Here is a 72089-nt window from a genome sequence, read left to right as displayed (position 1 = left end):
ACCATCATGGCTAAGCCCATCACCACCCACCACCTCCTGATCCATAATGGCAGATTACAAGCATTTACGCCTGTGTGACATAACCAGCAGGTATGAGAAGGCAGTTACGATCACCAGCAATCGAAGATGTGCCTTCTCTGGAACTCATCCCTGCGGTACTCGTGGCACTTAAGACAGTTGTCTCTGCGTTTCCTGGTGTGTCGCCGAGGCTCAAGGCACTGGAGGCATTATCTTTACCTCAGCATGACGGCATTGTACTGAAACGTCATAGCGATGCAGTGGAATCCTCCTGCGCAGTGAAGTCCTGCGCAACAAGCTCCCTGATTTTAAATCGAATGTACAACTGTACAAGTTCCCTCCCGTTCCTCTACGTGAATCTGACATGAACGCTGCACACCGCCTTAATGGATACACAATCTATCCATCTCATCAATCCTGTCAGAGCATAACAGCGCCATACGTTCGTAATGACCTCGTTGATGCGCATGTAGAGTCAGTTCGTCACCGCTCTTATGAGTATGTCCCCTGCAAGGTCCTCCTTGGGCCCATACTGTCAACAATCGCCAGTATCTCTACCGGGTGTTTCATAGATGACCCCCGGCTGAATGATTTGTAAAGAGGTGGCCCCATCGAATAACTTTCTGTAACGATCATTGGGACAACGGCTATGAACTGTGTAGTGAGCGGCTCGTTTGTATACACACACTAATTAAATAAAACATAACTTACGTACAAACACAACAACATACAAAATATTGCATACAAAAGAAAACATAACGCCGGAACCGAAACTGCGGCGACCGGGAACGCTGGGAGTCCAGCCCTCATTTCACGCCAGAGGGCCACAGGCTATCGAGCGATGGAGAATATGAGGTGCCGCCCTGTTGGCGAGATAAAGCGCTTTCCAGCCCAGCTAAGACTCCGTCGGCGACGGGGATGCGACGGGAATGCGACGGGGTGCTCCTCAGGCGCACTTCTGCAGTTTCGGCTCATTTCCATATGAAAATTTTGGGATGTTTTTACGGACATGCGTGTTTCAAATTTTGTAAACGTGGAGTTTAAAAGTGGAGTGCCCTTTAACAAGGATAGCCTCTCAAGCTGCTTTCTCGCTTTTGCCCGATATTCCGTGATTAAAAAGTTACTTAATGAATTTCAGGAAACTATTCGTCCTGTAGTTACCTACTCTCTTCCGGAAGGAGGAAGTCCGCCTGCCGTATAATTCATTTGCAAAAACGACATCTATGCTGTTCTCAAAATTTTTTTAAACCCTGTAAAGCGGAAAAATAAGCACCTTGTATAACAGCGACCCCGTTTAAACGGGGTCGCTGTTATACAAGGTGCTTATTATTCGTGTTCGTCCGACGCATGCTCACGTGTTTGTTCAATTTCATCTTGCGCACACTGCGTGTCTACGTTGTGTGTAATACGTTTTACTTTTACTTTTTACTTTTTCTCTTCACGAGTAAAGTCGTTCCTTGTCGACTCTTGCTGTGGTCTCTGCCTACTCATACCTGCGCAGCGCTAACAGGTCCCATTTAAAAATACTGCATCTAGACACAAAATTCGATGCTTTCAATTTTGTTCTCTTTGCATTTCCACTTGGGCATTTTGAGTACTTGACAGGTAAGTACTACGGTACTGTACTAATGTACAGTAAAAAGTAAACAGTTGAAAATGCACTTCAAGCAAGGTACATACAATCGGTAACATGCTTGATGTAGTACCGGAGCACTTGGTGCTTCAATTACTGCCCTTCACTGCAGGAGCATTAGCGCCGTCTTCTAGCCACTTTAACAATAATAATAATTGGGAGAATACTTATATGTACACTCTAAATCGTTTCACACCTTTAAAGGTGTAACAACGTGCATGGCGCACGCCTTTTTAGGTGTAATTTTGGTAACATCATAATGGAGCACGGTTTCGCACAAATTTTCTTTACTCGACTGTTGTCTGTCCTCCAAAAATTCAGTCTTGCAACATCTCAACATTGTTCAGCAGTATTGTAGACACTTGCCCGTGCTCGATTATCGGTAGCGATGCATATATGCATTAGCTCGTACCTACGATATCCAAGACATCATAAAAGCAAGATTTGCACTGACACTTGATCTTTAGTAATGCTTTCCGAATTTTGTAAAATATCATCCTGGAGATGCAATGTTACGCAACCAGGTTGAATGTGCATAGCGCACACCTTTAAAGGTGTGAAAAAGTTTACAGTGTAAGGTGAGCCCCCTCACACGGACCACTTTCGTTACGCATTATCCGCTACCTGCATTCACCCGATGTCCAGGCGTGATTCGTGTGAGTAGAGAGTGAAAACAGCTAATTCATATTTTCTGTCGCTGCTCAGTGTGAAGCATCGCTTCTAGCCCATTCTCACGAATGTCCGTTATACGTTGTACCGTTCTTTTTCAGTTTCACCATGCTGCTGTACGTCCATTACATCTAGCTAGCATATTTGCATACGTTCTCAGCAGACAGGGCACAAGTCGCTCCACCGTTGATCAATCACGGAGTCTTGAGATTTTGCTTGGTGCAGCAACCTTTCAAATTCGATTGCTAAGAAATGCTGAATACGCAGCGGAGCTGTTGCATACCTGAAGCATCGATGTAGCAAGCTGTCAGAAGAACGAACAGTTCATACGGGTTCACCATTCACTTCACAGGCAATTAAAGGATCTGACTTGTCGTGACCTGTGTGAAATTTAAAAAAAAGACAGAAAACCAAGGAACGATCGCCTGACGTGTGTTGTTCGAGCGACGCTCCCGCTGACACCAGCAATTTGGAGTTGCAATTTTTGATGAGCTTCGACGTGCGACACATTGTTAGTGTGGTTTCTCAGTTTTAAATATCAAATGGAGGTGTCACATTCCCGGGGTAGGTAGCTCTCCTGCTTGATGACAATACACACATTCCCGGGGTCGCCACAGCCGATTGCACAGATTTTACGTCTCACCAGGGCTGTCGGGTTTCATCACCCGCTGTATGACGCGACCTGCTGGGGATCTCACGGATCATGTTGGTGTTCTGTTATCTTTATCTGGCCTGCTAAATTTTCGCTTTGGCTCCAGTTTTTGGCGCCTGAACGTGTCTTTGCTAAACTACGAAAAACGACGTATGAATTGGCTGGGATGTTTGTTCCGCGCCCGATTTTGGGCCTAGTCGCTGGGAGGCTCTAAAGCTGGTTGCAACACACCGTTTTCGGCATTGGAGCAGACAGCGCGCGCGTGAACACCGGCAGTGTAGAGATGCACTCAGGCAGGTGTTAGCCGTGCTTCGCCACTCTGACTCACGCTGTCCTGAATCTGTGTCCGATATCGAGGACGTGCGGTGGCGCATAGCCTCTCTGCGAATGCAGTCCTGGCGCAAATTTGTTGCGCAACGCAACGTGGTGCGCTGGTGCCGGGAGGCATATTACTCCCGAGCGTTACTCAAGCGCTATGTGGCAGAAAATCCGGATTTCAGAATTACTGAGCTCCGGTCAGCTGACGGCTCAATTCTGACTGATCTCGGTGACATTCAGGAAGCAATGCGTGAGCATTGCGCGGCCCTTTATCAGGAGTCACCTCACGACGAGCCTGTTGTTAGCCGAGAGTGCCCACTGCCGGCGAAACAAATGGAGCATGTTGACTCAGGGCCGCTCACGCAAAATGAAGTTTTTGCGTCTGTCTCCTCAATGACGAGCGGAAAGTGCCCTGGCATTGATGGCCTCCCAGTTGAGTTTTACAAGCCCTTCTGGAGTGTGATTGGTTCTTGCATGACTCGGGTTTTTAACACCTGCTTAACCCAGGGGTTGCTATGCCCCAGCCTGCAGAATGGTGTTGTTGTTCTTCTGTGCAAAGACAAGTCTCGAAAACTGGAGCCGGGTGCTTATCGTCCGATCACTTTACTGACGAGCGATTATAAGATCTTAACTAAAACTCTTTTATTGCGCGTTTCAACTCTGTTGGAGAAGGTGTTACACCCTTGCCAAGCATGTTCCGTCCCCGGCAGGTCCTCAGACCTTCATAGAATCGCTCTTCATGATGCCATACACTGGATTAACAGTGGTCATGCCCCCGCTGTTCTGGCGTCATTCGATCAGTCCAAGGCATTTGATCGTGTGCGACACGCATACCTGTTCTCTCGGCTGAGGGCATATGGGTTCGCCGTTGCTCGGGTCAAGTATGCGGAAACGTTGTGTAGGGGCGCTAGAAGCGTTGTCTCTCTCGCTGGCGGACTCTCGTCCCCCTTTGACGTAACTTGTGGGATCCGTCAAGGGTGTCCTCTTTTTCCCGCCTTGTACGCCATTGCCATCAACCCTCTACTCGAGAGACTGTGCTCGCTTCCAGTTATATTGCCACTGCCAAATGGATGCCCCCCACCTGTCTTTGCGTTCGCGGACGACATCTCTGTGAACCTTTCTCGCGAGTGTTCCCTAGGGCTTGTTTCGAAGGCATTTGAGGACTACGGAACCGTTTCAGGGGCAAGACTGAATAGATCAAAAAGTGCAGCACTGTTTCTGAACCTCCAGCCTTTCTGCGGGGCTCCTTTCTGTGTTCCAGTGAGAGCAGAAGTCAAAATTATTGGTGTTACTTTTGATTGCACTGGCATATCTACCGTAAATTGGCCACGAGTGTTTAATCGTTGCAGTGCTGTCCTGCGGCAGCTTAAGTTTGTTGATTTACCCATCACTTTTCGCGCTCATCTGCTAGTGGCCTGGTACTACAGTCGCTTGTGGTTTCTGGGAGTCGTTGCCACGCCGCCACCACTATTTCGTACTGCCATCACTAGGCACGCGTTCCGTTTCCTCTGGGGCGGTTCAGTGGAGTGGGTCGCGAGGTCCCGCTTGCACCGTACACGTGAACAGGGCGGCTTAGCCTTGCCGGTGGTGCTCGACAAGTGCCTTGCACTTCAGTTGCGCGTTTTTTCGAGGCATTGCACACCCCCGAACACCCAGCGTGCGCAGTAGTGCAGTACTCCCTGGGATGTGCTACCAGGTGGTTCGTTGAGAGCCCTAGGTTTCGGTCTAGGTCCGAAGTCCTGCCTCATCACTACAGTGCCTCCGTTGATGTTGTACGGCGTTTGCGTCTCCAGCTTCCGGATGCTGACATCCAGTTATGGGCTGTCAGCGATTTTTATACAGCTATCCGGGAGTTGGCGCCTGGTCCCCCACTTCCTTCGGTGCCGACGAAGCTGTCTTGGCGTCGAGTCACCGCGGGCTGGCTAGATGCCCGCCGCGCCAGTCTTCAATGGAAATTGGCCCACACTGTACTTCCTCTTCGAGAGCGACTACACCGTTTTCACATATCTCGCTCTGACGCTTGCCCGTCTTACGGGATGTGTGAAACAGCAGAGCACTGTTTCGGGCGTTGTCGTGTTCCTCTTTTGCTGCCCTTACAAATATGAGCTTCGAACTTCTATTGATGGCTTGTTGAAATCCTTCTGTGTCAACAAAGACTCAGTTGCTTTTCAAGGCCTACTGAGTTCCTTCAAAAGGACGTCATCAGAAATTTTGTTGAACAAGTTCAAGAGAGATTCCACTGCAGAGTTCTTGTTGTTTTTCTGATGAGATTTATTAGTTGCGAGCTTCCCAAGAGAACAAGTCAAGATCATGGGTGTTGAACATTTCTGGACAGAAAATATCTCTCCATTGATACAGATATACCAGGTAATGCTACCAGGCAATACCAGTGGCAGATCTGGGATCTTTCCGGGGGGATGTGTGCATTGGACAAGAGTTAGATGCATGCTAGGATAAGTCCACTGAGCGCCATGTTCGAGTTGACTGATAAAGATGGTCCAGACCCCTTTACCCCCTCCCAGATCCGCACCTGGGCAAAACCTACATGTAGCAGACATACTGAGAACAATGTTTACACTAAAGGTTGGTAACTTACAATGCAAGCACAGTTCAAGATGGGATCCATTTCACTCGTATCACACAGCCTCTGCAGCCATATTTTCATCAATGACGCATAGGTACGTAGAGTGTGCAAGGGTCACACAAATGCACTTTTTCAGGCACCCCGGACTCACAACACACGTTTCTGTAGTTGGTTCCACTTCCACAAACTACACAACGTCACCATGCGGAACACCACAAAACAGCTTTCGCATCACAGCGAAAAGTGACACGTGTACCTCAACTTCAGGACGATCACCGGCTGAACCCGAAGAGGAGAAGATCTCAACAATGCGTCCAAAGACCCCATTTGCATTAACATAAGAGTTTTTTCTCCTGGATTTATCCAAACGCGCTGTGCAAAATCGTCCAGCTCCAATCACCCTCTTCTGAAACTTTGTTCTTTGTCCCTGCCTTTTGCCTTTCCCTAGAAATATGATGGATCCTACTGGCACTGTGTTCTTCCGCAGAGCATAGCCTTTAACCAGAGATTTGAACTCGGATCCCAGAGTACCTTGTACTTTCTTTGCGGAGCGCATGGTCCACAATTGCGAGAGAGCTTGTAAGATAGAAAACTTGTGCACAATTTGGAACTGTGGGTAGCAGGTGCCTTGAACAAATTTTACAAGTGTGCCATTCATCGATTCAAAGGGAAAGAGTGAATACCCCCAATGTGGGCCCCAGTTCTGTACACACTCAACCAAATGCAGTAGAAGGTGTGAGTTGTAACTCATGTACTCAAGTCCATACAACTCCTCGTATTCAGCAAGGAACGTCTTCATGTCCTTCCGCATTTTGGCGAGCCTTTCAAAGGACACGGAAGGGCCTAGCAGATAGTGCATAACTGCCACAAATTTCATCCAGTTGTTGTACTGTTTTGGGGGGATGTAGTTCTTTAATACAACAGGGGAGTAGAAGAGCATCCAGTTCCTGTAATCAGACGCCTTCCAGTCAGCAACGTCAGATAATGACATTGGCAGTCTTGTGATTTCCCAGGTTGGCCCAGATCATGGCCAGGAGGCACCTGTTTACGTCACTGAGATGCTTCCGAAATTCAAAATGGCGACAGCGGTCTGACTTGAGCCACATGAACAAGGTTGCCCTGACAAAGCCCAGGCACACAGCGTGCATGTAATCCACAACAAATCCTGCACCAAATGTGAAAAATGTGAGCAATGTCAGCACGCTGTTGCCTTTCACTCCGCAGCTCGGTTTCTGTGTGGCCTTCGCATTCTCAGCATACTGAAGAAAGGAATCGGGTGTCCTGGGTTTGAGCACGGAAGACGACGCCTTGTACACACGGGAGAAGCCATTTCCTTTGCGCACAACTTCGCCCGGGTCCTCACACCATGCGCATCCATGGGCCCCGTTGAACTGGGTCATGTTCGTTACATCACCTCTTGCCACCGTGTCTACAGCACATGGACCAGGATATACTTTTGTTATGTGTGCGTTCCCATCTTTGTCCTACCAGGTGATGCCTTCAGATGACAACTGATACATTGTCTTCACGAACGGAAGCAAGAAGCAATTGAAGTCTGGCTTCCGAGAACCCAGCCACAATCCTGCCAAAAGCAGCCTCTTGATACGTTGTTTGTAAGGCAGCTCGTTAACGATCACAAGAAGAGGCCACATACCCACTTTGGAGCTTTCAAAAGTAGGGACGCCATCGGTGTTGAAGGTCACTGTAATGTCTTCTGCAGTCACAGGTAGCTTGTGGTAATGTGACCTCTGTGTGATGTCGGCTACGTCATATGACAGATCAGGTCTTTCTTTCTGAAGTTTTGCGGTCTTGAGGAGCTCGCAAAGTTGTTCTTTTAGGTCCAGAACAAGGAAAAAGCTTGATGACTTTGTGAGGCCCTGAACGGTGTGCACGGAGCCGCAGCTGTGACATGACAGTTGAGCTGCCTCTGTCGCCTCCCTGATATGCGTGTTGCAATTACTGCAGTAAAAATGCTTGACATACTGCTGCTCAGCTGCACAGAACTGCCGAAAGAACGCATATTTCGACGACGGGTACGACACACCTTCAGGCAAGTGGGCACCGATAAGCTTCACCAGGCTTTCTGTTGCTTCTTTGGAACACCCATGACGGAGGCTATGTGCCATAACCATGAGGAAGCTCTCCGCCCGTGTTAGTTTGGCACCAGGAAAAAGGACCTCACTCTGAAAGGAGAATACAAGCGAAACACTCATAAGCTGCAGAGACACAACATTCAGAAACTGAAATAACACATTAATGAATGCAGATTAAGCACAAGCAACTGTGAGAGAAAATAAAAGAATCATCATAAAATAATAAAACCATGCTCACCAATTCATCAGGGTCGCTCTCGTTTTGATCTTCATCTCGCTGACTGTGAACAGAGCTGGCGACTGAGCTGGTGTCTGAATCACTGTCGTCATCAGAGGACACATCGGGGGCCGTAATACAATCTGGTGATTCATCCTGTGAACTACTCCCAGCAACAAGCACGTCGACGTCGTAACCGCCTTCATTCTCCACCACTGCGCCTGGGCTCGTTGAGTGTAGTGCAGCCGTATCTCCCTCCCCACTGCGGCTTTCAGAGCTGTCATCACGTGAAGCAGAACTAACCACAGAAGCAGACGGCGCGGTTATTGGTGCATTGTGCTTGAAGCGATATTTGGAGCGAACCGGAACATCAGCTGTAGCATGCCTCAGATATTTCCCGAACTTTCTTTTCGGAGCCATCTGAGCACACACGTGATCACCCGTACTGCACTTTGACTCAGCGCGACGAATAAATAACTTAAGCTCTTCACGAGAAGAATCGTCGACGAAATCACGAGATCATAACGAACGTCAGCGTTATAGATCGGTCGCATTCAGGCTCACGTAGTTGAGGTTCTTGCCACACACCTTGTCACATTCGCCACATCAGTCAACGCGTCCTCCACACACAGGCAGGCACATACTGTGTACGCCAAAGTACGTGTCTCGCCTACGGACAGGCTGGAGCGAGGAGGCTGACAGTTGGCAAGAGCCGAACATTCTACCATTCGTGCAAGCCTTGCATCTTTGATCAGCAGCTTAAATCTGAAATGTACATGAGCCATCAAATTGGATCACGGGAAAACGGGAAACACCGATTCCCAACGTGCGCCAACGTAAAGGCTTCGGGCTTGACTTGGCTTCTTCTGGCTTGAGTGCCACGGCCTATGCCTAATCCAATATGAAATCCGCAGCCTCGCATTTGTCGTTGTGTTGTGTAAATGGAAGGTTGATGATCGGCGGCGTCTTCAATCTGCGGAAATCTGGTAATCTACGTCCTGTCGAACGGTTCGCTAACCGGCATCATGTCGCATGTGTTGATCAAATGGCTTTCCGAGAACAAGTTGGACGTCTACCCCGTACGGTCCATTACTGATCCCGCAATTGGGATACGTCTCCTAACCGAACCGAATGCAATTCGTGAGCTACGCGGGACCATTGTGGAGGTGTGCTGGAAAGCCGGGCAAAAACCTGAACAAGCAGAGCTTCTTCATTTTGGTGAGTGTCGATATTGGTGATATTGTATATAGCTGTCGTTCCTATACGTAATACGAAAACACCCGGCGTCCGAAGTGACGGGTCTCGACGCGCTAAGTTTCAGATTATACCTACCATCAGTAATCGCATTAGTGTGCGAAATAACGTAAACAGGACGGTTGTACCTGAACGCTGGGCTCACCGAGTCCTACTTGAACTGGCGTACTAATATTTGGCATCTTTGACGCCTCTGTTCTGAGCTGTGAGTTTTTGATGTCAGCTTTTGTTGCTCTTGTAAACGAGGATGGCGTGCTTTTAATTAGTTGTGGGGAAAAATTTATTCATGGGTGACCTAGGCTCACTTCCAAATGTTCATATACAGGCGAGAGGAGGTGACAGGTGACAGATATCTACAATGCTATGTGGTATGAACAGTGGTATGTACAATGATGCTCACAATAACGTTCACGGCCGGAAGTCGCGGAAGAAAACAAGGCCTCCCCAAGTGTCAAGGTAGGACAGACCTCCCCATCGTGCACCGAAGCGCTCTTCAGCACTCGAAGTCAACTCCTCCTGGAGCACTGCCACAAGAAGACATCTGGCACGCTGCACAAGCGGCAGAATGGGGACATTGCGAAGATTTCGCGTGACAGCGCGGCACCTTGCCGTCCACAGCACCGTGGCTCCGCAGGAGGTCAGAAGCATGCGGATACGGCCATCCGCCGAACGAAGGCCGGTCTGAGCGGCACGGTAGTCCACCGGGCACCGGACGCGAGTTGCCCTGCGGAGAACTTGCCAGAAGGCTCTGGCAACGCGGCAGTCGTAGAGTACATGGTCGTTAGACTCCGAAAGGCGGCAAAAGGGACACGTGGAAAATGCAGCAATACCCCAGCGGCCAAGGCGGTCGCGCGTCGGCAGGACACGCCAAGCAAAATTCCACTGCGTGTCTTGGAGTGCGCCGGGGAGCCAGGATGGCACGAATGTCGACCAGCTGATTGCCGCGGCGTGAGCTGCACGGCGGGAAGACTGGGAAGTCCTTGTTGCACGGGACATGTGTGTAGCAAGTGTCAACGGTGGCGACGATGCAGGGTCGATGGCAGGGACGTAGCTGCACACTTGCAGAAAGAAACGGACGACTGCGGCGTGGAACCGACTGGGAGCCTCTGCACTAGGGCCGCTGTTCAAGGGGCTGTCGGGGGCGAGATGACGTCGGAGAGGGCCAAGCCAATACTGTGAGAGCGCTTTTGCAGGGGTAAGCTCTGAACGCAGAATCCGCATCGTCGTACGCAAAGCGAAGGAGCGACAGGCAATGGCGATGTCAGGCAGCCCCCACCCACCCTCGCTGGGAGGCAACCGTAGCATTTCCTGGGAGAGCAAAGCCGTTTTCCGCTTCCAGAAGAAACCCAGAACCGCCGTATTAATCCTGGCCGCCACTGACTGAGGGGGCAGAAGAACGTGGGCGAGGAACCAGAGATGAGCCAGGAACACACATCGTATGAGATATGCACGCTCCCGATACGAGAAGCTGTACTGCTGCGCGCGGTGACATGCATCCTCAATTCGCTGGACAGCGTTCGACCAGTTCAGGGGGCTCGGGCCGGCTTGGTCGAAGAAAACTCCAAGCACTCGCAGGCCTGAGCACCGCCGTAACGGCAGATCTGCTGGGACGGGAAAGGCGCCAAGAGGGAGTATCTTAGATTTTTCCAAGTTGAGTCTGCCTCCGGACACCGCAGCATAATCATCATAAATACGCAGTGCAGACGACAGAGAGTGTGGGTCACCGATGAAGAGGGTAACATCGTCAGCGTAGGCGGAGACTTTCCAGGTGCCGGAGCCTGGGAGAGGAAGACCAACCACGTAGCGGGACGCCTCGACACTCTGCAGGAACGGGTCCAAAGCCAGGACGTAAAGAGCAGGGGACAATGGGCACCCTTGCCGCACGCCGCGGAGCACCGGGAAGCTGGGAGATGTCACGCCAGCAACGCTCATTATGCTGCGGTGGTTCTGGTATAACAAGCGAATCCCAGAAACAAAGGTCTCTGGGAAGCCATACGCAGACAGAAGTCCGAACAGGTATCCGTGGAGTACTCTGTCAAAAGCTTTCGCTTGATCCAGCGACACCAGGCATCCTGACGCTGCCCTCCGCTGGGTGTACTGTAGGAGGTCCCGAATCCCACTTAGATTATCGTACAAAGTACAACCAGGCACGCCACACGTCTGACTTGGGTGCAGGAGCAGTGGAAGCGCGCCGCTCACCTGGAGCGCGATAGCTGCTGTGACGAGTTTATAGTCGCTGTTAAGGAGTGTAATGGGGCGCCAAGATTCCGGGTTAGACAGACGGCCGGCCGTCTTCGGCACAAGTATGATGGTCCCCAAGCCGAAGGAAGAGGGTAGAATGCCAGCCGCGAAGCCACGGCGTACCACTTCCGCAAAGAAGACACGCAAAACCGGCCAGAATGTAGAGTAAAATTCTGCTGGCAACCCGTCCGGCCCAGGGCTTTTCCCATGCTTTGCCTTGCGGATGGCGGCATCAAGAACTCCGACGCTAATGAAGTCTTCGAACCCCCTGCTCTCATCGGAGGAGAGCGTCTTGAGCGGGAGGGTCCGAAGTGAAATCCCAGACGCCTCCTGGGGGGCAGAATACAGGTCCCTGAAGAAATTCACGTATCCGGCTGCCACCTCGGAGGGCCTGTCCGTAACGGTTCCATCTGGCCGCAGGAAACTCTGAACGGTGGCTTTATCACTTCGTGTGGACGACTCGTGCAAATAGTAGAGCACCTCAGGGCCGGCAACAGAAGCGGACATGTGGCGTTCGCGCCGCGCCGCGGGTAGCGGGCATCTGAGAAGGACGAGACGACGTTGCAGCAGCGACTCCAGATATTCAAGCATCAGCGGGGTAGTCGGGCGCCCACGACGGACAAAGCGTATTTTTGCGGAAATAATGTTGAGCTCATGCGTCCTGTCCCGGGCCCGTCTTCGTCCCCATCCCTGGAAGACACCTCGCACCCACCGCTTGAAGGATTCCCACTCCTGCACTGTGGGTTCTCGGCCGGAAAGATAGTCCCTTATGCGATCGGTAACGTCGGAGACTACGACGTGGTCAAAGAGCAGGGACGGACTCAGCCGCCACGTGGCAACACTACGTCTCTGCACGCGGGAAATGTCGAGAACCAGGGAGACAGCCTTGTGGTCGCTAACATATGTGGCGGCGGACACAAGAGAGACGGAGCAGGTCTTTACGTGAGGTTGCAAAGACGGAGGCACGTAAAAGCGGTCAAGCCGGCTTGCAGAAGAGCCCCGCGACCAGGTGGCCACGAAAGTGTCCCCGTGCAGCAGTGTCCAAGCGTCGACAAGTTGAAAAATGGACAGGAGTCGTCTGAGGCTTCGGGCATTCCAGGTCGGCCGACCCTGACCGGGGCCGCGGACGTCACGGGTGGAGTCCGTTACACAGTTGAAGTCGCCCGCCACCAGTACCGGACGGTTGACCCGTACGCTTACTTCTAGCTCGGCGAAAAAACGGTTTGTGAGAGACACCGCAGCAGGAGCGTAGACGTTGACTATTCGATGTTTAGCACTGCCAACGAAAAAGTCCAAACAGATAACTCGGCCGTCACTGTCATATGACACGTAGCTGTCTCGAAGGAGGCGGCGGTTATAGATGATGATGCCAACCCCGGCATCTCTGCCGACGCAAAAGCTGAAGAAGCATGGCAAACCAAAATTCCGCTTGAAAGCAGCAACCTCTAGCTTGTTCGTGAAGTGCACTTCCTGAAGCAGAAGCAAGTCACAACGTAGCTGATATCCCATGTTCACTACCTCCGCCTGTTTTTGGGGGTTCTTAAAACCCTGAACATTCAGTGTCACAAAACGAAGCTCCATAGTAGCAGATCAAAAAATGAGTGTGCTACTAAGATCAGAACTAGAGCCAGAGACGGACAGCTGCTGATCCAGTAGAGGCGAAACGACTCTAGGCCTCCTCTTCTTCTTCTTCCTCTTATTCGAGGCACAGCCGCTGGATCCAGATGTTTGCTGGAATTCGCGCTTGCCATTGCGTTCATTGCACGACATTTGCTCGTCGTCAGCCGCGGGCGGCGACGTATAGGATTCCGTGGATGAGCTGCCCAGCACCGGGTCCTCCGGAGGCCCGGTGTCGATTTCACGCGGCTGCCGCACGACACCAGTCTCGCTGCAGGCTACCTGGGCTTCTTCTGCGGAAGGTAGTTCGGTCGTCACTGCGGGGGCACCGAGAATGGGCGCAGGCACCGGGTGAGGCCCAGGATCCCTGGCCGCCCCCTCAGCCTCAGCATTCTTCTCTGTAAGTGCTGACCCGGAGGGCATCACTCTTTCCACTTGCACCCCGACGATGTCTCCTGCTGCGGTCACTGTCACGGCGGCCGCGCCCTCGGAGGCTGGGCTTGTGGCCACTGCAGGCCCCGGCGCGAGGGGAGGAAAGGCTTCCTCCGTGCGGATTGGGACAGACTGGTTGGCTCCAGAGCGTACTTTGCGCCCTCCAAGTATCGCTTCGGCATAACTGCGGCTCCTCACACAATCAACCGTGGCATGGTTGCCTTTGCAGCGTCGGCACGCAGATGAGCAGTCACTCTGCGGGTGTCCAAACATGGAACAGCGCTCACAGAAAGGGGTAGTACACTCCGCTCGAAAATGACCGGCCTTCTTGCACCTCCGACACACGTGGACAACGCCAGGGTAGTCACAGGTGATAAGGAACTCCCTTACCCTCACGAAATTGGGAACAGGGTTGTCAGTTGACATCTCCATTTTCACCACCCGGGTGCCAGTCTTGGCCTTCTTCCTACCAGGATAGATGACGTCTTGGATATCAATGATTTTGCCGTGCTTGGCCAACGCGTGCCCGAGAAGCTCGTTCTTGAAGAACAGTGGCATTCTCAGACAGGTAACGATGACAGTGCTCGGCCCAAGGGGCTGCACCGGGACAATGTGACCGTTGACACGAACGCCTCCCAACTGACGGATCATGTCGAGGGCTCCTCGCGTTTCTACAGAGGCTTGAAAGACGTTACCGCCTTGATGTTGGACACCGTAAAACTGGTCCTCACCAACTAATTCGACGACGCCGTCGATGAACTGGTCAACGTTGGCATCGTCGGGAAGCTGAATGCTGAACGTCAACTCCCTAGGAGGCGGCTCGCCGGGCAACCGCGTGCCCGGCGACATCGCAAGGCTCAGAACCCCGGTATGGACAAAAGAAATAGTCTTAACAGGAGCAGTTGCAGAACACGTCCGGGCTTGATCACTTCTTCTTCTTCCTTACAAAGGGATACATGTGAGCAAGGAAAAGAGAACGCACAGCGAACCGGGCGGGCGGAAATGTGTATTGCTGGGTGGCGGTCGGTTTCATCGGTGTTTGTGCATCAGACGCGATAGGATCCGATTAAAGACTTGCTACTTAACCAGTATATCACGTCATTATAAGATGTTCCCTGCCTGTTTAGTCAGCTTCTTTCACCTCTTTTGGCAGGGAAGCCCCATACTCTTGAGAAGAAGCGTAACAAACTGGTCGTCGCGTGTGAGAGTTCAGCGGGACATGGAGAGCGCAGCGTCGCAATTGACAGATGATGTGAGCTTCTTGATTTGGATTAGTGCAAGCTGGCTGGTGCTGAATCAGCCACTGTTTTAGTTATGTTTTCGGCTCTTCAGTTCGTCGAATGGAGACCAATCTCCTTAGCTTTCTATCTTTTTCACGTGATTATTTCCTTTTTTTTCTATCCTGATGTAGGTATTCTACTTTTCTGCTGATTCATTTCTAATTTCTAGGGTGGCCCCACCTCCAGCGCACAGAAAATTGCGGACCTAGAGGCAGAAAATGCAAGGTTGAAGAATGAAGTTGAAGTATTGAAGAGGTCTCTCGACGAAGCTGAGAGAGCATATGGTGAGCACCCCTTCTTTTGGTTCAGTTCTTTGTATGTTGCCCTACCTGCTATTTAGGTTTTGATAATCTAATCTAGTTGTGGTCAGGCCCTCACAACAGTTTTCAGCCACTATATTGCCTGTTGTCTGCAAGACAAGTCCGGGGCCCGAACCAACCAGTACTTTACTCTGTACTGATCAACAGTAAGGAACACCCCAGCACGGACTGTCTCGCTATCTTCCCCTACATACATCCTCTTAGTGGCACAAGTTATACAATACATGCGGGCTTTTTTTTAATGGAAACATAGCCCCTCACCAACCGAGTAATAAAAGAAAAACCAGCGCTACTTTTCTGCTCCTTGAGTAAGAAACAGGTGCTACATAATTAGTAGTACCTGTTTCTTATTCAAGTAGCGTAAAGGTAGTCTCCAGCTTTCTTTTATCACCAGCCTTGTGAAGTTGTGTGTTTCCATTAAAAGAAAAAAGACACACTGTATGTCATTGCTCCGTTTTGGTTTTGTTGTTTGTATATAGTTTACCCTGCAAGCGATTTAGGTTCTTGCATGACCACTATATTGCACATTCCTCAAATATTCCGTTACCAATTGGTGCACGTTCTTGAACTTGCAGCGCCAGCAAAGATGGTGAAGCGTCTGGAAAGAATGTTGGACAAGGTTCACAAGCCGGAGGGAGCTGACGTTGTCCCATGTACAAAGGTACGTATGGTTGGGCTTGAATAGTGACCTAGTTCATGCAATATGTACTTGTGATTCGTAACTTTATGCAGGTAGTGAGAGTGGCTTAGTAACTTTTCATAACAAGTCACATATAACCATAACGAATCTCACTTTTCGTTGCAGTTACTGTACAAATATAGTACAGCAGGTATCGCTTGCGCCAAAACTCCACGGAACACGGGAACTCTGCACTTACGTTCTCCCAGCTGCACTAGTTACCGTTGGAGAAGGCTTGAGGTGATAGATTGAGCTTGAACAGAACCCTTGAGCTGATATATTCCAAGGGATCTATTCAATAAGCGTTCCCCAAGGGCAGTTGATACAGCTAGGAGAGCGTAAATGCAGAATTCTCGTGTTCCGCTGACTTTTGGCTCAAGCTGTACTCCTGCACTGGTGTAATGTTTTGTGTCTCATGCTCTCGGCTGATATTCTTGCTCATTCACCTCCCTAAATGCTACTGCAAACTAAAGAAGCTGTTAGTGTACAGAGTGAACAGAACTAGGCCCCCGGCATTAAAAAAGTGGTGAGCAGTGGAATAAACTTTTTGCACACACATTTCGTGGCCAGATGCGCACGAAGTCAGATGATTGATGATTGTCGTAGCCAACCTGATACATAGTTATCTCAACTCGAATAGTTAACTTTCTCATTATTGAAATTGCTGGGCACGTTTAATAACTTGAGACAGTGGTATTCCAACATTATTCCATCTTGTGGAATTATCAAAGCGTGCCTGTATTCCAAAATAACCTTCAAATTTTCAATATGATCTGCCTAATTATGCATTTGGGGCAAGAACACTCTCAATGCAACGGAGATGCTTCGTGTGCCAAATTTTACAAAGTTGAATTTCACTCTGCGGTACAGGTATTGAAGAATGGCTTCGTGGGCTTACAGTGGTTGACCTGCTGCCACCCTGCTGACACAAGCATGGGCTGCATCACATAGAAGTGCGGCATTCCAGGCACTGGATGCGTAATTAGGCGGACTATACAGGCTGTTTTTTTTTTTAATTAAAGTAGCACCTGTTTATAACTCAAGCAGTGCACCGGGAGATTTCAGTTTTCTTTTATCGCTCCCTTTTGACGTGATCTGTCTCTGTTAAAAAGAACATTGCAGTATATGTAGGTTCTTACTTTCCAGGGTTAATGGCTGCCATAAATTCATGAGGGAAAAATTGGGTGCCATTGTTTTAGCTTAAAATTCATGGTGATATCGGGTGACTCATTGCTGGCATTACCCGGTCGCGCGTCCTAAGTGAACGACAGCTGTAAACAGTGGAGAGCGTACTTCGTACCTCCTCGTCATGAGTGTGTTCTTAGCTACCTTTTTGCAGTACAGATGTTACTCTGCCGAATAAATTATAGGTGCTGGTGACAACTGCAGAACATTCCACGGGAAAAACTTTTGCGTCCAGCTGTGTTGTCTGTCATCGTTGCATCTGGCTTCTCATGGTGACACTCAGTTCTTTCCATACTATGCAAGTATCAGATCTCTGCTGCAGTACTTGAAGCCTGCATAGCCCCAACCACGCTTATCTCCCACTAAGCATGTACACTGTCTGCCGGATGCTGCAATGGTGACATGCGTGTGTCACACAAGGGGCGGACAGGGATAGTTACTGGCCCTCTTCCTGTAGTAATTAGCACTAGCAGGTGCACTTGAACAGGCTTCCGAGCGGCCCATGTGTACCCAGCCCCACCGGGAAATTTCCCAGTAAGTTTTATGGCGAGTCCGCCCCTGCGTCAGGCCTCCACAGCTACCCACATTTGCGGCAGTAGAAAAATAAAAAAACGTCACAGTCACGTGGTATTACATCGTCAGGCATCATGACGGATGCCCATTGGCCAAAGGAGGATGCGCGCTCCGGGATTGGTTGATGAAGTTTCGAAATATCTGACAGCTCACTTTTCGCGGGCAGTCTCGGCAGTCGGCCAGGCGGGCAGCTCCAAGCAAGGTCGCTGCGTCTCCGCGGCTCGCCGATGTCGGTTGACCACAACGACCAAAGAGGAAGTGTACGTGCGGGTTTGTTCGTGAGCTGTAGTGACTCTGGCCATGTACTGATCTCCGATAAAGTGTCAACCTACGGACATTCTTGCCGGGTCGGAACTGGAATGCTGGGTGAGCTGACGCCTGAGGAACACTTTCGAGCGCTGTCGCATTTTCAAATACAGTGACTAAGAAGAGAGTGTTCGTAACGACAGAAGTATTTCCCGTGACTGTGTGACCTACGGTGCATCGCCAGAATGAGAAGAAGATGCTCATCTGTGAAACGCACGCACTCGTGGTCTTCGCTCGCCTCCAGAAGTAGACTGTATGTGTGCTTTGCAAGTTCGAACTTGGTTTGGTTGCTGTCTATTCAAGGAACGAAACGTCCGGTACGCACGGTGAATATATGAGTCAAACATTTGTGTTTATACGTTGCATCAATAAATATGTATTTCGCCTATCAAAAATGTCTTAGTTATTTTGGAATAACGGGCGCAAGGCGCCAGGTATGAAAACCAGTAGAAGTCAATGGCAGCCAGGGCCGGCCGAAAGCCGAGCCAAACTGAGAGGTTGCTGATTGGTTGGCTGCTAGGCATCACGACGCATTTTCATTGGTCGTATGTCCAGTGTTGCCTGAATTATCTCAAACTATGGACTCTATGGGGAGCTGTGGGCGCCTGCCTGCGTCACGCTAACTAACATGTATCCGGAGGCGTTATTGACCAGCAGCAGCGGAAGCGGGGATCGCATAACAATTGCTAACTGTGAATACCAAAATCTTTTATTAACTTTTTTTATCCACGTGTATAACTATGCAGGATGTTTTTTTATTGGAAACACATTTTTAATTTATTAACTATAATAGGAATATTAATTCTGTTTTTGCATTCGATATGTACGGGGTGGCAGAAATTAGCGGAGCGAGATTTCCCACCAAGTAGATGAGCGATTAACAAAAATTTACTACTTAACTTTTTAATTAGCGGTTTTTCGCAAAATTCGAGATAGCAGAATTGTTGGCCGGCCTCGAAAGCCTTGTGCATAAGCCATATTGTGTGCATAAGCCATAAAAGGGAGGGCCTTTAGTGATGCCAAAGTGTAGGGGGCCTGTGATCGCTGGCGTTATGTAACTATGCCATGGCTTGATGCTGTGATTGAGGATAATTTAGCTGCAGGGTCCCAACATTTTTACAAGTATTGCCATGCCTTTCCACGGCGCATTTGCGCCATACGTATCTCATAAGAACCTATGTTGCTGCAGATCACTCTACAATATATTTTTGCAGGTCGACATCGGCAGCGGTGTGCTGGTGGAGAGTACCGTACTTGCCAGGATAGGGGCAAGTTGCAAAAGCGGCGTAGGAAAATATGTTCGGGCACTGCTCCGCCACGTGCTCCAAGACGACGAACTGCGGGGCAAGTCCCTGTATGGGATGAAATGTAACACGAAGAAAAACACTCCACCGAAAGAGGCCATTGACCCTGTCCGCCTGAACGCCGTCATTGGTAAGCTATGCACTTTCCCTTTATGGTATTCCCTGAGTCTTCAAGAAGATAGACAGTTAGTGGAGAATAATGGCAATGTGGAACAGAAAAATATTTCATTCATTTGTCTTCCTTTCCTTACCTTTCAAAGACTGATTGAGTACAGCCACATGCAAGTTCAAGGATGGTCTTAATGCACACTCTGGAAGTGGGGGAGGCTACAAGGGTATTGTGTATCTTTATTCCCACGTGTCATTGGTAAACATACCTTTACGTGAGAGCATCCATAAGCACTGTAATAAAGTGGGGTCACTCCACGCAGGGTGTACCAAAGTCGTCGCTCGACCATCTCCAATTAAAAAAAAAATTGCCCGCTTAGAGCGCCTCGTCAAATAAACTGTACTCAATGTAGCAACTCAAAGTTCAGTTTCATCTATATTTTGGGACCTATCAAATTTTGAGTGAAGAGGTCTGCCGGTTTCAGTAATGAAAGTGTTTTTAGGTGACTATATTAAAAGTTGTGTGTATTTAATTTTAAGCATCCTGTATATAAGTTCTGGTTTCGACTCTGAATTGCTCACTTGGAATCATAGTTGACAGAACATCTTCCTTAAACTGCGGGAACCAGTGAGCTGGTGAGCCCCGTTGAGCAATTCAGGGTGGACAGTGTACCCGTCACCCGTTGCCCTGCCTGTGCTCGTGAGGTTCTTGTGAGTACTTGATTTGTTTAACATGCTGCCATTTATTTTTCCTTTCAGATTACACGCGCAAGATTTTCCCTGGAACGCAGACGTCTTACCTGAAGAATAGCTTGTCATCACTACTGGCACGAGAAATAAAATAAGTACTGTTGCGTTTTCATGATCTTCACTATGTCTGTCTCTGTATTTTTTCTTTCTGAACTCCACAACACGATAGTACAGCTCCCTGCGTTACATTATACCAGCAGGGGGTCACGTCCTGAGCACTGTCTTGCCAACCTGGCGGCCTCATGGGGAATGTTTATTGACCAGAACCTTTCAGCCTGTCAAGGATTCTGTTCAGTAAACAATGCCCAGTGACCGCTAGGTTGTCACTCATAGTGCCCGGTGTCTCTACCTGGTATTATTAATAGGTAACACAGCAAGCTGTACCTGCAGCAGTTCCTGTCTTCCAGTTCATATCCAGATGAATGTCAACAGAAATTCACTGATCTCGAGCTCAACAGAATTTCCAGAAGCACACGGTGGCCACTTTTCAATACCACACAGTAAGAACTCAACAGCTCCATCGTTAGGAACTCAGTTGCTTTTCATCTGAAACTATGTATGGTACATTGAGTGAAGTCGATAGAGTTTCAGTTGACACTCAACTGCAATTTTTATAAGCGAAACAGCTGTGCAGTACTGGCATGGCGACGTTTGAGTTACAAACATAAGCTATACGTGCAGCCAAAGAGCTCCCGCTATTTTTTTCCTTGTATATATATATATATATATATATATATATATATATAAAGAGAGGGGAAAAACCATTAAAAAAATAAGAAAAATGACGCTAGATGTGTTTGAAATTCAAACTTACAGATTAAGATGGCTTCTATGGCTGCACGTAGAAAAACAGATACTCATGGAACGATGCGACAGCACCAGAGGACACGTGTTTCGCCGTGTTTGCGGCTCGTCGGCCCTGGGTAGCTGCCTTATATATATATATATATATATATATAAAGAGGGGGGAAAAGCCATTAAAAGTATAAGTAAATTATGCTAGACGTGTTTGAAATTCAAACTTACAGATTAAAATGGCTTCTATGGCTGCACGTAGAGAAACAGATACTCATTGAACGATGCGACAGCACCAGAGGACACGTGTTTCGCCGTGTTTGCGGCTCGTCGGCCCTGGGTAGCTGCGCATCGTTCGGGATTGGCAAACCATCCCATTGGCAAACCATTGCCAATCCCGAACGATGCGCAGCTACCAGCTACAGCTATATATACCAGCTACAGCTATATATACAGGGTGTTCCACGAGAGAGTGTCACGGATTTTTTAAAAAATAGCTGTGCATCCTAAAAATCTGGAATCAATTGGGAGAAGCTTATAATCGTTTTTGCCACCTACTCCAGTGGTTTTCATTAATGTGCCTTCTTAATTAGGTTAATTTTGTTAATTGAACTCGAAAATTTGCCAGGGGAATGCCACTTTTGTTCTTCCTGATTTCGAAAGTACGGGGTTAAAATACACTACTCCAGTCAAAAGTATGCTTCATAACTCAACATTACAAGGGATATTTGACTGCCGAAAAATCGACGGGTGCGGAAGCGCGCTCGCTGTACTTGCGGCCGCGGCAGTGCCGGCCCCGCCTGGGGAGGGGGAGTGAGGAAAGGGCAACAAGTTTAACGGGAAGCGGTAAAAGCACGTTTTTATCTTTTCGTCCTGTTTTTTTCTGTTGCTCCAGCTGAAATTATCAGTGAGCTTCGGGCGAAAGGATTGCCAGTATCAATGTCCTTGCACTCTCGTGCGTCTTAGTGCCTCATTCTTAGGCTTCCTAGGAAGGTTTCGCTTTGTCTCCAAAACTTCCTTTGTGCAGGCACACTTCGGTGCCGCTTTAAAGAGTGTAATGTCGGGGATTCGCTACTCCATTGAGGAGAAGACAAACATGATATTGGCACTTGGTGCTACCAACATGAATTTCGACGCTGCTGCTGCATTTTACAGCGAACGATTTTCGAGCGAGAATGCGCCAAGCGCTAGAACAATCCGACGGGTCTACAAAACGCTCAGCGAAAGTGGTTCATTCACGCCACCCGTAAAGCGTCGCCGACCTAGCCAGCATGAAGGCACAATCCTTGCAGCTGTTTCGCAAGACCCGCATGAGAGTGTGCGACGTATTTCCAATGAAACTGGTGTGGCTGCAACAACAGTATGGAGAGTACTTAATCGCGCCAAATATCATCCGTACCACCTGAGTTTGCATCAGGCCCTGCACGACGATGATTTTGCGAAGCGCATCGAGTTCTGCAACTGGGTCCTGAATATGCAGGATGCACAGGGCACTTTCTCTGAAAATGTATTATGGACAGATGAAGCGCATTTTTCACGAGACGCGCAGGTAAACCTGCATAATGCCCACTATTGGAGTACCGAAAACCCTCACTGGATACGTGCAGGAAAATACCAAGTGAAGTGGTCCTTCAACGTTTGGGCAGGAAAATTCAATGGCCGCATGCTTGGACCTGTGTACTACACGGAGAACCTGACTGGACAACGATATGTACAGGAGATTCTCATGAAGACAGTTTCAGACTTTCTGGATGAGCTGCCTCTGAATGAACGCTCCAGAGTGTGGTTTCAGCATGACGGGGCTCCACCGCATTCGTCTTCCAAAGCAACAGACTTCCTGCGCAGTCACTTCGGCGAGAAATGGATCGGTCGCCATGGTCCCGTGCCCTGGCCCCCGCGGTCCCCTGACATCACTCCCCTGGACTTTTTTCTATGGGGCAGGATCAAAGACTCAGTGTATCAGTGCGAATCGAGGTCACCAGAAGAACTTCAAGAGAAGATCACCAGCTTCTGTCGATGCCTTTCGCGAAAGGAGCTTCAGAGTGCCGCGAAGAGTGTGCTATACCGCTGTCAGCTCTGCATCGACGAGGACGGGAAACATTTTGAACATCTGCTCTAATTGTCTCAGCGTGTAAATAAAATGTTATAGCATGTTTTACAAATACCTGTTGTCAGAGCATGCGTTTCATTTTGTGCTACGTTTTTTGTGCCTTTATTACGCGATCTGCTTCTATCTTCCGCTGAAGAAGGAGTCCGTAACGACTCTTTGCATTGTATCCCTTTCACTCATATTAAGAAACGAGCAGTTCTTATTAGCATAAATACCCTGTCGCTTCAAAATGAAAAAGGAAATGAAATGTCTCCTGACACAACCATCTTTTTTGCTGATACAACGGTCTACTGAAATCGAAGCCCTTATCGCAAGGCCCGACGTTATCTGTAGCTGTCAACACAGGCACTTGGTTGAGGAACGTGTTTCAATGCAGACTTCTTTTTTTTTTCATCTATCTCGCTTTCCCTCTCGTACAGAGGGTGGGCGACTGGGCGGGGCCAGCACTGCCGCGGCCGCAAGTACAGCGAGCGCGCTTCCGCACCCGTCGATTTTTCGGCAGTCAAATATCCCTTGTAATGTTGAGTTATGAAGCATACTTTTGACTGGAGTAGTGTATTTTAACCCCGTACTTTCGAAATCAGGAAGAAAAAAGTGGCATTCCCCTGGCAAATTTTCGAGTTCAATTAACAAAAGTAACCTAATTAAGAAGGCACATTAATGAAAACCACTGGAGTAGGTGGCAAAAACGATTATAAGCTTCTCCCAATTGATTCCAGATTTTTAGGATGCACAGCTATTTTTTTAAAAATCCGTGACACTCTCTCGTGGAACACCCTGTATATATATATATCAGCTTCATCCCAGCTATATATATACCAGCTTCATCTGGATCTAGATAATTTCGCCCGTCGTCTACGTCTAAAGGAATACTTTCATGATAAGCCTAAGTCGGATCCCCACCCTTTCAAACCGCCATCCAACTTTACGCCAGAGGCTAACCGTGAAAAGGCTCTGGACATGTACATACGTGCGGTTCAGAAGGATATCATTAACGCCTACAATGAATCATCCAACCGGAAATCGAAACCAAATCTAACGCCAGCTGAACAGCGCAGCCTTTGTGATCTTCAGAATCGTAGCGACTTAGTCATCAAAAAAGCTGATAAAGGCGGTGCAATCGTAGTAATGGACAAAAACAATTATGTTAACGAAGGTCTTCGACAACTATTGTGCGCATCATTTTACAAACTCCTCGACGCTGACCCTACGGAGCAAATTACAGCAGATGTTATCCGCAGTCTAAAAGCTCTAAAGGCAAGAAAAATGATAGATACCACCCTGTACGACTATCTACTCCCCAAAAACCCCATAGCGGGCAGGTTTTACATGCTCCCTAAAATCCATAAACCTGGAAATCCAGGGCGCCCCATAGTTTCATGCAACGGAACAGCATTTGAGAACATCTCAAGCTTTGTAGACCACCTTCTCAAAGATATACCGCCGCAACTACCATCCTACATTAAGGATACCAATCACTTTCTTCAAATATTAAGTAAATGTGAACCCCCTCCTTCCAGTCTGCTAGTCACGCTAGACGTTTCATCTCTGTATACCAACATCCCCCACGAAGATGGCATTGCTGCAGCTGAAAAGGCCTTTTCAAAATATTCTGATACCCCCTACGATCCTTGTATCCTATCCACATTTCTAAATCTTATTCTCAAAAATAACAACTTTGAATTCGACGGTAAGCACTACTTGCAAGTCAATGGCACGGCGATGGGTACAAAAATGGCACCTAACTATGCAAATATTTTTATGGGAGCTCTAGAGGAGGAATTTCTGTCCAAGCGCGTAAAGGAGCCCACGCTTTACAAGCGGTTCCTTGACGACATCTTCATGGTGTGCCCACACTCAGAAGATGACCTAATCTCATTTATCGGCGATTTTAACCAAGCACATCCGGCAATCAAGTTCACCCATTCGTATTCTGCTTTCAGTATCAACTTCTTAGATGTCCAGGTAAAGTTAACCAACGGAGTCTTGTCCACAAACCTGTTCCGTAAACCTACGGACTCTTAACAGTACCTAGCATTTAACAGTTGTCACCCGCGTCATACTAAACTTGCCATCCCTTACAGCCAGAAGTGTTGCGGATTTGAATCCACGGATTTGATTTAAATCCGGATTTAAATCCACCGGAGGGCTGGCGGATTTGATTTGCGATTTGATTTGCGCAAAAAAATATGGGCAGGATTTGGATTTGGATTGAATCGCATTTTCCACTGATGATTTGGATTTGGATTCAATCCCATATTCCAGGTATGATTTGGATTTGGATTCAATCGCATTTTCCACGAATGATTTGGATTTGGATTCAATCGCCTTTTTTCAGCGGATTTGCGCGTGGATTTCGCCAAGCTCCCTCACAAGACGCATGGATTTGAAATTGAGCTAAGCGCTGTTTCGCGTTCTACGCGAATTGATGTGACCTTGTCTGAAATCTGCACACGCACCAACGGCGTCCTCTCCCCAGAGCAACAGGAGTAGCCGTTTTGTTCCAATCACTTCCCCTCACCGCATCGAGGGAACACCAGGCGCAGTTCTTTGAACGCAGTTAACGTTATTCTGTCGATTGGACGGCACCTTTCCCGTGGTCCTCTAGCTGAGTTCTCAAGCACGACCCGTTTCAAGCTTGCCAAATCATGTTGCGAAATTCTTGGTCTTCGCAATCATATTGAACGCATATAGGTACACGCATTCACGTCAAAAACAAAGCAAAAAAGAACAATAAATATATCACATCCTATCATTTCGGGATTTCGGGAAGGCAAGCCTGTCCTACTCCCACGGATAATCATGGCAAGATGTGCCACTCTTCCTCGCATACCCTTTTTTTTTTCTTTATTACAACAGTCTGTACTGCGCTAGGAAAATTTTCACAAAGCCCCGAAACGTCAGCATTAAGATAGACCCATGGGCTACATGTTTAGTATAAGTATTCGTAACATATCCCACGATTTATTAACGATCCATTTAATTGTGACCCCCAGGGTATAGTAACCAACGACCTGTGGTCTTTTGAGTACTGATGGTAGAAATCGACGCAGTCGTGTGTTTTTGGGCGTAGCTGATCCTAGGCCCGCGATAGGAATTCCTTCACTCAGGTGTTCGCCCGGTGCTAAATGACGAGGAGGTTCCTGACCCAAAATCCGCTTTTCGGAAGGTGTATCATACCTACCAGCTCCACACTGTTCATGCCCCGTGAAGCCCAAGTCAACACCAACACGATACGTGATGATGGAGATGGGGGTTATGCACCGCCCCTCCCAGAATAAGCCAGTCATCTACGATTCAATACGCTTTTATCAGTATCACTTTTTCTATTTTGGTGTAACACAAAAAAATAAGGGCACTTAACGAATTATGTGTTGGCAATGCAACAGAAAGTGCGTCTCATTTTTGATAAAGTTTTACTATTTTCTTTCTGGATGCCTTCAACTCAACTCCCACCATTCATTCATTACATGTATTTTCGTTGGGCTTCCCTTTGCGCCCCCCTTCCACTGCCATTGCGCAATTCCGCGCGGCGGAGTGGCCAGCTGTCGGCTACGCGCCGGCGAGGAGAGCCGTCTGACCCGACGGGGAATTAAATGACGGAGGACGAGTTTTTTTCGTGAGGAGGAATCTAATGCTATCACACTGCAGGCCGACGCAGCTCTGGGCTCGGGCAATACTCGGGACTGCCTAGCTCTGGGGAAGTACTCATGCCCTCCAAAATGCGGCCAGTGTTAGCTTCCAGCTAATCGTACGGCAGCTGGTCGCGCATGAAATACAACATCTACATTCAATGATCCCAACGATTCGAGATTGGCATGCCCGTTGCCCGCACGGGGCGTGCGAACGCTAGAGGTGACACAGTGAGGTCGCCTTCTGTCCACTCTTGGGTAGTTCCATTTTAAATCGACAAGGGTGGGAAATTGACAATTTTTAACTTCCATGGAAAAAATATGTTAGATAGCATCTCGATTGATGACAAGTGCAACAATCTCGAGCTCCATCCGATGAACCGTTTCCGACATGGAGAGGCGGAAGGTTGCGGCGGCGAATGTTGGTTCAAATCTTTCCCCAACTTTGACCTCATAGCAACGCGCTTCTTGTTTTACCACATCCTTCTAATTTGGCTGATAAGAACCATGGGTTCAAGGCAGCACGTGGAAAAAGTCCGGTGACTCCTACTTTAAAGGGGCGCTACGAAAAAAGTTCCGAACACAGCACTTCTGGCAAAAAATGTACGATTTCGAACTTTTATTGTTCATGAGCGGGTACACGCATTCCCTTGAAGGAGATTCATTAGAACCGCTAACTCATTCTCTCTCGAATGGTATAGATATCATGATGATCATTTATATAGCTCCTGTGGTAGAGCGAGCAGACGGCCGTAAGTAGAAGCAACACGCCCAATTGCTCCCCCCCCAATCGCCCCCCAAAACGTAAGCTTATACATTGAATTTCCCTCTCCTCCTCCCCCACTACGCGCTCCGACAAAGAACCCCCCCCCCCCAAACCGAGCGTCTGGATCCACCCCTGACACAGGCTGATACGTGGTGACGTAACCGAAAATGTCTATCTAAACTAAACTAAAAAATGTAAAAACTAAAAAATGTATGCCCTAAAATATGAATAAAATTTCGGCCAGCGGATCACACGAAATTTATTGCTCTGTGTGCCATGTCACGCTGTTATTTAAGCGTTGTTTAGTGAATACGTGCAGTATTAGTAATTTGTATACACGGTTATAGGTCTAGTAATGCTACTGCGCGAATTTTGGCTCCCGGATTTGTCAAAAGATTCGATAAATCCGGATTTAAAAGCGGATTTGATTTAGGTCCGGAAAAACAAATCCGGATTTAAAAGGATTTGATTTAGCGTGTCAAAATTAAATCCGGACTTGATTTGGATTTGATTTACTACCTTCAGAAAAAATGCGGATTTGATTTAAATCCGATTTGAGCGGCCAAATCCGCAACACTGACAGCCAGGCACTTCGGTACAGGCGTATCTGTTCCAGTGATGACGACCTGAGCAGCAATCTAGCTGAACTTAAACAAACATTCATCGATCGCCAATTTCCACCTAATTTGGTCGACGACGCACTAAACAGAGCCCCCAAAGTCGATCGCAAAGCCCTGCTCCAAAACCATAAACGCATGATTGATAATAGTTCCATAAACCTCATTTTAACATTTAGCAGCAATATTCCAAGCGTTAACAGTATACTAAACCGTCACCACAGCATCCTTCTCCAATCAGAGCGCATGGGACAAATTTTCCCTCAGCCACCGCGGGTTACGTACAGGCGCGCACGCAACCTGCACGATAATCTAGTTAGCTCTAAGGTTAGCCAGCCAGCACATCCACGAACCGGTTGCCGCCCGTGCGATGGTCGTAGGTGTCAAATATGCAAACTAATGCAAAGCGCCCAAGTACTTAAAAGCACTAATTCTAATTTTTCCGTCAAAATTAATGGTGACTTTGACTGTAATTCATCTAACGTCATTTATGTCATTCAGTGCGACATGTGCCAAGCACAATACGTAGGTCAGACCAAAACATCATTTCGGATCAGGTTCAACAACCACCGGTCTGACGTTACAAAAAAGCCAAACCTCCCGGTCTCTCGTCATTTCAAACAACCAGGTCATTCCCTAAATAATGTGTCACTCTTCATTCTCCAGTCAAATTTTAGCTCAGATCGATGCAGAGAACAACGCGAATCCTATCTCATTCACAAATTCCAATCAACCATTAACAAAGATCTCGGAGCACTGCCAACGGTAAGAAATCTGGCCGCCTAGTTGAGCTTCTTTCTTTCCGTTCTTTTTTTTTTCCTATTTTTCCAGCAAAGTCGGAAACAGCACTCACCCTGCCTAGGAATCCCAAATACGGAGAGGGACCAAAGGAGAATGACCTCACCACCCGGACTTGACCTTCTGGAATATTCCCGTACCTGACTCACCGACAACCGCCTGTGGCGTGCCTTGTACCGATGATGACGTCACACACCAAACCTATTTAAGCAATCTGTAACCCCCTGCGCATCCTTTGTCCTGACGAAGACAGTGCCACTGTCGAAACGTCGACCCCGTTTCTCATTCAACTTTTAATTTCTGCCGATTAAATGAACTAGTGTTTCTAACTTCCCTAAAATCTGTTGTCCGCGTCTTTTTCCTTCCACAACTATATATATATATATATATATATATGATTTTTATATATATATACACATGATTTTTCATCTTCTGCAATTTATATATATATATATATATATATATATATATAAATTGCAGAAGATGAAAAATCAAACAGCCGCGACGTGGAATATGAGCGAAAGGAAAGGGGACACAGCGACGGATTTGAGGTGTTAATAGAATGCCCGATATAGAACCCGATAATATGACTTCTCCTTACATGGACAATTGATGAGGCAACAGGGCCACGAGAACAACAACGCCCCAAACGACGACTTCCCGAGGAGGCCACCTTAGGCTTTCAGACACGATGACCTAAACCCCGGACTCCCAGATAATGATTTCACCACGGACGACGCCTTTGGAAGAAAGACGATGACCCCCAGCTCTGACTTCAGAAGATCCCGGAACGTCAGGGCAGTGACACCACACCGGACAGTGACAAACGAACCTTCCAGAACGTGACTCATCGACGAACGCCAGGTGGCGCGAATACACAAGATTACGTCAGCAAGCTGAATCCATAAAGGCCTTGGACAGTCTTGTTGCCTCTTCTGTGCTGAAGAAGGGGGAGCTTCCCTTCGAAACGTCGACACTTCCCCATTTCCTAACTAATGTTTTAATAATGTAGAATAAACCTTTGTTTGTATTCTATTAACACCTCAAATCCGTGGCTGTGTCCCCTTTCCTTTCGCTTATATATATATATATATATATTCATAAATGATCTCAACCAATTTCATCCCACTATTAAGTTCACCCACACGTATTCAACTGCAACTGTTAACTTCCTAGATGTTCAGGTAAGACTACAAGACGGAGTTCTAAGCACCGACCTATTCCGGAAGCCCACTGACTCCCAACAGTATTTGTCCTTTCACAGCTGTCACCCACGGCATACAAAGCTTGCCATCCCTTACAGCCAAGCCCTTCGGTACAGGAAAATCTGCTCGAACGATGACGATCTTGACAGGAATCTAAACCAGTTGCAACAAACATTCGTTGACCGCCATTTTCCACCGAACCTTGTGAAAGACGCTCTCAACAGGGCCCGAAAAATAGAGCGCCAGTCACTATTCGGTACGCGAAAAAATAGCACAAAAGAGGACGCTATCAACCTGATCGTAACATTTGCTGGAAATATCCCAAACATTAAGGGTATACTGAATCGACACTATAGCATACTTCAGCAATCCGAGCGCACAAAGGAAATATTTCCGCAGGCACCTCGTGTCACCTACAGGCGCGCACGCAATCTGCTAGATAGCTTAGTTCATTCTAAAATCAACGAACCAAATGATTCACCAATGGGTTGTCACCCATGTGAAGGCCGCAGATGTCAAATATGCAAATCAATGCAAAACACCACCATAGCCGAAAGTACTAGTTCTCACTTCAGAGTGACAATTAGAGCAAACCTAGACTGTAATTCGTCCAACGTTATCTATCTCATTCAATGTAACGCATGCCAAGCACAGTACGTGGGCCAAACAAAAACCGCATTCAGAATCAGATTTAACAATCACCGATCGGACGTGACGAAAAAACCGAATCTTCCAGTTTCACGCCATTTTAGCCAGCCAGGGCATTCAATTAACGATGTTTCAATTTTCCTTCTTCAAACAAACTTCAGTTCCGACCGGTGCCGAGAACAGCGCGAATCTTACCTTATCTACAAATTCCAATCTATCATAAACGAGGACCCCGGTGTACTGTCAACAATAAGAAACTTATCTGCTTAGATAGTGTACTGCTGCTTGTTCCCCTTTTCTTTGCAGAACAACAGTCCACAGCCCTTGGATTCCATCCCACCTCCCGGACTATGACCCCTTCACCGGACATGACTCAACCACTTCCTTGTACTTGACCTGCTGACGGCCGCCAGGTGGCGGGACCCCCCGATTGTGACGTCATTGTAGCACTGTATAAAACTCCAAGTGTCATTTGTCATTCTTCAGTCCTGACGAAGGCGGAGCTTCCGCCGCAACGTTGACTTCCCCCTTAACTTTCCACTAGTAAATAAATAACTCCCCCTTTTTCTACTTCCTACATCTTCGTTGTCTGCCTCATATTTTGTTAGTACCTATTTAATTTCGCGGTCGCCCGAACCCCTTTCTTCCAGTATATATATATATATATACTCATTGAACGATGCGACAGCACCAGAGGACACGTGTTTCGCCGTGTTTGCGGCTCGTCGGCCCTGGGTAGCTGCGCATCGTTTGGGATAGGCAAACCAGGGGTCACTCAGCGAGCAATATACACCTGGGAGGGTGACTGAGCACTCCTCAATGCCACAGTGCAAGCCAGAGGAGGAAGCCAGGAGAAGCCAGGAGAAGTCGGAGTTTGTACTCTTGACCGGGTCAGAAGAGTACAAACTCCGACTTCTCCCTTAAAATCAATGGCGACTTTGACTGCAACACCAGTAACATTATTTACATCATTCAACGTACAACATGCTCCACGCAATACGTAGGTCAAAGTAAAAATTCTTTTAGGATTCGATTCAATAACCACCGATCAGATATTTAGAAAAAAGGTAGCCTCCCGGTTTCCCGCCATTTTAGTCAACCCGGTCATTCCATTAGTAACGTCGCACTTTTTATTTTAGAGTCAAATTTCACATCCGATCGCTGTAGAGAGCAACGCGAATCGTACATGATCTACAGATTCCAATCTCTAATAAATGAGGATAAAGGAGTGCTATCAACTGTAAGAAGCATATCCGGATAACTTTTTCCTGTGTGTTCTCGGAGTGGCCGCTGCCTCTTTTCTTTACAGTTGGACACAATGACGCTAAGGACACCCCGGACAACAGGCTTTCAACGAGCGCGACCCCAGAGCTTTCTGGAACTCCAAGGCTTTGACAAGTAACCTCCCCGACCGATGACCCAGGAACCTTCGAGAACCTGACTCACTGACGACCGCCTTGCAGTGGAATTGTACCGGCTGTGACGACATAAGTCATTGTGACTTGCATCCGGATCCTTAGATTCCTGAGGCTTGTCGTGACTCTAGTGCATACCTCATATGGAACAAGTGTAGATGTCACACGTAAAGCACCTGACATAACTCATATTAATGGCCAAAATACTTAGTGGCAGCCTGCCTTTGCGCTATCTATGTATCACAGCATTTTGTAGGTGTCGTTCATTATCTTCTACGTTACTATTAAGTTAAGGGGTTAATCAAGTTTATGCCTGGGGATTTGTACTATGGCTTGCCATGTAAGTGTTGTGTGCTCTGATAATCAGCTGATAATCAGTCTTTGGAAAAGTTATTTGAAAAAGTAACTGAGTTAGTCAGTACACAGATAAAGTAGTTATGTTGCAAGTACAGTTACTCCCCACAAATAGTAATTAATTAAGTTACAGTTACAATTTACAGGTAGCTGATAATTACTTAACATTGATTTCCAGTATGGTAAGCACAAGACTCCCATTCAAAAACCTTTATTCTAAATTCTTCACTAGTGCAATGTACTTGTGGAGGTTACACATTAACAACAGGTACCGCTCAAAGTTTGTCTCTGTAAGTGTGGCCAGCTTTATTCCAGAACAGCCCTACCAATTTCAAAAAGCTGCTAAAGTGGGGCACTACTTTTGGGCCAATGCTTCTTCCATATTGCACTCAGGAGCACTGAGCAGAGAACTATTTCACTAAGGGTCAGAAGAATAATCGTTACATTTTACAACGTTGCAATACCAAAACTAAGTTTAATTTGATCCCTTTGGCTAGAGCGACCGTGTTCGAAGTCTGCGCGAGGGTACTTGGAACATAGAGCAGCTGCACGGGTCAACTAACAGGTGGCAACGGGTAGAGAAAGAAAATGATAACTTTCAAAAATTATAGTGAAAAAGTTACGATTCTAGAAGTGACTAGCCACAGCAGCTATTACTGAAAAAAAGGCAACTAGTTAGATGAAAGTCACCTATTTAAGAAAAGTAATTAGCTACAGCTACTACTTACATTTCCAGTAACTAGTTACTTTCGAGGACTGCCGATAGTACGAGTATATGGTATTTCACTTCCGTGTGTGTTATGTCTATATCAGTGTCCATTTCTGCACACAAAGCATAATGTCACAGTAACGAACACAATCTTTATTTTCCAGGGCGAAGACAACACCTTCACCTATCCACAGATTTGCTACAGGGGGAGTGAATTATTTGATGCCAACGAATTTTTTGTCTGTGTTGACAGTATCAGTGTCCAAACTGTGGACATTATTGATGCCCTAGGCACAGTGCTGGGGCTCATATGGTCCTTGCAGTACAAATACGCACCCAGGTCACTGCGTACATTACAGCTCCTTGAGCGTCTCCTTGGCATTGAAGAAAGGAAGTGGGAGCCGACAACATCCCTGGTCAAGAGTATATGTAGATCACTTGCATAAAATAAAAGTCACATCGTTGATGTTCAGTTTGCATTCCAAGCTTCCATTGTTTTCATTATATTGGTTTGGCCATCTCCAGATTCCACGGGACTGTAGACACTCATTCAGTGCTTCAGCAAACAATAAGTTTAGACCGCTTCCACTGTAAGTAATCATTCGCAAATAGTCCCCAGCAACGCAAATGGTCCCTTTTAAATGGTCCCAGAACTGCAAATGGTGCCTTTGAAATAGTCCCCTGACTTGCAAATGGTCCCTTGCAATTAGTCCCCAAATTCATAACACTCCCCTTCATTTACTCCCATGCAATTAGTCCCTAAAGGGACTATTATTGTGGCAACGCAATTACTCCCCTAAGGGAGTAAAATTACTCATTTTTTTCTTAGAGTGCAGAAGAAAACTAAACTGCCAATGCCCAGCACCTGGATGTGGTAGGATGTTATACCATACAACCAGACTTGTGGAGCATGCAACGCAGACTCCTGGTACAGACATAAGGACACAGACACACACATTCAAGAGCGTGTGGAGCAGTTTCGACACTGGAAACAGGCCGTGCAAAGAAAGTGTGGATACAACTATGTGAGACAGCGCACAGCGTCCAGTGAGGACAGCTGGTATATGCTAAACTGCTGTCAGACTCAAGTTCCTCAACGCCTGAGAAAAACATCAAGGCGGAATTTCAAAGGAACAGTAGCTAAACGTGTCCCTTGTTCTTCTAGAATGAATACATGTATGTTTGGAGGTCTAGTGCAAGTTAACTACATCGTTACCCACAATCATGAGCTTAAGTACTCCAATCGCATGCATCAGCGACTACCAAGAGCAGTACGGAGGCTCTTGAACACAAACATTGCTGTTGGTATTCCTCCAAAGGATATCTTCCAAAAGGTAACCATGCCAGTCTCTTAATTGGAAGCAATTGCGGGAAGAGGTATCAGAAGAATACTTGGTACAGTATATCACACAAAAACAGGTGAACCAAGAGGTGTAACGAGCACGCCTTGCAGAGCAACTGCACCCACTACGCTCAGTCACTAGCTGTGTCAGTGGAGTTTCTTAAAGCAAAGGAGCACAAAAACCTTTCATTCTGTACAAAGCCAAAGGTAGTGACAGCAGCAGCGTCGGCAGTGATGAGTGCCTCAAAAGTCATCCACGGTACAAAGAGCTATTCCTTTTAGGAATCATGAGAAAAGAACACAGAGATGTGCTGTACCGGCGTGGACCGACCATTGTGTATATGGACTATACTCACGGTACAAATATTTATGGATACCCCCTCCTAAATGTGATTGTACTCGACGAGCGAAGAATGGACCACGCTGTAGCACACTTCATTGCTAACGAAATAACAACACGCACCATGGAGGCATTCTTTGGTGCAGTCAAGGAAAAGTGCCAAGGGCCTGTCTTGAACACAATAATGACAGATGATGACAGTAAGTACATAGCAGCTCTTGAAAAATTCTTCGCCGGACAAGAAATGAAGCACATCCTTTGTCATTACCACATCAAGAGTGCTTGGAGTAGAAGGCTAAATGCCACTTCAAAAAGCCACAGGGATAAGAGCATCAGACAATACATTGCAAAACAACTGGACGCTCTGCTACGAGAAGAAAATGAAGGAAGGTTCAACGAACTATGTAAGGCTTTCTTCAATGAAGTACAGACGTTAGACAAGGAGTTTGCCGATTACTTCAAGTCCAATTACATGACCAGGGCTAAGGAATGGGCCATGTGTCACCGCATGTTCCCTCATTTATGGACAGATACAAACAACCACACAGAAAGCTTTCACAGCTTACTGAAAGGGAAGTATCTGAAGAGAAAGAGTAAGATAAGGCTTGAGCGGCTCATAGAAGCACTGCTAGACGTTAAGAGAGATGTATTTCATGACCTCAGAAGGCATCGCTTATGCGAATTGCCACCACAAATGAGAGAAAAGGGAAAGAGAGTGTCGCGCCACTTTCGTCGAATGCGCATCCCTGATGAGGATGTCACGCAAGTAAACAGTTCAAAATGGGGTGGTGGAATCCCAGACGAGGAACGACTGTTATGATGTTGTGGCTCAAGAACCTCAAGGCCAGTGCACGCACGATCTTTGTTTCCAACGCTGTCCACACCGAGTTTGGCAAGGTCTCTGTGAACATAAGTTTCACTTCACCTGCGGTGATAGATATGTTTTCTGCAAGCACATTCACAAAGTTCAAAGCACAACAGAACCCTTCAAGGTACAGGATAACGAAGGTGAAACACGAAAAGAAACTCTGCTGCTTCATAATCCTAACGTATTTTATGAAACAGTTGTTGTTGAGACACGCGAATGGGGAACAGGACTAAAATCGCAACTACACAAACTCCGACTACATTGATATCCCTGTGCTATTCAATACATTGGGAAATAACATGTCCTCGACTATCGAAAAGCTTATCGCTGAATGCGAGGTACTGTTCAATGCTGGGAGACGAGATGACACTGAAGAAATGCAGTGGTTGCCTTCTCCTCCTGCAAAGAAGATGGATAAGCAAAAAAGCACCCAGGGATCTATCGCAAGGTAAAGAAAGAGAAGCGTAGTGACATGCTCAATAATGCCATGGAATCGGCCCATACAACAGGCATAACTGTGAGCAGTCCGAGATGCAAATCCTTTGGCACAAAAATGGATGGAGCAACAGAAAAGGAAAAGAAGTATATTTTCCAGAAGTAGGTTTTGCAAGTGTGGAGAGCAATGGAAGTGAGAAGGAACTATCATCGAGCCTCAACTACACCAGCAACTCTATGGTGACTGTACTGGATTTTTCAAATCCTGCAAATCTGTCAGTTACCCTCGCTGACCTGAAGTCCCTTGACACTGAACTTACACAGTCAGAGCAAAGCAGGCTCCTCATTGAGAACCCAACATTCTGCAAAGGACAGCTAGTCGGCACAATCATTGAGGCGTTCCTGATGAGACTGAGCAGGATGTATAAGCATGTTTTGAGCGCGTACGCATACTTAGTGCCATTGCTACTAGCTGATGATGAGTGACACCTAATGAGTGAGTCCCTAATGATCAGTGAATCATTGGATAGAAGGTCAGTACTGTCCATACCATACTGTACAGATGAGGGGAAATGGGCACTATTTACTGCCTTAGTCAAGAGTCATACCGTACTCATATTTGGCCCATGTGTTCAGTACAAGTCAAACATTTATCTGAAAGAGCTAGGTGAAACAGTTTAGAATGAATTCCTCACTAATATTTTCCTGTCAGGTGAATGAAAAAGTGAAGTGGTGGAGCACAGCCTGCAAAGTGAGTGAATGAATTACGGCGTAATTGTGTGCTGGTTTGCAGTGCTCATAGCAGCAGAACTGCTTTACACAAGAACCGTATGAAATACAGAGGGAATGCCACAGCACATAATGAATGTCATTGTCGGTGGTTACTTAAAAAGGAGGCAGAGAAACCAGGGGACGTGCATCCTGTGTAAATACAAGAACAGGTCATATTACAACTGGGTACAGTGCGATGTGTCTAACCAAAGGTTTCATTGCAGGTGTGTAGGCGTGTCCGTGGAAGATGTGGCAAAGAATGAGACAGCTTGTATGTGCCCTACAGAGGACTTCCCGCTTCCCAAGTGGGGCAAAGACAAAGATTTCAAAGAAGAGAAATCTTGTATTGCACATGACAAAGAAATGCCTTCGAAGTATCACGGAGATGCTGTATCTCACCCGCTGGTTAAAGACCACATTACACAAAATAATGTGAATGACAAAGGCCTGGAGAGCAAGAGAAACAACATTGAGTTGGCAAAGTCGTTTAGTGCAAGCTTGTACTACACAAAAGACCTGAATGCATACGTTGTTAACATGAGTGGTTCAGGTATGTCTATGGTCGACTTAGACACAGACATTAGACACTGAAATTTCAGAAGATGAAGAGAAACGACTATTCTCTGTAAAGTCAAATTTCAGAAAGGGATGGCTCTTTGACACAGTAATTGAGTGCTTCCTGCTAAAGGTATGTGAAAAGTACAGCCGCACTGCTATGACACTCACGATACTAACTACAATGCTTAAGCATGGCACGTTTCCAAGACATTGGACACCTTGCAAGGACATCAGACAGAAGACAATACTGTTTCTCCCTCATAACGTTGATTCAATGCACTGGACATTATTAGTTATCCATTTAGATGAAAACAAAATCATTTAATCCTTTGCTTGGACCCAATGAAGACAATTGCGAAATGTGATTTGCTGGATACAGCTAAGCGTATGGGTAAATTCCTCTAGACAACCCCAATGTACGAGAACCAAGAATGGACCTACGTGGTGAACACCAAACACAGTTTGCAACCTGATGGAAGTAGCTGTGGTATTTTTGTGTGTTGGTATGCAGAACGAATAGCTGCGGGTGAGGGACCTATGTCAAACTGATGTTCTTTCCATGTTCATTTTGTTTCCATGAGGAAGCATGACTACAGAACAATAGTGGGGAACTACTTACCCCGCAACTACCTACCCCGCAACTGGTCCACAGAAACCGAAGACACCTGCCTAAAGTGTAAATTTGATAAGGGTACACAAGATTGTATCAATTGCAAGGTGTGTGGACAGTCTTGGCACAAAGCATGTGTGCATGTTACAGATTTATTCACATGTCCACCTCGTGAATGCTAGCTCTGAAAGATGCTGAGAAAAACCTCAAGAGACAATGTGCAATTCTTCCATCAAGCACGCAACTGATCAAGGCGGCTAAGTCGCATTATTTTGGAGGAAGTGTACAAATGACGGCTCAGAAAACATTGGTCAGCAATGCACGACGGCTACCAAAGAACGACGGAATGGCGAATGGTGAGTATGTAGCAATGCGGAAGGCTCCAGCATATGAAGCAGGATTATTTCAAAGCAACAGTGCTGGAACATGTACATGCTAGAACATGGTAGCTATGCTATTGGTCTAAGACTGATACCTGTAAGCAGAAATAGGTGAGATACAGGTTGTGGAAAAAAATGTCGAATTGCCTCGCTAAAGCACATTTTTCCAGAGGACACTTGGTATGTGCATCAGTAAATATTCGAGGACAGTCAACATCAGAAATGGAGTAATCCAACCATGCTACATTTCGTAACACTTTATTTCCACAGAATGTGAAATGTTTTCCTCGTCTTGTAACTTCTAAACACATTTGTCTGATAGTGTGTTACCAAGGTGCTCCAGGTGGGGGACCCGCTGGAAGGACACATGGCTGAAACTACAGGGACACTTTGCCAGCTTCATAAAGTCAAGAACGCCGAATGGATGACACAAGTACTGTAAGTGCACCACTACTGCTATCACGTAACTTCCGAGCCACTATTTGCTGAAAACTGTAGACGTGCATGCCGTTGCAATGCGAGCATACTGCTCACAGATAGGATGAAACTAACCCAAATTGCTACTGCCAAGCGAGACATAAAACAAACACAGAGCCGCTGTCAATGTAGTACATGAAGTAAACTTTGACAATGTCATGTGTAGAGTTACAAAAAAATATAAAATGGGAGCTTAAGGCATTGCATGGAAGGTGTAAGAAAACTATTAGATAGCGTGATACCACGTGAGAAAGCAGACTGGTAAGGCCAAAGGAAGAAGCAGTACTATCATTTGCCAGATCTGACATGGCCAACAGGTGAGTGGCAGTGGCAGTTTAGGGTATTAAAGTGGCAAACTGACCACAGTTGACTCAGCTTCTCCTTTTAGAGATTTGAGGGGTTGGGGGGGATATGTTTATTAAGAAGAAAGAAAGGACAGGGTTTGCCATTAGCATAAGTACTAGCACATAGTTGGGTTAAGTGTGTAGCACTAAGGTGTAATAACGGATCATTCCTCAACAGTGCAGTTTGTATAGGCAAGCACGTGTCCTAGGAACTAAACAAACTAGTATTTTACGCTAGTCCATAAAGGAATTTTGAAATGAAATCGAACATCTCCTAGATGTGGAACAAGGGCAGCGCGCAAAATAATATCTTACAAATTTTGCCATAGGAATGAAACAGGATCAAAAAATAATTTGTAATGTAAAGCTCTGCATTCATTTTTTTTCAGTGACCCACTTAAGTAAGCTTTTCCTTTAGATTTCTTAAAACTGTGTATTTTTAAGTTGTCGTTTGGATATATCTTGAAACAGGTAAAGCATGCCTTTTGTATTTAAACATAAGAAAAAACATGAGCATAAAAATTTAAAATGATTAAACCTGGTTTCACCCACCCTGATTTCAATTATGGTGGCAGTGCACAAAGGTGAAGTACCACAAAAAAAAAAGGAAAGAAGAAAAATAAAAACATCTTCACAATGGAGCTTATCAAGAAGACTGCAAAGTTTAAAGAGAGTACATTTCGTCCACAGTTGTTTTAAGTTTCGACAAACAGCATACACACAAGTTAGTTATTTAGCGGCCTAGTACCACATATTAAGACATAAAGCAGCCCTGAAAACCTAGCAATGAACAGTACAATTTGTCAGTGCAAGTAGGCTTCAGAAAACGGTTCATTCATTAAACAAGCCCCTGATTTGACAGTATGTGGTGAGATGAAGCCAGAAACCTCTACAAAATTTGAAATGCAATGTGCTTGGAAATTACGTCCTTTGCCAGTCAGAGAACAAAGCACACATGTGCCATAAGAGAAGCACGTGAAGTTGAAGTGGCATGAAGTGTCTGTAGAACAAAGTAAAAACAAGAGCAAGTCATTGATGAAGAAAGGGCGCCAAGAAGCGATGTTTATAAGCACAGTCACATAAGGTAGTGTGGGAACGTACAAAAGTTGTAAATATTCCATATGCGAAAGCCAAAATATTGTGAAAGACTATGCGATGTTATGCACGACAGGTACAAGACGTGGCGTGCTAACCTTCCTGCAACTATCAGAGGCAACGCAGCGCAATCTACGAAAAAAAAAAGAAACAGAAGACCACCCAAAGAAGTTCGTCAATCAAGGAAAAGGAAACCGGAGAGCAAGAAAGACACAGGAACTAATCGTTGATAATCAAGATGTCCAAATATACCACATTATTTCAATGAAATTGAGGGCACGAAGAAGATCACTTATATTTATCTGTGGCCAGAAACAAGACAGCAACATTTCCACGTTTATCAAGCGGGACATCTTGATCAAGCGGGACATGTAGAGCAAGCACTGCAACTTCTAGGACTTCACCACGTTACTGTCATCCAGGAAAATGGTTCAAGTGATTCACGATTTAGGCAACGTGCCCGCAAAAAAGACCTTTGGCAGAGTGCAAGAATGACGACGTGCCAGTCAGTAAGTTGTAACAGCAGTGCCCATGCGTGGGACCAGAAACGTGTGCCCACTTGGACATTCCATCACTGCCGGTCACGACCTGTGTTGAGGAAGACCATGTCCTCTAGATTTGGTTGCCAGAGGGGCAAGACCACATGACACAATGCCACCGAGAACGTTCCACCTGCTGAGCATTATTTTCCCGTGAACTATCCATCATGTGCGAACGTCACCTGATCTGTCCACACTACCATAAAGAGAAACACTGTCGGTGCACAGAGCCTTGGGAACGCCCATCGAAGCTATACACATCCAAGTCTCCGTTTCCCTGACGCTCTTCCTCTGCCAGCAGCAACATTGGAGAGTCGAGTTCGTATGCCTGCTTCAAGTCTACGCAAGCTAGAATAAAGCAAGTATCTGATACTAAGCAGTGCCTCTTTAAATTGTTTAAAAGAGGGGAGCATGGCTACTGTACTACAATGCAACTTCCTTGAGCTACTCTACAATTAATCATCGAAAAATTGGTGAATCTGTTGCAATTATTTGTCTAACAACTGCTCCGTTTATCTACACGACGTCTTTGAAAGTACAACAACTTTAGCCCCACATCACTACATCGTTAATTGATATGAGTTAAATGCACCATTTTCTGAGTACTAGTTGGACTGACAAATTGTGATATTGCCAGTTACAGTGTACAGGATGTAATGCGCAAAAGAAAGTGCTATTCAAGGTTGTGAAATGTAAAAAATGTTGTGTATGTAGACATTATATTATTCTTTGGAGTTCAAAATACATATGATATAGAATGTGGCAACGGCTGTTTATTTTGGTTAGATTTAGAAATTACATTACCGTATGAATTCACAAGAGATGCAGGAATTGTTTGGTTAGATGGCTGTGTTGTCCTAGTTCCTATCTAGCCGATCCAGCTTGGAAGGTGGTCTGTCAAAGCACACATTCTCCATCTATGTGAAGTTCAGAGAAAGATGTCAGAGGTGTGAAAAAAGAAAATACCAAGAACAAAGTACGGCAACACGAGAAATACATATGCTCACCTCAAACACTGAGCTGCATAGAAAGCAGAGTGCTACACGGTCACGTAGTTTCCCTAATATACACAAATACTTCCAAAAAAGACAGTACAACAAGAAAAAAAAAAGACATTCCAGTTAGTGTTTTACAGGGGCCTGCACGGGCTGTCTGTATTGCATCGTTGCAACATGGTTTTCGAGAAAGGGGGCGCGCTGGCATCACTTCCGAGGAAAGTCAATAATCCAGAAGAACCGGAATGTACAATAAAACACAAAACTAGGTTCACCGGTTGCAAACGGAATGTCGTGTACAAAATTTCTTTAGGTTGCAAGAAATTTTACATTGGGCAAACGCAGAGATGCGTCAACGTCAGGTTGCCAATATTCAATTTTAAAAGATCACATAAAGGATTGCGGTGGTTGCAAAAAACAGCCCCCAGATTATCGCGGAATGCAAATTCTTTTTCACGGGCATGGAAGTGGGAAGCTTCCTTATCAGGAGGCTAGGTATATTCGAGAGAAAGGGGATAATTGTGTTAGTATGTCATTCATTGATCTCACCAAGAAAATAGAAGAATTTATCAACGCACGAAACAACAGATAGGCAAGCAGATTTGGAAGAACTTGTTTCTAGTGTATAGCGCTCTCTTTTGGTCGGTTTTTGCGGGGTGAGAGGGGTGTCACTGGTTTGCTCGAAAAATAAACTTCACTTGGTTGCAGTTCAGTGCCGGTCCTTATCCTTTTATCCTCTGTCCTTGTCCTACGCAGCACTGGGGGTATTTAATTGTTTTTAATTCATTAATTCTGTATTGCATCTTCCTTGGTTTTTGTCAGTGGGGTGTGGCTAGGGTTGCCAATCGGGATATCCCAAAATCTCGGGATCCCGACTAATTTTTGACGTCCCGAAGTCCCAGGATTCCTTCCGGAAAATCCCGGGACTTCGTGACGGCAAATATGACAGGAAAATCAAACACCCGTGGGCCATCAGGCACACTCACTCCTTATCATATATCATTATCAGAGCAAAAATAAATAAATAAAATGTAACCATTTCGTCGTCACTATTTTACCAATGTAATTACACTGCGAATTTTCGAGTGCTTTCTTTCGCGAAAAGGTAGACAAAGCACACATGAACTGCGCGCAGCACGCCGATATAGTCACTTGAGATGAATGGACTTGGAAGTAGAGCCCTGCACGGTAGGGACCAGCGAGGTAGCGGGTTCGGTGCGGTCGATGCATTTTACCAAAGCACTATTAGAAAGTACACTAAGTTGCTCAACATTTTAAGCGTCTGTACTGCAATCTGTACTCGAATTATGACGTAAAACGTCGCTGACAAGGGCGGAACAAACGCTCACACCATTAGGGTGCAACAGCGCCTGTGTGTTCTGCTTTGTCCATGTCACGCTTCGTGTCATCCTGCCTCGAGTCATAAACCAACACGCACCTTTTTGCCCCCTGCGCTGATGTCGTACAAAAATCTATGCACACAGACACATCTAGTGATCAGGCATAGACCAGGTAGACTATCAGTGTACTGCATTCATCGCGCTGCGGGTAGCGCTTCGTGTGCGAGTGAGCTTTTTGAAAGAAATATGCGTGCTGCGCTCGGATGCGGGTCTCAGTTTGTAACGGGACTCGGGTTGCGTGTCGGGTACGGATTTGAACCTGCGGGCACGGTTCAGATGCGGGTCAGATAATCCCGACATGTGCAGGACTATGCTTGGAAGCACCATCTAAACTATAGTCACAATCCCGAAATCCCGTCCCGGAATTGACAGCAAAAAATCCCGAAATCCCGGGACAGCAAAAACGGCTCGGGATTGACAACCCCAGGTGTGGCACAGCCCAAAGTCACGTGCACAATAGCAAGCTTGGAAGACAAAGGAGACAGTTGAATGTTCCAGTTTGGAATGTTGCAGGCACATCAGCAAGGCAGGTGTCCCCACGCATGACAGAACCGTGTGATTTTGTGGAACATTTCCTTTGATATGTCCTCACTGTAAAATCACCTGATTAGTCACAAATATAATAACACTTTAAACCTCCACCTTTAAATCTTTTTGCCCCTGTGCCTATCAGTGATGGCCAGTAGTTAACTACATGTAGTTAAACTACTAGTTAAACTATCTCATTGTAGTTAAAAAGTAGTTATCAACTACTTGCAGAAATGTAGTGGCAACTACTAGTTAAACTACTATTTTAAGTAGTTAACTACAGTAGTTAGGTTACTGAAGGCGCCAACTACTTCCAATTTTGCCGCAAGCTCTAGGGCACGATTGTGCTTCCGAATTTTGCCTTGAGCTACTTGTTTGATGAGAACGGGGGCGCAGAGCAATTGTGTCGTGCATGTGTACTAAATCTTCACTTTTAATTAGAGGTGTGCGAATATTGAAATTTTCGAATACGAATCGAATATCGAATATCACACATAGGATAACGGCTTCTAAGAGTTCATTAAGTTCATTAAGCCCCGAAAACAAGCATCGTCACAGTTGTGTTCTGCTGATCCTTAGAAAAATGTCCCAAGTGCTAATGAGGAATATGTATTAATGTATTGTCTTAGCATAGGGCATACATGCTTATATGCACATGTACAGTAAAATTATTTTTACAATGAAACAGTGTGTTGTTCTCATGAGGCAAGCTGAAAACCGCAAGAAAAAACTCATTTCAAAAATCTTTCATGAACAGTGAACACCTGTGCTGGCATTGTAAAGTGCTGGTGAAACAGACAGAATGGAAGTGAAGAGCAATGGCATGTTCAGAGTGTAGGATGATTTAGTGATGAGCACCTCAGAAGGAAAATGATGGTAGCAAGTGATCTCTTCTTGCATTGACAATGCCTTCCGCATTTGTCGTGAAGGCGAGAAACTGCACGGTTTCACTGCTCTCACGCGTGACATCACGCGTGAGACCACCGTTACTTACGGTAATGCATAGTTTGGAACGGCCTCATGCATTATAGCGCAGTAAAACTGCGATCCTCGACGATGTTGCATGGCTGTATCACGCGTGATTGTTTCCGCGACGTTCGTGTTCAGCGCTCCTTTCATTTCACGGCGGAAATATACGCGCGGGCCTCAAACTTTGTCGCGCCGACGGCGACGCGCGTGATTCGCGAGCAAAATCGCTCCGTGAAGGTCGGACTTAAGGCTATATATGCGTCTTGCTATCATCTGTAACAACAGCTAGCGCAGTTTCAAATGACTGCAGCGTTACTGTCCCCCCAGTTGGCGCTTTCATACGGTCGCAGAGCGCCGGAGTTGGAGAAACTATGTCGAAATATCAACACGTCCCACTCCTCGATTATCGCCGTCATCGCACCCGACCATGAGTCTATCATATATCGCTGACAACCACAAAACGAAACCGAAAAAGATGCATTCGAAACGCAGGTTTTGGCTGTGCATGCAATTGGACGCTGAACAGCGGTGTTCAGCTCAACGTCAACAAAATTTCGATATTTAACCGTAATTTCACCGAACTGTAGGCCTCATACGAATGTTCAGCGTTCGCTAACAATCCACTAAAGCCGCGACAGTGCTGACGATGTATGAAACGTACCGCGGTCTCGGGTTTCGCTGGGGCGGACTCTAAAATGGCGACCGCACACAACTCCGTACTAGTTTCGGTTTCGGTTACCGAACGTATAGCGACGCATTCGCAAACGAGCGTACCTGGGAAGCTCCGCGCGTCGCTTTGCAGCTGTTCTACTATTCATGTTCGTCGCTACAACGTACAAATTCCAGTGCGCAGCCCGAAACAGCTTCGGAATAAGCTGCTCTGATATGCGAAAAAAAAAATCGAATACATATTCGAACTTTTACGAATATTGGAAAACTTCGAATATCAAATTTTCGAATACGAATACGAATCGAATATCGCAAATATTCGAAATTTCGAATATTTGCATACCTCTACTTTTAATGCTTGTCTAGTGAAGCCTCATATGCTGTGAAATAATTCTGCAACTTAGTTTATCGCGTAGGCATAGAAAGAATCCCGCCGTAAGCTTTGTATTTGACGATCGTAGCAATGGCTTGAGCCAAAGTTTATTATTGCTTGTGATTGATATTTAGGTGTCCAAGAACACTACAAGGGATTGGTGTTGGTGGACAACGTTAAGTAGTTATAGATGTAGTTAAACTACATTGCAGTAGTTAAAAAAGTAGTTTTAACTACTCCCCTGAAAAGTAGTTGAACTACTAGTTAAACTACTCAATCACAAAGTAGTTAGCAGTTACAGTTAAACTACTGCAGAAGTAGTTAGTGGCCATCACTGGTGCCTATAATAAAATGACCCTTGGCTGCCTTCTGCATTTCTCCTCTCCATGCCTGAAAATATGAAATCAGCAAAAATAAGCAGTGTCCTCAGTTTTAACACAATTGGCGTATGTTTTGTAATTTCATTGGCCCAGTTAAAAATGCAGCATGAGAGTTCTGCGTAAAAACACCGGAACAAAATAATAGGAATAATTAAGCACAACTAAAGATGATCGGAACAAACATTACACATTTACCGGCTCCGGTGTTGAGATGAAACAGGTGATACAATTAGGTAGTCTGAACACGCCACACGAATTAGTCAAGCTCGGCACTGGGCAGTATATGGGATATGGGGGTGTAGTACATTACACACCAGACTGCCGGTTTATGCCACTGCATCATTTTTTGCAACACCTGCAAAGTAAGTGCGTCGAACGCGAATGGTATGTGTGTATTAGTGTAACAGAGCATGAGACGCACTTACCTGCTTCAGAATTGTACATTCACCTGGTGCTGCTGTTGCCTGGGCTGAGAAAAAGTGAACTTGCATTGTTGCAATCTGCGCAACAGAGCAGCCCATGGAGCACTTTTGTTCAAACACCCTCACCTTTGAACCGAACATGCTACTCGCAGGTGTTACTGAAACGTTCCCTCACATGGTGAACATCGACAGACGTCCAGCGAGGAGCTTCAACGAAATATGCAGCAAAGCAAAGCTGTTTCACTGGCTTCACGTCATCCTCAAGACTCAAGCTGCTCAAGCAAACCGCAGTCTCCAAGCGCCTGCGCACAAGAAGCGAGCAGACGACAAGGCGGCGGCAAAGAGCGGCACGTGACGTATTTGCTGGCGCATGTGCAGCGCAACCTAATTTTCTCTCCCGAAGGCCAAGTGGCGGGGCGTTGGGTACTTCAACCGCAGCGCCACTGCGTTACGGCGAATATTGCATAGCACCTTCATTACAAGTTCTCCTCGTTTTGACGAATGAAATACTATTTTTGGTATATTTATGGCAATTTACAACTTAGCTCGTTGCATCTCCAAAAACATCATTTCTCGGCGACGAATTGACGCTGCTCAAATGGACCGGGATGTCGCGCCATGACCAGACGCGACCGCGACAAATTCTGCAGCGCGTCGCTTGTTATGGGGTGCGCGCTTTGAGGCGGGTCAGCTTCAAGGATGTAGCTCTACCGGAAGAAGCAGACGACAGCGGGTCACATATCCCGAGCTGAGCGCTACCGGTGCGCCATCTGTTAGGCAAGAGCAGAGGCCGCAGCGTTCCGCCTTCCGAGTCCTCCTATTGGCGCGCATTTTGGAAGCGGAGCCTCCCTCGCTCTTGGTCAGCAAACGGCAACTGATATTTGTAAAACTCTTTAAAGTGATAGTGACGATGAGGTTCATGTGTAGGACAGGTGATTAAGATGTGCAGCACAGACAGCTGCTCCCCACAGTGCGCGCATTCCGGTGGTTCCTCCCGGCGCAGTAAAAAACCATGTGTAAGGTGTGTGTGACCAATGCGTAAACGACTAAAAACTACTGAATGGAGACGATTTTTAAAACTCGGTATGCTTCTCAAAATTGTGTTTTTTGACAGCCAAAGCTTGTTGTTTTCTCGTGTAGCCCACTCTCGTTGCCACTTTACATTAATTTTCCTCCTCAGGACTGACCCAAGGTCTTGAGAGGGACTCTCCAAAAGGCTCATTTCAGAACAGAGCACAGCTGCAGCATCTGCGAGTTCATTACCGAGTATCCCAACGTGGCTGGGCACCCAGCAAAAACCTGAACAGAGACCTTTTTTATTACCTTGGTCGCAAGATATCGGGCCCTTAATACAAGATTTTTTCTGTTTCTGTATCGTACAGAAGGCTTTAAGAGAACTCAGTGAATCGCTGTAGATGATCGAAGACTTGATCTGACGGTCTAAGATGAAGCTAAGCGCCGTGATTATTGCATATAGCTCTGCAGTAAAAACTGATGCAGAGTTTGGAAGCCGCTGTGACTTCGTGCAAGATTCAGTAACCATTGCACAAGAAACGGATGTGTGTGCCTTTGACCCATCGGTATAAAAAGCAGTGTGATCTCCAAAGCTTTCGGCTACATAACTGAATCCTTGTTGGAGCACACATGGCGGAGTGCCATGTTTGTTATATCTAAAGCTAAAGAGTAATTGCATTCTGGAAGTACGTCCCACGGCGGAGCTCCCACACACGCTTGCAAAATTGGGGTGTGATACTCAATGAACTCATACGTTTCGATTCCCTGTAGCACATGCATACTAAAAGGAGGTATAACTGTGCGTTTGCTGAAAAAGAACTGTTTAAACCGTGTCTCCCTCACAGACTGGAGTACAGGATGTTCCGGATAGCCTCTCACTCTAAGCGCATGTGATGCTGAGAGGTAGAACCTACGTCTCTCCAACGACCACTCCTTGGATTCGACGTGTAGACTCTCAACTGGTGATGTACGAAAGGCACCAGTTATTAAACGCAACCCCTGGTGGTGAACTGGGTTCAAAATCTTGAGAGCAGATTCGCGGGCAGATCCATAGACAATGCACCCATAGTCCAATCTTGACCTCACTGTCGAAATGTAAATTCTATGCAACGTGCCTCGATCTGCACCCCAGGATCTGTGTGACAGCACCTTTAAGAGGCTTGGGGACTTGATGCATTTAGTTTTAAGGCTCTTAATGTACCGAACGAAAGTAAGTTTGCTATCAAACGTGACCCCAAGAAATTTGTGCTCACTCTTAACAGTGAGGTCCTGTCCATTCAGCTTAAGAGTAGGTGGAGGAGGCATTCGTCTGACCCTAAAGAAGTGAACACAGACTGTTTTCTCGTGCGAGAACTTAAACCCATTCTCGAGGGACCATGTGCTGAGCTTGTTTAGAGCTAGCTGCATCTGATGCTCGCATATTGCTAGATTTGTAGAAGAAAAGGATATTTGAATGTCATCTACGTATAAGGAGTATGACATGGAAGGAGGAATTGCATTGGCTACTGAATTGATTTTCACAAGCAAGAGAGTAACACTCAGGACAGATACCCGTGGCAATCCATTCCCTAGAACCAGAACACGAGATGCGAGATAGCGTCGTTCCAAGTCGTACTTGGAATGTCCTCTTTTGTAGGAAGTTCATGACGCACCTGGGTATCCGCCCCCTGATCCCAAAAAAGTACAGATCTTATAGGATACCATACCGCCATGCGGTATCGTATGCCTTCTCAAGATCAAAGAAAACAGAGAGGCAGTGTTGTCTTCGGACGAAAGCTTCACGTATCATTGTTTCTACTCGAACGAGATGGTCTGTTGTGGACCGCCCGGCACAAAAACCACACTGAAGTTCAGAAAGACATTTGTTTTTCTCTAGAAAATGGACGAGCCGACCATTGACCATACGCTCAAACGTTTTGCCCATGCTGCTTGTGAGAGTGACAGGTCGATAGCTAGTTAGATTTGAAGGGTCTTTTCCAGGTTTTGACAGTGGAACAACGATAGCAGTTTTCCATGCGAATGGCAATTTGCTATCTGGCCAGATTCGGTTGAAGAAACGAAGCAAGCATTCTTTCGATGTTTCGGATAAGTGTTGAAGCATGGAATATGTCACTCGGTCTGGACCAGGTGAGGTAACCTTTGCTGAAGATAAGGACCTCTGAAGCTCTATCATGGTAAACGGCTGATTATATGCATGGCATGGCTGATTAAAAGCATACATTTAATGACATGTAACTGTAAAAAAAAGGAAGGGAAAAGAGTTACAGTAACAACATGTACAATACTACAGAACCTGTACTCATAAAAGTAATACATTAAGTCTTGCAGTAGTGGGACAGCAATATTTTCTCACATTTCAAAGCATTTCTTCGAAGGTTCAGAGGTATGCTATACAAGGAAACATGCAAAGCTTCAAAGAAAAAAACACAGCCATGGCAAAGGAAATAAATTTTCTGGCATGCATAACTTTCCGTTACGTGATGCTCAATTTCTGGATAGGTTCCTAATGTCCACATATACAATATGGACTGAAATTGAATATCACTGGGTTAGAAATATTTTTAACATTGGAAGGAAACATTGGGAAATGCTTCAGAGATGGTCCGTTGAGCGCAATGCATGAGGCCAGTGACTAAGGCATTGAGGAAATGAGATTAAATTGGTTCTAGAAGGCTTTTGATAGCCTATGTATAGAATATGGACTTAAAATTAAGTATTACTGGGGCATAAAAAATTTTAACATTGGAAAGAAACATCGGGAAGTGCTTCAGAAATGGGCTCTGCAGTGAAACTCATGGAGGTGGGTGAGTAAAGCACTGAGTGCATGAGGTCAAATTTGTTTCTGGAAAACTTCAGAATGTGTATTTCTGGGATATTGACTTGAATTGAATCTCGGCGAGGTGGAAATGTTTTTAACATGGGAAAGAAACATCGGCAAGTGCCTCGGAGATGGGTACTGCAGCGAAATATAAGTTGTGGGTGCGGAAAGCATTGAGCAAATGAGGTGAAATTGGTATCTGGAAAACTAGAGAGTGTCCATTTCGAGGGTGTGGACTTAAATTGCATCCCGTTGGGGTGGAAATATTTTCAACATAGGAAAGAAATAGGGGCCTCAGAGATGGGTACTGCAGCGAAATGTAAGAGGTGGGTGGGGAAAGCACTGAGCAAATGAGGTGAAATTGGTTTCTGGAAAACTTCAGTGTCTACTTATAGGATATGGACCTAAACTGCATCACGTTGGGGCGGAAATATTTTTAACATTGGAAACAAATATCGGCAAGTGTCTCTTGAGATGTGTACTGCAGCGAAATGTACGAGGTGGGTGGGGAAAGCAATGATAAAATGAGGTGAAATTGGTTTCTGGAAAACCTCAGAGTGTCTACGTATAGGCTATACACCTAAACTGTATCACGTTGGAGTGGAAACATTTTTACATGGGAAAGAAATATCGGCAAGTGCCTCGCAGATGTGTACGCACCGAATTGTAAGAGGTGGGTGGGGAAAGCATTCAGCAAATGAGGTGACATTGGTTACTGGAAAACTGCAGAGTGTCCACTTATAGGATATGGACCTAAACTGCATCCAGTAGGGGTGGAAATATTTTCAGGGATGTGATTGACCGAAGTCGCTTTGGAGCACCTTTTGGAGCAGCCTGTGTTTGGGAGCAGCGAAAGTAGCTTTTGCAGCAGGCGCGAGGTAACCCCATTAAAGTGTAAATACTGCATGCCAGTGTGGTGCTCGGACATCAGCTGTGCGGATAAGAATAACTTACTACATCCAGCTCTAGAAAGTTACTATTGGGTCCCATTTTTATTGCAGTTCTAAGTTGGCTCACAACTAGTTCTCCCAAAAAGAAAATGCAGGGAAACCCTCTACTTGACTACAAAGTGACTAGCTTTGGCAACTACACAAGATGATAAATATATTAAGTACATTGACATGCTTTGGCTGTCGCTCACTTTGACTAGAGGCGTATGCGCCCTGGAACATCTGCAAAAGTAAGCAAGTCCAACGGGGAAGCAGGTGATTACAAATGCACACTTTTCTTCTTCAGTACCAGTTTCACCAATGCAACGGCTAGCCTCGCTTTGCCTTGCGTCAGTAAGGTCTGACCACTTTCAATATCCTCAAACTTCTTTTACTTCACGCCATGTTCAGTGCGCAACTCACCATTTGTTAGTATTTTTTTAGCACAGAGCACCTCGTTCTGCAGGTCATCTTGCTCATCACTGCTTGACCCTGCGTAGGTAATGTCAGCACGTAGTCCTTTTTTCGCCAGCTCCTCTTCTGCTGCAACACGCTCCCGGTACACCTTGCACGAGCCTCTCACTGCCTTAGTCACTGCAGGTGTGACTTTGAAACGGCTGGGGACACCTCCAAACCTCTTAGCATATGACATAATGTGCCGTATACCGTTCACACTCGGAACTGTCAGCCGTGCCCTCCCCTGAAGAATATGACGGTTCTCGCTGAATCCTCCCTCAAGATCTGCGTTGCGGTGGGGGATGCACAGCAAGGCTTCTACAAGCCTGCACAACAGAGGAAATTTGGTTGACCTGTCAGCCCTCTTCAGTGCAAAGATGTTGCTCCAGTATTCATCAAGCCTTGCAGATGATAGTGCTTCGATGGGTTCAAGTTGAAACAACGTCCATCCATCAGGGATGATACATCAGGAGGCTGAATCACTTGTGGGAGACGCGTTGCTAGGGTTCTGAAGTCACCGGACGAGCTCTCCTTTTTCCCTAGACGATGGGTGGAGACAGCGTAGGCTTCGTAGCACAGCATTGTCAATAGGTAGTCGTGTCAGGAAGTACGTAGTGCACTTGATGTAGAAGGTTCTTGCGCCCAACTTGAATGTTTTTTTCTCTGCTGCGTCCCATGATGACATGGCTGCCTCTGTGTCCTCCCCAACCTCAACCTTTGCCTTCCAATTTACAGTTGACTGAGGTTGCAGCGAGGGCAGCTCACTGCCCTTTCTACAGCGATATGATTCATATTTCATGAATCGCCGACAAAGTTTTCGAACAAGAGCCACCATCTCGTCGTACAGCAGATGAACTAGGGCAGTGGTTCTCACCCGGGGAGGAATTCTCCCCTGGGGAGGAATTTCATGCCTCCAGGGGGTGTATTAGGCCCGCCTAGACCTGGTCCACCTTCGCTTTTTAGTAGAAACACTGCACCAGAAGTCACGGGCTTGCACGGCGCCTCAAATCTACGGTTGCACTCTCTTCGGAGCCTTGCAGGCAGCGGGAGCGCACGCTCCAAGTACGGTGCAAGCTCGCGACGCGCGCCCGAGGTGGCAAAAGGGTTTGGCCAGACGCTAGCACTGTCACCTGTTAGTAGCCAATTAAGATGTAACAGTTTGTACGCGGCGTGTGTTACGAAGTGTTGACAGGCTCGTTGAACAGCGAACAGTGACAGCAACCCGGTAAGTTTCACGGGCCTGTTATGGCATTGTTATGGCATACGTATGAGAGTGTAACCGTGTGATCAAGAAGCCACGGTGGCAGGGCTGTAATGAGAGAAAAGTCCCTAAATCAGAATGTGGGACGCAGGTTCCCCATTTGTCACCTCGGGAACGCTGCCCCGGTGGTGGCTGGAATATGGAATACCAGTGCCTGTTACGATTGCTAGCTCAGATCTGACTCCTCCTTTCTGTCTGATTCGAAAACAAGCTGCGAGTTGGGATGGCTCGGTTTTCTCTCGATTAAGGTAATTACAAGTTGTCGTACATGCAACCTTGAATAAAGTATTTTCCGTAAGTGGACACCGTATTTCGGTAACCCCGTAAGCCGTCTAACTGTACTCGTGTGGTCTGGCATCTGTTCCTGCGCCCTTACAAAAATGTGAAATGATTTTCTAAAGAAACTCTATTGTATTGACTCTATAGACACGTTAAATACTCTATAGAGAGTTTATAGAAATTCTATTGAGATCCTAGCGTGTCCCTACTGAGTTCTTACGGAATATTGGCCACCGTAATTCTATAGAAACTCCAATGAGCTACTAATGAGAGAGTTTCTATCGCTTTTCTTTAGAATTCCTTTAGAGCTGCGTCGTGTGCTTTCAGCGCCATAAATGTTGCATGCAAGCACATACAACAGGCATATGAGGGACAAGCTTTTTATTTATACTACTTTTGGTTCCATTGAGAGCAACAAGGGGAGGGGGGGGGCTCCTCTTAAGTTGAGTATCTGATGCAAAAGGGTATCTTCCACGTGTCTCTCCTGAAAAGACAAAGCGTATGTACATACATCAAAATGACAATGATTGCAACCTATATTCACAAATATTAGCTCAAGTCTAGACATGACGTTCTAGACATGACAGACATCCACTCTTGGTGCTATGGAAAACTAAAATACAAAAAGTGAGCTGCATACTGCATGCATTTTAAAATGGAAACACAAACATAGATACAAAACATGCAAAAAACAGGATTATTTTCCTTCGGTACAGCAGTCGATCTAAAACCTATGATGAGAGCATTGATGCAGTGTTTGCAGGTGGACTCTACGTCCAAGCACACTTGCTATTTAGTGAGATATATATATATATAACAAACCACTAGATGTGAAATGGAAATTCATCAATATTTTCTCATTCAAACTTTTTCGGCAAATCCATGATAGCATAAAGAAGGCAGTCCTTGTTTAAACTAAGCCAATTTTTCCGAAATTCTGCAACTAATGTACTTGGGCTCAGTCGAACACGTACACAAAATGGAGGCACAACCTCCACATATATCAAATAGTCTTGTGTTGTGATTAAATTTCCCAAAATTTGAAATGACTGCTTGATCGAGCTGATTGCAGTTTGGCTCCCAACGGCATTGCTACGTATCCGGACCGCAGCCAGCTGTTACACCAATCAAGCGCAATTTTTTGTCGAAGCACTTGGCTCTCAAAAAGAATTGGTAGTGTAGTACCCGCACTTCTTCCACAGTTCTGCCTTGCTTTCGGCACTGTAAAAGAAAATTCGCGCCATACATAATACTCGTGACGTGGTCCAATGAACAAGAATTGCCTCAAATTCTGCTGATCTCGGTACAGCCGAAAAAGACCCAATTTAATTTATCAATGTAATTCAGTAAATCTAATTAATGCATTTTAATTAAGTAGCTGTCTGGCAGTTCTATGCTATCTCACACAAAAGATTTGCTTCCACGTCTATACAACGTCACACAAAATATTTGCTTACACCTGCAAAAACTGCATTTGTAGTATCGCATAAAATTAAACACCACTTGTAAGCAGCATCCTGAAGTGGAGCGCTTCTGATGTATGCAGGGTTTTGAAGGTCACAACGGTTTGACCGAAGTCACATTCTCAATATGTGACCTTAGTGCATGACTACCATGTGCACAGGTAGTCACGAATTACTCTATGGCACCGAACTTACTGTGTACCAGTTTCATCAGAAATTTCTTCAACGGAAAAATAGCACAGTATAACTCACGCATATAACATAGCTAAATTACAAAACTGCAATCCCATACCTGACAACTTTTATAATACCTACATGTCGAGAACAGGTTATGACTCAGTTTGGTAATGGGTGTAATGTACCTTTGTCACACGAAATGAAAATTCTTGGTCCTGGACTTGAGGCTGGAGAGCTCCACAATGTGTTCACAATCCCGGCTGCACCTGTGAGGATAATTCAAAAGCACTACATGTTGCTACAGTTGTATGCTGCATCCACAACACATACCGATTGTGTTCTGCGAGGTGTCCAGCTGGCACTTCAACTCCTGGTTTTCCTTTTTCTGCACACACGCCGCACGTCCAGGCAAGAAAACAACTCTGTTACATAGAGAAAAACGTGCAAGGTTGCACAGTTAAAAGGCAGATCTCATTGCACGAGTTTGAAAGCATACGATTAAGGACGAAGTTAGGCTGTGATCATTATATGCCGACACCTGCTAATTAATAAACCAAACCTCGTTAAACACTAAAATTTCACACTCACCTGGCTAGCTGCTGTGCGCCTTAGTGTGCGAATAGTGTGAGAGAGGTTCCTTCGTTGATGTCAACATAGACGCACACATCAACGAAAACTCGCGGCCTACACTGCAACTTGTGTCCTCTTCTTTCCGAGCAGGTACTGCTTGCTAGCGTGTTGCGGCATGTCCCAGTTCCCCCAACGTAGTCTTCTACGTTGTAACACTGGGAAGAGTGATTACTTTTATTAGAGCGACCATACAGGCGTCGACAAGACACGAAATTCATTCACACAAACATAAGCTCACCGAAATTTTGTCCGCAATCGCAGGTTCTTCTTCTCTCCAGCCCGCAACGAGGACACGGCAGCGCTGGCTTTCGATGCCATCTTGATTTTTTCGATTCTGTGATAAGACCTGCTCCTACTCTGGCTTCCGCTCTAGTCCTTACCGGGAAAATATTCCAATGCTGCTTCGCAATCCATCTCATGGAACACATTCTGAGAAACGGCACGCGTGCGAAGAACAGTTTTCTCACGTGCAAACCATGCGAACTGCGAGCTCGCCGATCTCACCAAACAGGGCCCCCAAGGTCGCCATTTTCCCATGTATTTGTTCCTATCCCGATGCGTGCAATGCCGGAGGCCGCCCTTAGATACCCCATTGTTACCAGACGTTGGCTTGCGTTGAATTGTAGCGCGCTAAAGATGCAGTTGAAGCACAATCCAAGCCAGGCCAAGTCACCGAAGGAGAAATGGACGACTGCGCCTGCGGCGCCTGGTACGACAGGTACGCTATGTGATGCACGCAGCCGTGCACTAGATCCTTCCGATCGCTCAACACGTTTAAAAACTGGACCAAAAAGTGAAACACGACAGAGAAAGTTGTTATACGCGTTTTATTTGGACATATAAAGACTAGATTCATTCGCAGAAACAACAAAAACATTTTGCCGCTAAACTTAGCGCGCTGAAGTGATCCGGAACGGCAACAGTGGGGTATCTAGTGGCGGCCTTCTTCGTTGCACGCTTTTCCGAGGTGAGTTTGGGGGACCTGTCACCAAACACCAAAACAAAGATGGCGCCGGAGAGGACTGATTCAGCCACGCATATGCAGCCGTCCGATCGGGACGGCTTTCGTATCCCCATGCGTATCCCTCCAAAATAATTATAATATAGCAAAAAATATTCATATTTTCAGTTCCGATAAAAAGTCTTTAAGTACTTTTTAGTTTATAATTAACTGTTTGAAAACTATTTTTGATTTTATTATCGCAGTTCATTGCAGTGCATCGTGTTGCACAACAAAAGAGACTTCCTTTCCCCCTTTCCTTTCCCTAACCAGTGCACATTGACCTTGTCTTTCAACATTTGACTGTGTCAATGACACTTGCTAATCGCAGGCATGATGTGCAACCCATTCTGACAATATATAAAGAACTGCCCAGTAAGTGTTGCCTTGTGGACGGCACATTTGGCTACATGACTCCAATTGTTTATTGCTCAAAATTATGACGACAGAGAAAGAAAAAAAAGAAAAACAACAGGCGCTCACAAAAACCTAAGTTGTCAGATTTTATCTGTCTCTCTGCGTTTATGGAAATTTTCTCCCGTAGGAAAGTTAGTTTTCACGTGCGTATATCTATTCATGGGATCGCAAAGAAATAGCGTAATCGACAAGTATGGAGTCAGACTAGTCAGACTATGTATAAGCGACGGAACGCATGACCTTTGCATTTCAATTGGAAGTCAATAGATAATCTTTTGATATTCCTCATTAGAAATACAATTAGGAAAATCATATGAAATTCTTTTGACTCTCTATAGAGGAAACTCATTAGGACCTGATTTTTTATTGAGTTTCTATAGTCTCAATAAAAATACATTTGGCTCTCTATAGGTACTCATTTGGCATTTTTGTAAGGGCGTAGTTCACACCAGCGCGAGTACGCGTAGGGGGGGGGGGGATGACGTCTTGACGAGTGTCAAAAGGGGTCCGGGGAGCTGGAAACGTTGAGAACCACTGAACTAGGGGTTCAGTGCGTTGCAACAAAGTCAGGAATTCTGTGAAAATGTCTGCAACATTCCATTTTGGGTAGAAGTCCTTGTTCGACAACGCCTTCCGCAAGCGTTCACCCAGCTGCCCTCCTGAACGACACTGACTTTCCGACATGACAACATTCTTCACTGCCGAGAACTGCTCAATCAGTCAACTCGCTGCACCAGTGTAAACCACCTCGAACTTAAGTGACGGAGGAAGACATTCTCAGGCAGCTCAGCCACTTCCTGCTGTGCTTTCACTGCGACACTCTGCACAGCAGAATTCTTGAAGAAATAATATAGGTCCACCACTGCTGCCTCAACATCTGATCCAAAGGCGTCTAAGCCATGCCCAAATGCATTATGAACCTTATGAAGGCAACACTCGCCTACATGTAGCATATTTGGGTGCGTTTCCTTCATCTTTCGTTTCAAGCTCTTCATCACGTTAGATCCGGCACTGAAGAAGCAGATCAGGTTATTTTGCGGAAGGTCCTGAGTCGCCTTTGCGATTTCGTTGAGCACTATATCAGACGCCGCGGAACCCAGCCGAAATGACTTCAAATGTTCAACAACCACCTCTTTCGTGACATCAAAATAAAACCTTGCCACAACATCTGTCGTGTCTCCAAAGTATAGCGTGTGTGTCTGCCAGCCTGTCTGGCTGAGTAACTGCCAGCTTTGAGCAGGGGTAGAAGTCCTTTATTTTCGTGATACGCCGCTTAAGTATGGCACGCCCAAGTAAACAAGTTCAAGGCTAACCGCGTGCGACGGAAACAGATAGCACACGTTGATAGTGATTAGACACATCATGATAAGCCATAACACGACATCCCCCTTCAAATAAAATTAAGGAAGCCAGAGTTAAAGAAGGCAGGAAATATACTTCATACAAATGCTTCATCAAACACTTATACTTCCCGAACGGTTTGCGAGAACAAAATAAATGTGCACACTCAAACCCTCACTGCAACAACTAGGAGGGTCGGTATCTCGACCACTTTGAAAACATTGCAAACGCGCATTGCATTTCACAATATTAACTCAATAACGACATTTCATTATTTCAAAAGCACTAAGAGTTCTTTGTGCAAACTAGTAAAGAAAAAGTCAAGCATATCTCAGTGCTCACGCACTACGCTCACTTATTACTCAACCCCGTACCGTGACGGTCGGTATACGTGTCTGCCGTACCGTGTCAAGCGATTGGACTACTCCGTTCCTGGAGTTGATGATCACTGTCGCTATTAATGTCCTCATGCACTTCGTAGGGTGGCTCGCACGTTCCTCGCATAGGGCTTCGTATGTCACACCCTTCTTGTTGGTTAGGAGGAGGTTGACGCCGTGGAGGTTCCAGTTCAGGACAGTAGATGTCAACCAGGCTTCTTCTGTTCCTCCTGATATCTCCCCAGGAGGTACGAACGATGTACGACCTGTGTGCGTCGGCCTTTCTGAGGACGGTTCCCTGTTTCTTGGAGTCTTCAACCCAAACACGCTCGCCGGATTTTAGCGAACGCAGGTCTCTTGCTGCGTGCCGCTAGTCGAAATCTGCCGCTTGTTTCTGACGGTAACTTTTATCTTTACTAGCGAAGCATCTTGAAGTTAACTTAAGCTTAACTTAAAGTTAAGCGGTGCACTCTGCCGATGCGATGGCGTCTTTAATGTCGTTAAAGGCAGCTTGTTGTGATGGACCCCAGGTCCATCCTGTTTTCTTTCGCCGCAACTCTCGTAGCGGTGCAGTTTTGTCGGCTAGATGAGGTACAAACCTTGCCATGCAAGTTGCCATCCCTAAAAACCGTCGGACGCCCGAAACATCCGTTGGTGGCGGAAGGTTTTTGATTGCAAAGACTTTGTCCGGGTCTGGACTTATTCCATTTTCATTGAGAAAATAGCCAAGGAAGTTTACTTCTTTTGTTTTGAACACGCACTTTGCGGAATTTAGCGTCACGCCCGACGCTTGCAGTCTCCTCAGAACTTTCTGGAGCTTAGAATCATGTTCCGCTTCGGTCTCCCCATAAACAAGAATGTCATCCATCATGTTCGCTACACCTGGAACGCCGTTAAATATCTCGGGGATCTTCTTTTAAAAGTACTCGGGCGCTGAGGTTATACTAAAAGGCATTCTCGTAAAGCAATATCTGCCAAAAGGCGTGATGAACGTCGTTAATTCCTGGCTTGCTGGCGACAACTTGAACTGGTAAAAACCAGAATTTGCGTCAAGTTTTGAAAATACACGAGCGTTTTGAAGCTGCCCCAGCGTTTCTTCTACCGTGGGTAATACATAACGTTCTCGCAGGACCGCTTGGTTCAACCTCGTAAGGTCCACGCATATCCTCACGTCTCCCGAAGGTTTAACAACCGGTACGATGCCTGCACACCAAGGGGTTGGGCCTTCTACCGCTCTGATAAGCTCGCTCTTTTCCATATTTTGGAGCTCTTTCTTCACTTTTTTTCGAAGAGAAATTGGAATTCTTCTCGCACTATAAAATGCGAACGGCGTTGAGCCTTCTTGAAGTCTGATGTGGTATTCACCTTCCAGCGTACCTAATCCGTTAAAGAGGTGTGATAATTGATCTCCCACCTTCTTTGAGGATGGAGTCATCGGCTCCACGAATTTTACGAATGCCTAGCGATTCCAGAGCGGGCAATCCTAGCAGTGCTGTCTGGAGCGATTCTACAACATATATGACTTCGCGGGACACTTTGCCCTTCCATATCATGTCCGCAGTGAATTTGCTTAGTACTTGTAGAGTTTGTCCCGACGATACTTACCCGATATTTACCCCCGAATCAAATTTGCAAAAACAGGGTTTTACCTGATATTTCACAAAAAACTGCTAGACCAGGGGGATCTGAAGTCATCACAGCTAACACAGAACTTTTGGAAACCTTTGTAAATTCATAAATATGCACATACAAATGGTCAAACCAGAGACCCTGCTGCGTCTTACATGCATGGACTCTGTCTACTGGTATTATGCTGACTTAACCAAAGACTTATGCCTGGTTCTATCCGATTCAACAAGAATTGGGCTGAATCAGGTTCAGTTAAGCCCGATTACAGCCGGATTATTGAAGCAAAATATTACCCAATATCTACTACATTTTTGCTGAAAAATAAAACCCGAAAAAACCAGGCCCTAAATATATGCAGAAAATGTAGACCGCAAGGACAGAGTCTTTCGCATAGGACACGTAAAGTCTCAGTTTTGTGATGTGTTAAGTCAGTAATAATCTTTTTTGTGTTAGTGTGGTGAGCTTTTGAAACATTTTCTACTTTCAGGTTGAAGAGCTTGCTCAGCTTGGGGGCAGCGAAGTGAGGTAATCAACGAGAAAGATACTTGAGTATCTCCTGACAGACTATGTTGCAGCTGAATTCAGCTGGTTAGGTTAGAAGGGCAAGCGGAAATTTGGGCAGCTGAAACCTCCACAGCTTATCATCCGTGAGTATACTCCATGGAGTATATGCAACATAAGGAATACAAGTGATTTTAGAAAAGTTCGGCCCGGTTAGGTCTTTGAACCAAGGTCAGGGGTTGCTAAAACTGAAGTGATTTCTGTTTTGCAAACGTTAGTTGATGTGATGAATGTTTCACTGACAATCAGTACCTTTAGTGAAGCAGAACTAGCTGTTAAATTAAAGTTAAGGGTTCCTTTGATCCTTTTTCAAACCAGATTGTAGAACAGCCAAAAAATACGGGTTTGGGTTCGCGTTACTCGGAGTTTGTTACTGTTGAGTTCACGTTCCGCTGTGCCAAAAATCGAATACTGATCGATACTGCTGATGTCCACATTGACGTTTTTAGTGGTCATGTACTCCGTTTAGCGAGAGACATCGATGATCACCTTTAAACAACGTCCACACTCATGAAGTGGTCTAGTCCTGCCGCTGTCTGCTCTCTAAATGACTTTTTTGTTTTCTTTCCGCATGCACAATGCAAAAAAGATACACTTAAAGGAAGCCAAATAAGACGGGCGTCATTTTGAGGTACTGGTGCGGCACACTGCTTTCGCAGTGTTAGTTGATCTGAAACTGTCCAGAAGCATGCCGAAAATAAGTCTGCCAGCCTTGCTGTATCAGATTTCAAGTAGTGTAGGGCTTGGAACATACTTGTCTGGAATCGAATTGTCTGGAATTGCCGTTTATCTGGCCTGGAATCTCCAGGCATTGCAAGATTGTTTTCTTTCGACTAATATACACTTACTGGGAAGCAGCTGCGGTACGTGTCTATTAGTCAGAAGAATTATTCTTGCACCACCTGCACGTTTCAGGCAGGATAAACCACAAGCTGTCGATTCTAGACAAGCAACGTCACATGCTGTGCTAGGGTGATTTCAAGTCGAACCAGGTAGGGTGGACCAATCAACCTCTTCAATTTTTTTTCTTTCAAACATATATTAAAGCTTTGTCCCTAGGAGGCATATTGGGGCTGATTGAAAGGAATTGGTGGTTATTTTTTAATGAATCATCATTCAGATGTGGGCATTTCGACCATTGCGCTTCCTACTTAGTTTAACAACGCCTATCTTCATAACTATGCGATATATCCAGCTGATTTTTTTCCCACGTATTGTCAGGTAAGGGCGGCTTTGTATGCTAAGTCTCGGATATTCTAAGGTTTGCCTTTGAGGAGATAAAAATCAAACTTACCTGATGTGCAAAATATGGTAGATTTTGGGAACCTTACTAGTCGTCTCCCAGTTGTGATAACCAAAAGTAATCTACATCATTGTGTTCCTCTCAAAGTGCTCTTTCTTATCATATCAAGTACATCATACTGGGGTTTGGTGCGACGCACTTAACATTTTTTGTAACGGCATCTACCGAAAATGCATAAATTCGACAGCACGCATCCCCTATTGGCGCCGAGAAGTTTGGGAGTCGCCCCCTGGTGTTCACTGAACGAACCATGTCGTGGGGATGTCCCCGGGCAGTATTCTCACATTGCATTGCGTATAAACGCATTGCACGTGTTAGGGGCTGTCCAGCATTGATATTTCCTGGTGATTCATGAAGAAAACGACATATGTGTTCCAAGTAAATCGCATTTTTATTCCAATATGACAGTTTTTACTGTAAGTAACAGAAACGAAACCGAAACAGGGATCCCCACCAAGAGACGGCGCAGTGGCGCCCCTAGTGAGGGTCTCGCCGCCAATATTCCCACTCATGACATCGTTCATGTTACTCACAAACGTTCCTCATGACGACTCAAAACATCACATCAAAAATTGCTTTAGAGATGGTCGAAGTTATGCTGTGAATGATGTTGAGTTACGAACGTAACTTCGACTATCTCTGAAGTAAAATTTGTATGTATTGTTTTGAGTCGTTATGAAGAACATTTGTGAGTAAAATGAACGATATCATGAGTGGGAATATATGGGATGCGTGCTGTTGATTTTACGCATTTTTGATAGACACCCCTCACAAAAAGACTCGTCCCAAATCACAATACGATGTACTTGCTATGATAAAGGGCATTTAGAGACGAACACAATGCTGTAGATTACTTTGGGTATCACGACTGGGTGAGGACCAGTGAGGTTCTCAAAACATACTATATTTTACAAATGAGGCAACTTCAAGATCTCCTCAAAGGCAAACGTTAGAATCCTTGGAACATAGGAGGCAATGCTGTGGCGGCCCGTGTGTGATGACGAAGACGTGCTTCTGCTGCCACGCACTACGGCGCTGGATAGGCAGTTCTACCGGCACCGTCCTAGCGTGAGGTCACGACCATCTGCCCGCTGGGACATTCCATCATCGCCGGTCAGGACTCATGTAGAGGAATACCACCTCCTCTACATTTGGTAACCCGGACGTGATTTGAACACGCATGCTCCTCTACACCTGACCAGCGGTGATGAAATGTCCCAGCGGGCAGATGGACGTGGCCTCACGCTAGGACGGTGCCGGTAGAACTGGCTGGCAGGCGCAGTGGCGCGCGCCAGCAGAGTCACGTCTTCATCGTCGCCCACGGGCCGCCACAATGCTATCCACCCCTGATAATATGTGAAAAAAAAAATTCAAACTTCGTAGGAAGCGCAATGGTCGAAATGCCCATATCAGAATTATGATTAATAAAAAAATAACCACCAATTATTTTAAACTCCTTTAAGTGCCAATATGCCTCCTAGTAGCAAGTCTTTAATATATGGTTGAAAGAAGTAAATTCGAGAGGTCGAGCGGGTCACCCTGCCTGATTCGGCGTGAAATTACCCACCAGTAAATCCAGAACACGAAGGCAATAGCATAATTGGGTTCCCAGTAATCAGGGCTTTATTTGTTTTTCAAACCACCACCAGTAACATAGGCACAGTTCTTCGTATGCTTCTCCAGACAGCGTCGACGCTCCTGCGCTTCGTGTTACAAAAGATGCTGAAAGCATACTTGCTATATGTCTTATGGTTGCAGAAATGGGCATATGTCGTTTTTACTTGCTTGTGAACACACGCACAGTTCTTAACTTGAGTTTGCGAAATTATTTTACGCAACAGAATTCCAGGGGTTTTAGCTATTGGTCTTCGATTTGGGCGTTGAACTGGTTGTCATTTTTCAGGTGCCGTGAGGAAGAACATCAGGCTCTCTGCAGCCACTAGGTATGAAGTGGAGAGCGTGATCAAGACGTGGCTCCGTCACGCAAAAGAACGCTGCACCAGCAAGCGAGCAGTGACCGACCATCCACCTTCACAACAGGACTGAGCGCGCCACAAAAGAACCGTACCTGTGAAAGTGCAGTTTTTCGTACATAGCATTCATTTTTAGATTTTGGTTGTATCAACTTCTGGTTTTATTTCTAGTCTGGGCACATTCCTTTGCGATGTTTATGAGAGTTTGAACTGATTTGAAGCACACAGTTTGAAACGAGACAGTTTCACTTAAGCCAGTGTGGTGAACATGTTCAGCACAATGTGTCTGGTTGGGATAAACTCAATGGGAGGAAAGAGACTAACACCAACTAAAGTTCAGTCAAGAGAGTTAGTGCGGTTTCTAACTCTACTGGTTCATTTCTCAGGGGTGACATTTGAAGCCAGGGAGAGACACTTTCATACAAGAGTACTCGCCATTTTTACTATCACATGGCCCAGGCCATTAACATTGACTGGGCAGTGCGACTGGGTGTCGATTGAACGTGCCAGAACTCAGTGAGCAGTCGCAGCCTGAGGTTCGTCTCAAGCTCAATGATATTGGCATTCCTGAAATCAATGTCATGATCTTTCGTTCGACAGTGTTCAGCTAATGCACTTTTTTGCATGTCACACTTTGTTTTTGTGCTGTAGCCCACAGCATTATCTGATCCACGATTCCATTGAGATTCCATGTGCAGAATGTGCTGCTGCTTATATCGGGTATGCTAAGAACTTCCCGCGAAGATTACACAAACAACGTCAGGAAGTATGACATGAAGCAAAGCGCCTTAGCTTAACACTGCCAGGTGGAAACCACGTCATTGATTTTGGGAATGCCAGTATCGGCGACTGCTCATTGAGGTGTGGCACATTCAACACGCAAATGTTCAACTGTCAATAGGAACACTACACAGTCTGTAGGTCAAAAACCTCCGCTTAGAAAATGAAAAAAAAAGCAAAAAAAAAACAATGACCACTCATGTATAAGTGTGAGCGATTCTCCCTAGCTTCGAATCGTGGCCCAAAAGAAGGAGCCAGTAGGCTTGGAAATGTCGTGACCCTCTTGCACGAACATTGGCTGTTGTTTTTCTTTTTTCCATTGAGCTTCTTAAGTGAAGTTAGCTTGAGAACTTTGTCAACATATTTATCTTTTATCTCTATTGCGGCTACTCCTAAGCCATTTTACGTGTGATATTTTTTAATATTTATGGAGCATATATTTTGCGGGACTTTGTTAAAGGAAACGTGTTCAAAGTGCTTTTAATGCAGCTGTACAGGGTGTTTCCTCTATCTGCACTGAATATTCAGACAGACATATGTAGCATTAAAAAACATGCACTGCCATAAGACTTCTCAAAATCCTGGCCACCATGACTAATCATTTTCCAACAATTAACTAATTACTGAGTATAAAAGAATATTGCAGCTGCATTATTGGAGCCCAGCATCTGTATGGTCCACTGCATGTCAGTCCTTGCTATTGACCAAATTGATTTACCTTGGAATGTGTGCCTTAAAATTGAACTTCGTCGCCCAAAAGAGCAACCTCCACGCCTCTGTCATTGCTTGACATTGCAGGAACAATATCGCCAGTGCTGCTAGAGCTTACCATCGTCAATGTGATGGCTCTGCGTTTTTTTTTATCTGCAAGAGAACAAACATTTCACTAAGCGTGCTAGCGTACTGCCTTGTTGAAGAAGTCATTGCTTTGACGTTCAGATATACTAAGGTTGTTGTCCCTCTTAGGGAGAACAGGTTTTGGTTTCAAAGGAACCCGCAGAGGTAAATTAGTGGGATCCATAGCAAGCATAGTTATGACTGCTGCGTTCGTTTTAGCATGCAGTGAACCATAAGTCATACAGATACTTGGCTTTGCATCTGCAATGTGCCCCGTACATGCAATAATTAATTTAAAGTTGTTACTTAAAGTATAACAATTCATTAGCCAGCTAGGTGAAAGTACCTCGTTCCTGATGACTACCATGTTGGTAGATCTTATGGTAAATTAGATATTTCAATAAACCTTTTTCTTTTCACATGTGCAGTTCAATCTGCAATTTTTTGACTACCTTGTGATGAACATTTAGACTTACTGACTTATTTCAATTTATCCCATGTATGGTATTTTGAGGTAACTGTGTTCAGAATGCTTGAAATAAGCACAATGCGTATGGTGCATTGACAAGAGTAGGACCTCTGAAGTTCTTCACAAGCTGTGATGAAACAGATAGCATTAAACGCAATGAGGTATCAAAGGTGCCATTGTTTCCTGTCGCTTAGGCAGTAGTTGTCATTGCATTATACAGTTTGTGGGAAATGTGCTTCGGTACTATTGTCTGCCTAAAATATGCCTCAAGATTGCTTGGTAGCAGTTAGTGTTTGTGCTACCTTTTACACTACCCTGTGGTATCATGATGTTAAGATGGGAGCACTTCTATTTTTTGTCTACTGAAGTGCCTGGGCAGGCTTGCCTTATGAGTAACCCTTGGTAACTTTTGTATGGAAGTATAGAATATTGAATAAAATTTCTAGTCACTGTGAACAGGCATGTGTGATGGAGCAGCTTGCACTATAAAGTGCATATATAGCATAGGGGGAGGGAGCATACTACATTAACGTCCTGGAATGCCCAGGAAAACATCCTGAAACAACAGACAACACCGGGAAAATCATCCTGAAAATGTCATAAAGGACGCCACGAGGGTTGCCCAAATCAAGCCACAGGCTGTTGCAATGGCAGTACGAATGATGTCCCGTAGTATGTCATTCGGATTATTCTGAATATTTTATGGACGTCTGATTATCCGGTTGGTGACACCTTATGGATTTCCTCAGGATGCGCCTTGGTTGTGTGGGACGTCCACGCATCACCTGTAGAGCACAAAAACACATCCATAGCAGTTCGGTGAACCAGAGGAGCCCAGAGTCACAACGAAACGCGAAACAACGGACGCGAGAACGGCAAACGAAACCCCACCGAGGCTACGCTCTTCCACTAACGGCCGACGCAATTGCTAAGAACAGAATTAAGGCGTCCACGCCCGCCAGCGTCCAAGAATGAACTGAATGCTTGCGCCCTCTGCAGGATTTGCTCGTGACGGCATCCTATTGTCACATGGCTGCACTGTTTTTTTTTTCACTAATATCCAACCCATATCCGGACAAGGTTCACCTGAAACAATAGAGTCGCGGTATGACGTCATCATGCAGCTGCGTGGCTCAAGGACGCGTACGCTCAAGACAGGGGACCTGTTATTTATTGAATCACTATCCCAAGATTATTTCCTTTATTGTACTACAACGATTGCATAGGAAACAGAAAAAGTATTGCAGGAAAACACCGCATGAGAGGTGATTGTAGGAATTAAGCATTTCATTCCCAAAGTCTTACTAAATGAGACTTATGAGTACAGGAAAAATAGTGGTTCGGCAAGACACGTCCGTCCCATCCGAGTACTAGGCAGATAACTGAATAATGACACGTTGTTCCTCCTGAATAAAACCAGATACCTGTCCCCCTTGCGGTTACTCTCTGAACTAAACGAAGAGCAAAATTATTAAGAATCGTTCTAGATCCACTCCCATTCAAGGCAGCAGTACCGTCAAGGCAAGAATGTTCCTGTCAAAAGAAAAAAAAAAAAAAACTACATGTAGAAGGAAAGCATGACGGAACAGGTCTACCCTACTGGAAAAAAAAAACATACAAGTCTCCGTTCAAAGTTGAACGGTTTAACTGAACGATACGACTTCAGAAAAACGTCAAGGGCCGTTCGTTTTTCTTCGTGTCTTCGTAACCGTACGACGATATTTTCCACGGATTGGGAAAAGTAAAAGACGTCGTGTACAGCATGAAATTAAAGCCTGGAGTGCAAGGCGTCGTTCGGCCAGCCAGGAAGGTTCCAGTCGCTATGAGACAGAAAGTATACGAAGAATTGAAGAAGATGGAGCAGGATGGTGTTATCTCAAAGGTTGAGGGACCAACAGAATGGTCAAGTTACATGGTGGTGGTGGTTAAACCAAACAAAGTCAGGATATGCATTGATCCAGTCGACATCAACAAGGCCTTATTGCGAGAACACTATCCTATGATGACGTTAGAAGATGTAGTGGAAAAAGTTGGTCATCCGAAGTGGTTTTGTATGGTGACCTGGTGTGGCATGGTGGCAGGCTGTGGTGGCATGAAGGTGTCGTAGGTACCGATGGTATATAAACGTTCTACGGCTGCGAAAAACGAATTGAAACGATATCAGAGACAGATACCAATCCAGTTGTGGATTGGTATCTGTCTCTGATATCGTTTCAATTCGTTTTAGCAGTCCGAGTCGTTCACACAACGATCCACTGAGAGTAGTGGGCACGTCTTCCTGCACCACGTAGAAGTCTTCAGTAATACAACGACCAGCATTCTGCACCTGTAGAGCCACTTTCCCTACAGCTTTCTTTCGGTGTCCGAAGAACGTACTGAGCGTTGTTCAGCAGTTCTTAACCTTCTTTGAAGTAAGCAACTTCACCAGTCTTGATGGAATAACTGAACAGTTGGCTCCAGTATCCAATTTGCAGTGCACGTCGTCTTGTTCAATTCGCAATCTTATTGACCAGCGATCATGCTTCCTTACGCCCCCGATTGACAAATGATTCAAGAAATAATCCTCGTCGCTGTCATCTTCGGTGTGCGGACTACTTTGTAATTGCCTCACCCTCTCCCTTTCATGGGTCTTTCGAGTAGCTGCCGGTTTCCTTGTGTGACCCTTCATTATGTGCTTCGTTCTGTGCTCTTCAGGTGGGTTGCGACAAACTTCGGTTTAAGGTCCCACACTTGCTGCAGATCTTGCCTGCTGCAGGGCAGTAATTAGTACGGTGCTCCAGGTATCCACATCTGGGGCAGTGTGAGGTCTTCCGTTGCAGGACGTTTACAGCTGCACATGCCTCGGACTTTCTTTCGTCGCTCGAAATCTCTTTAAACTGTTCTTGTGACCGCTCTTTTATGCGGCACCTTTCGAGAACTTTCTCGTAGGTCGGGTTTTCAGTTATCAACTTCTGTTGCAATTGTTTATCGTTCGTCCCCAGTACAATTCTGCTCTTCAGCATCCGGTTTTCGAGTTCTCCATATTCGCAGTTGCGTATCATTGCTTTCAAATCCGTGAGCCAGTCATCGAAACGCTCATTCGGTTTCGTTTACCGAAGACATACTCATGATAGGTAAGATTTTCAGCGGGCTTCAGGTAGGATTGAAACTTTTCCTTGAGCACTTTCAGCTTCTTTTTATCGTCTTCGCTGTCGAACGCGAACGTGTTGTAAATTCTCCTACCTTCTTCTCCGATGCAAATCAGAAAGGTGGCTGCCTGCACGTTGTCAGTCTGCTGCGCGAGGTGTGTCGCCATCGCAAATAAGTCGAATTCCATGATCCACTTTTTCCATTCTTGCCAGGTGTCGGCTGCAGTTGTGTCCAGGGCTTTGGGTGGCGGTAGTAAACTTGACATCATGACGGGATTGAGGTGTTGTCCGGGGCTGGACTCGCCGTTTCCATCGGCCATTCCAAAATCGAATGCTTCGCAGCTCGCGACACTTCTGACACCATGTAAGATGGTGCATGAAAGAATGAATCTTTATTGTCGTCGTCGTCTACACAACAGTCTGACTTCCTATTCGTCAGTCGTAACCCATGTTACAGACTCCAACGGACCCTAATGACCTACGGCATTGAACGGCCACCGTACAGGAATGGCCACCGTACACGAACGGGAACCGTACACGAACGGCCACCGTACACGAATGGCCACTGTGCACGAACAGCCACCGTACACAAATGGCCACCGCACAGCCCCCTTCTGTACGGCCTTCCATTGAGTCCTTAAAGGAATGGTCCCCAATGGTTATGTAGTGTCTAATTTAAATGAAATACATACATTCTGAACATTTAATGGTCATGCAAACACTTCTACATTTTTTTAACATGTCTGCCAGGTATCCATTCACCCGGTTGAGGCTGTGGGCAAGGCCCCTCCCTTTACCACAAAGTTTTTTATCTGCATACTCCCGGAAGTAACCTGAAATTTATAAAATAATTAGATCTACGCCGACGACAAATTTTAGCGCACAGAAGCATAGAGCAATTTTACCAGAAAAACCGAGAAAATCAAGTTTCCCATATGAATAGTACGCAGAGTGTAAACTATATAAAACAAGCTTGCACCCACACTTTGCTTTCACACAGTAAAATTGCCCTGAACACACTAAAATCACTTGAAAAGTAACAGGTTGTCCTGTACATCTGAACAAAAATTGAGAAAATAGCTTTCTGTTAAAGTTTGAAGCGTTTTGAGCTCAGCTCAACAGCGCAACAGCTCAGAAGAAAACTGGTATGAAATATTGAACAGGGCCCAGAAAAACATTCTGAAAATACTGGAAGTCAAAATGCACGAGTTCTATGAAGCTCCTGATAAAGCCACGAGTTTGTCAGAAATATTGGAAAACTCAAATTATTGGAGTCCCAATTATCGATTGGCAACGGTATAACATAAAAACAGCTTGATAAGTAATTGTCATTTGGGTACAACGAACTATTGTAGAAATTATTCTGATCACAATACAAAATAGAGCATTACATGATTGCCATGCAACAGAATATTATGTTCGCACAAAAATAAGGTACTGTGGACTCACGCTTCAGTGCAACAACCTTGCGTGGAGTTAAAGCACGCTTTCCCTGTGCACCCTGCTGCATGAAACGTTGACAAGGTTTTCCTGTTCCGCTTCTGCCCTGCAGTTCGTGCGGCAACCACATTGCTCTCGCAATTTCTCGGACGAAGATGGAGTCCGAGCAGCTCTCCATTGCTATGGAGAGCTTCTCCACAGAGATGGACACCCCATCACCCAGGTTAGCCTGAAACGTTGAAACATAACATCACTGAGTAAAATGTTCTCAGTCGATGCTCGTGATAAAAAAAAATAAAAAGAAAAGAAGCAAGTAAGGCACCCTGCACAAACTTTTCTTATTCAGTATGCCAAAGTGTTCCATTTCTGGGTCGCACAATTCATACTCCACTTAGAGTGAATTTTTGCTGTTGCAAAATTATTAGTATTCTAAATTTTCGTACTCCCACACCCAGAAAAAGATATCTGGCAAAGACAACTGTCATATGTGCATACCTGCTCTCCGGCAGGACATGGTGGGTTGGTGACCGCATCTCCATGTGCTGGGGTTGCGCTCAAAGTGCACAGACTCGTGTGGGCCTGGTAAGTAGCCTGGACCTCTGAACATGTCAAAAGAGATGGAACTTATAGAAAGCTAAGGAGCAAATTTCAGTCTGACACAATAGAAACATCATTTTTGCAATATGGAGATGCAAACAAGTGACAAGATTTTTTTTTGTTTGCTCCTTTGCATACACGCTGGGGCTACTTATCTGTCATGTACCCTAGTATCCCCGTCATATGTAATTGCTGAAGCACAATCTGGTTTGCTTAAGGGGGACGTGGGGGGGGGGTATTCGAGAACTTCACTATTTGCACACCTCTAAAAGAAGAAAAAGGAAACATAGTAAAGGCCCCTTGCAGAAACTTCTCTTAGTCACCATTCGAAATGGTTCTGTTCCCAGGTCAAACTATGCCTACTGCAATTACAGTGGACTTTCGCTATTACAAAGTTCTTGGTATCCTGAATTGGGGTACTCCCACCCCCACA

General features: G+C 45.8%; 2 protein-coding genes, 1 long non-coding RNA gene and 1 pseudogene across 3 annotated transcripts; 3 read left to right on the top strand and 1 right to left on the bottom strand.

Annotated features, from left to right (window-relative positions):
• Positions 1-22085: 22085 nt before the first annotated feature.
• On the top strand, positions 22086-23147 carry LOC135374662 (uncharacterized). The gene has a single exon (XM_064607604.1). It carries the CDS (start codon positions 22086-22088, stop codon positions 23145-23147), a length of 1062 nt encoding a protein of 353 aa, XP_064463674.1.
• A 951-nt stretch (positions 23148-24098) lies between these two features.
• Positions 24099-25163, top strand: LOC135374661 (uncharacterized). Its single transcript, XM_064607603.1, has one exon. It carries the CDS (start codon positions 24099-24101, stop codon positions 25161-25163), a length of 1065 nt encoding a protein of 354 aa, XP_064463673.1.
• A 28775-nt stretch (positions 25164-53938) lies between these two features.
• LOC135374666 (uncharacterized) lies at positions 53939-55838 on the bottom strand. The gene is made up of 4 exons (XR_010417058.1): positions 55763-55838; positions 55505-55596; positions 55360-55440; positions 53939-54018 (listed from the first exon to the last, which is right to left on the bottom strand). It is a non-coding gene; the product is annotated as an uncharacterized LOC135374666 (long non-coding RNA).
• A 4853-nt stretch (positions 55839-60691) lies between these two features.
• On the top strand, positions 60692-64478 carry LOC135374660 (uncharacterized; annotated as a pseudogene).
• The last annotated feature ends 7611 nt before the right edge of the window (positions 64479-72089 follow it).

Source organism: Ornithodoros turicata, unplaced genomic scaffold, assembly GCF_037126465.1.
Source record: "Ornithodoros turicata isolate Travis unplaced genomic scaffold, ASM3712646v1 Chromosome93, whole genome shotgun sequence".
In the NCBI taxonomy this organism is placed as follows: domain Eukaryota; kingdom Metazoa; phylum Arthropoda; class Arachnida; order Ixodida; family Argasidae; genus Ornithodoros; species Ornithodoros turicata.
Note: the sequence above shows the minus strand (reverse complement) of the source record. Positions and strands in the feature narration are given on the sequence as shown.

Excerpts from the sequence above, each read along its gene's own strand:
- LOC135374662 (XM_064607604.1), top strand. The coding sequence starts at position 22,086 with ATGTCGGGGATTCGCTACTCCATTGAGGAGAAGACAAACATGATATTG.
- LOC135374661 (XM_064607603.1), top strand. The coding sequence starts at position 24,099 with ATGTACATACGTGCGGTTCAGAAGGATATCATTAACGCCTACAATGAA.